The following is a 71,560-nucleotide window of genomic DNA, read 5'->3' as shown; positions in this document are numbered from 1 at the left end:
ATCCTTTTTTTTTTTTTTACNTGCTCAAATTCAAGGTAAGTAAATCCAACTTTAGCTTTGATTGGATAAACACTTATGTAGAGAAATTTTTATATGTTGTATGTGTGTTTGGATGATGAGAATCAGGGATTGAAAATTGAGGTTGTTTGATATGTGAATTTCTTGGCCATGAGAAGTAATTTATAATATGTGATGAGAAGTAATTTATTAGTATGTGATGAGAAGTGACTTATTAGTATGTGATGAGAATTGATTTATTGGTATGTGATGAGAAGTGACGTATTTGTATATGTTGAGTTGATGGGATTTTGGATGAAAAATGAAAGAATGGATGTAGAAAGGTGGAGGATGAAATTCTGCTAGGTTGATTGTTGGCTTTAGGGAGTTGTTTGTTCCAATTTTGGTGACTTGAGAGACATTTGGAAGTGTAACCAATTTAGGGTTTGTATGTGCATGTAAGATGTTTGATGAAATGTCAAAGACAGTGCATATACACGAGTATGTTAGATTATTACTTTGTTATGGAAATGTTGTTGGTAGAGAATACTAGTTCCATGATGATATCTTTATATGTCATAATGCATTCTTCCGTTTGAGCATTTGCATTTAGAAAGAATAGCAGAGAATGAGCATATTTACATGCACATATACATGTATGAGAACATTAAAGAATAAAGAGAAAGAAAGAAAAGCAATTAAATGTAGAATTATTGTTTTAAGAAATATAATTAAAGAACAATTCAAATCTGAAATTTTACTTAAAGAAATATAAAAAGAGAAGAGAAGAGAAGGTTGTTGCGATGGGAAGCCCGTGAGTGACAAAGAAGAATAACCCTGCATGCATGCCGCCTTTAGTTAGCGACCTTAGAATAAGAAAGAATAATTTGTACAGTCGTAAGAAGTGCAGGTGGATGAGGACTGTACCCAAGAAAGAATTTGAGAATACACTCACACGGCCAGGTTTCTAAATTCGTGCCTCAACCGAGTCCGATCGGCAAAGAAAGAATAGAAAAGAAAGAAAGAAAGAATAGAAAAGAAAAGAAAAGAAGAAGAAGAAGAAAGAAAAGAAAAGAAGAGAAAATTGAAACAGAAGAAGAAGAAAAAACAGAAAAGAAAATGCATTGCACAGAAAAAATTTATGCATCTGTGCATATGCATCATGCCATTTCTACTATCTCGAGTTAGTTTTCCTATTTGTACTTACATATTAGTAAGTGAGAAACTAGAATCATAGAAAACAGAGAAGAATAGAGAAGTTTGGTATAAGGAAAGAAAAATTAGAATCTGAATAATAGAGAAAGAATATTAGTGTTGTGGTTTACTTACTGAGCAATTAGTGCTCACCCCGTTGATTTCACTGTTTTTGCAGGTAGTAGATGAGATGCGGTCGAATGGGACATGAAGTAGCGGAGGAGAAAGGCAACACCATCGGACTGTATTTTTGAGTTTATCTTTGTGACTATGGTACTTGATGTAGAGACTTGTATATAAAAGTAATGTTATTTTTGGGCCCACTATCTTATACATATATCCATATATGTTTTTCTATGATATATTTAGTGAGTTTTCATTTTATACCTCCCAGGTATACTAGCTAGAAAGAATATTACAAAAAGAATTAGGAAGTTTTTATCAACAATTTGACAATCATCAAAAAAATTGTTTTAAAAGAAAGAAAACCAAGAAAACAATAACCTGCAAAGGTCAATGTGATAAAACCATGAATAATCGTAAGAACAGTACATGCAAACCACATTTAGGAAAAAACCTTTTCAACAAAGCAAATTTTCTAAAACAGACAAACCCACAAAACAATTTTTAGGTGCGGTAAATAGGGTCATATCGCTAAGTATTGCAAAATTAGTAAAGGAATTAGAGAATTAAGCCTTGATGAAGAAATCATAAATAAAATTGAAAATGTTAATGATACAATCCTCTGATTCAGATTCAAGTGAAAAAGAAATGTCTGATAACAACCAAATTGATGAAACCGAAACCTCAAGTGAAAATGAAATAAATGTCTTAACCAAAGATCAAGAATTCCTCCTAGAAGCCGTTAATAAAATTGATGATCCTCTTTTGAGAAAAGAGTATCTAGAAAGACTAAAAAATACCTTCGAAAAAAACTGATAGGAAAATAGAAACCCATAAAGCTTATAGTTTTTATAATATTATTGACAAATTTGAAAAACAAGAAAAAAGGAAATTAACACTTGAAGATTTAACAAAAGAAATCCAACAAATAAAAATTAAAGTTAAAGAATTAAAAGAACAACAAAAACAGCGTTCGAAATACTTGTTACTAAAGAAAAAGATAAATCTGAAGATGAAGATCATAATGAAGATTTTATAAATATGCTAACCCAAATAACTTATCAAAAATGGCATATTAAGATAAAATTCTTACTCAATGATGAATTTATCTTAGAAACAATTGCTCTATTTGATATTGGAGCAGACTTTAATTGTATCCAAGAAAGATTAGTTCCAACAAAATACTATGAAAAAGCACTAGAATCTGCTAAGTTAGCCAATGGCTCAACACTTTTTATCAATTACAAATTATCAGATGTTAAAGTCTGTAATCAAAATATTTGTTTAAAAACCTCCTTTTTATTAGTAAAAAATTTGAGAAGAAGTATAATATTCGGAACACCCTTCATTAATTTAATACAATCATTTAGTGTTGATGACTCGGGGATATCCACAAAAATAATGGGTGAATTTCTTATTTTAAAATTTATACACCAACCCATCCAAAAAAAAAAACCTTAATATTCTCCAAGAACACTCAAACGTTAAAGAAAGAAATTAATCACCTTATCCTAAAACAAACAAAAACATATACACTTCCTCCAAGAAGAAGTTAAAACTAAAAGAATCGAATCTCAAATTCAATAGAATGATATCCGCTCAAAGATAAAACAAATACAAAAAACTATTGAAACTTAAATCTGCTCTGACCTACCTAACGCTTTTTGGGAAAGGAAAAAAACATATGGTCAATTTGCCTTATGAAAAAGAAATACCTACAAAAGCCAAACCAATACAAATGCATAAGGAATTAGAAGAACATTGTAAAAAGGAAATCAATGATCTTCAACAGAACAAATTAATTAGAAAAAGCAAGTCTCCTTGGAGTTGCTCAACCTTTTATGTTCAGAAAAATTCTGAACTTGAAAGAGGAGTTCCAAGACTTGTCATAAATTATAAACCTCTTAATATAGCCTTAAGATGGATAAGATACCGAATCCCAAAAAAAAAGATTTATTACAAAAACTATCCAATTCAAAAATCTTTTCCAAATTCAACATGAAATCTGGATTTTGGCAAATCCAAATTAAACCAGAAGATAGGTATAAAACTACATTTACTATACCATTTGGTCAATATGAATGGAATGTAATAACCTTTGGGTTAAAAAATGCCCCATCAAAATTCCAAAGAATAATGAATGATATATTCAATCCATACTCTCAATTCCTTATTGTCTATATATATGATGTTCATATATTTTCATTTAGTATAGATCAACACTTTAAACATTTAAAAAAATTTATTCACATTGTCAAAACAAATGGTTTAGTTGTATCAAAAATAAAAATAAACCTTTTCCAAACAAGGATCCGATTTTAGGTAAAATAATCTACAATGCTACAATCATACCTATTCAAAGATCCATTGAATTTGGTCAAAAATTTCCTGATGTCATCACTAATAAAACTCAATTATAAAGATTCTTAGGAAGTCTTAATTATCTAATGGATTTTTATCCTAAACTTAGTCAAATTTGCAAACCTTTATATGAAAGGTTGAAGAAGAATCCAAAACCATGGACAAGTCAACACACTAATTTAATCCAGCAGATTAAAGCCCAAATTACCCATTTGCCATGTTTGCATTTAGCAGACCCATTAGCCTTCAAAATAGTAGAAACAGATGCCTCAGATTTGGGATATGGAGGTATTCTCAAACAAGTAAAATATAACAAAGAACAAGTTGTCCAATATACTTCCAAATTTTGGAATGAAATTCAACAAAATACTCCACTATCAAAAAAGAAATTTTATCTATTGTCTTATGCATTTCTAAATTTCAAAGTGATTTACTCAATCCAAAAATTTTTACTTCGTACTGATGTCAAACTGCTAAACATGTTTTACAAAAAAGATGTTTAAAATATTTCATCAACAAAAATTTTGCAAGATGGCAAGCAATTTATGTGGTTTGATTTTAACATTGAATACACAAGGAAAGCTAATTCCCTGCCAACTTCCTCACCAGGGAATTCTTAAGTGAGATAACCACATGCTCAAAAAAGACCAACCCTCCAATCACTCAAAACAATCAAGGCTTCTTATGCCCAAAAGCCCACAAACACAATCATGGTATGAACTCATAGTGGAAGAGAAGCCCAAGGAAAGCCAACAATCAAAAGGAAAAGGCATAGCCTCAACAAGCTTTCTCAGAGCCCAACAAATACAGAGCAAATCCAAAGTGGATCAGTCTTTTCAGCAAGTCCAGCAGCAGCATTCGTTATCATGGGTTAACACCAATTTACCAAAAAACGAGATTTTGAAATTTAAAGAACCTCAAACTCCTCCAAAAAGTTCCCAAGAATTTTCCCAATGTGAAAAAATTTCATTAAGCAAATTGCAAAAGGCAGCTCAAATTGCTCTTTCAAAAAACAAAGAACTTGTTCCTGCAGCTACACCATTAAAAGCCCTTAAACCAGGACAAAAATATATTCAAAAAGGAATTGCAACTAATCTTTTGGTTTTCGAAGAAGGATATGATTTTGAAAACCCTGAACAATTAGTTCAACAAATTTTTCCAAAAAAAATTCATTTTATCCCTGAAGATTTAAGGAAAACTAAAATTTTTTATGAATTCCTTCTTGTTGATTCTAACTCTTGTGAGTTTAAACACTATGAGGATAAAAACCAACCAGGATTTATCACTCATTCAACCTTTCATATCATGAAAATCCTTAGTCCTTCTGATTGGGGATCCAACCCAAACCAATTCAAAAAAATTTCCCAAAAATTTGATTCACCTGGATATAATTACTGGGACTGCCAAAGGGCCTGGAACATATCACTCTTTCTCCAAAATAGTCATCACAAGCACTCCTAGATGATTTACTTCAAAAGGAACACTTTATTCAAATTTCCCAATGATGGGATCATTTTGGATTAATTCCCGAAATCCTACCCCCAACTGTCCATGAAGGATTCAATGAGTTCAATCTCAAGTTCAAAGTTTCTGAAGCAGATTCAAACTTCCATCAATAACTTCATTTCTCAGCAAAGTTCCACCTCTTGTGGATTTTACAATGGGAATATGAAATTGTCCAAAATATTAGCAATCTCCCTAATTTGATCCGGAAATTTAAAGTCAAGTGGTGGGATAAATTTGATGCATCCCACGTGTCCGAAGAAAAAATTCAACTTTGTCTCTCAAGTTCACCTCATCAAACTCAGGCAATTACCCCTGAAATTGCCAATTTTTTACAGAAAAAGACTGTGGCAACAATATCCTTGGCAGGAGCCAAGACAAAACAAGAACTTAAAGACCACCTCAAGACTATTCTTTCACAACTCCAAGATGAAGAAGAAGAAGCAGAAGAAGAAGATGGAGAAGAATCTTACCGAAGCTCTAGTGCCTTAGTCAATCTCACCCAGAGCAATGAAGATGACTGTTATGGAATCATCTAAGTTATTCCAAACAGTTTGAAATAACCGCTTCTCTAAAAAAGAAGACTGGCCAAAGAACCGACATCAAATTTAGAGAATATCTGGCGTAATATTAAAGATTCAAAGATTCCTTGCAAAAAGAGACATTTAATGCTCTTTAAAAAAAAAAATTAAAATATTCACTTAATAGTATTCATGTGATGCTATAGTGAGATAAAATTTCTATAAATTGAGAGGACTCGTGCAATGTGAACCAAGCTTTACAAAACCAATTCTAAAACTTTCTCTTTCACTTTCTTTTGATGTAAACCTCTCAAAGCTCTCCAAAAAGAAAGCTTTTATTGTAAGTTCAATTTCCTTTAATCTTTCAATAATCATTCAATGTTTAATCTTTCAAGTTCTTTAATTATTCTCTTTTAATCTTTCAAGTTTTTTAATTAATCTTTTCATCATTCATCATGTTTGGTTTTAATGTTTATTTAAGTTTTTATTTGTGTTCTTTGTTTCTTTAAATTTTTGTTCATCACCTAATTTGGTTCCAGTGCAGCACTGCCGCTGTTACCTGGTTAAGAATTAATCTCACTTCTTAATATGATATCAGTGCGGCTCTGCCGCCGTTGTCTTATTAAGTTGTAAGATTATTTAAGTTAATGTTTATTTAAATTTTAAGTTTATTTAATCTCTACATATCCCCTCTTTGTGTGCAACGATCCTGTGTTCCCTCTGGTGTGTATATATATATATATTAATCGGAGTGTTCATACCAGTTTATGCATACCCCAACTTATCTTGGGGGTCTATTGAACACCCTACAAACCCAAATGATTAAGTAAGTTACAATATTATTGTGATAGGTAGCCCTAAGGTTTGAACTCAAAAATTTAAGGAAGGAAACAAACCTCCTAAACCGTCGGACCAATCCTTTGGGGTTGAGCTGTACTACAGTACACCCAATTTCTGGATGAAAGCCTAACATGACATATTCATGTATAATCTTCTTTTAAATTGACTTTGAGATCTATATTGATAAATATTAATTATTCACATATGTTATAATTAATTTGGATAAAGAAATTTTTGGTATGAAGAATTTGACAAGAAAATAAACAAATAAGCACTCAACGGGCTACTTAATAGGATACAAAGAATGGATAATAGAAATTGTTAATATTACCAAGATTACAAGTGGCATGAATATGATTACAATCAGGTACCTTGTAGTATATGTTTATAAGCTCCATTTCAGAAAAACACAACTCTATGATTACAGGATGTTTATGCCATGTTGCGAAACAAATTGATCCACTAGATGGAATGAAAAGCTCTGGAAGAAGTTTATGCCCACCATGGTGCTTCACCAGTTCTGAAATCTGTCTCAGTCCATGGAACAAACACTACCTTGCCATCTGCCACATCCACATTGGCATGAGCCAATGCCAAGGACTGTGGCAAAAAGTAGAATTTAAGTTTGTTATAATCAATTATGAAACAGAAAATGATTAAAGAAAAGTTGTACTGAGATCCATGAAAATGAGCATAAGGAGCATAGATATGATTTGCTTACCAATGGAGCAGGTCCTCTCACAACTCTTCCTTGGTCATTGTACTGAGAGCCATGGCAAGGACAGATAAACTTGTTCTCAGCTTGATTCCATGGCACGACACACCCAAGGTGAGTGCACACTGCATTTATTCCATATGATGCAAGTGTTCTGTCTTTCTCCACAACAAGGTAAGTTGGATCTCCCTGAAGTACACAATAAATTTCAATCAGATTTCAAAGTACTCATAGCTTCACCATCTCCCTATAATACAACATCAAGTTACAAGTATATGCTCGTTCAATTTCCTCTCTTTCCTCCCATTCATACTCACCCAGGGCGCTCCTCGCCATTGGAGACAAATCTAAAACTATATAGATGGAAATGACTGGTACAACAGGACAAGTTTCAAACCAGGGAAATCAAGCTTTACGATTGAACACTCCAGGACAACATATAGAAATTCCCAAACATTACCGTTTATTATTTTTCATTTTTACAAGAAGAGACGGGGTTCACTGAATGATCAAGGTAAAGGTTATTTATTTTATACGTGCATGCAAAGAAAAAGGAATAATTTTCAAATTGCAAATTATTAGTGGTTTTGATGGTTAAAACAACAACAACAAAAAAAGCCTTAAATTGGTGTCTAGATAGCTCATCAGATTATCCTTATAAAAACATTATAGAGCAAAATTTCACAATCTATGTTTTGCCGCAAATACATGGAGAATTATTGAGGGGAAACGACAAAGAAAGCCTTTGTACCTTCAATCCTTGTGTAAGGGTTCGGTCACCAGGGCCATGGTTCTCAAGCCATTCAGAAGCAATGACATCATTGCCTATGGCATCTTTGGCAGTGGTACCGCCACCGGCACCTCCTAATCTGTCATCATACCGACAAAAGTTAATAAAATTACAAAATAGGCAGAACTACCACAGATTTTCTTCGCATTTATGGAACAACGAATCCGTTTAACCAAGAAACGATAAATTTCCACGCAATCATAGCTGTCTTATTTCAGAACAACAATTCTTGATTAAATTTAGTTGTAGTGTAGGTCAACGAGAAAGGCTTCCTTTTTTCCATGTTCATAAAAAATCCTGGTGAAAAACATCATATTCATACTTATGGTTGAGTTACACTTGCATAATTAAAATTTGAATAGAAGTAAGCAGAAAGTATTTTACTAAATATCTGTGAAGTCTGAACAGTATGAAGCTGCTTCTTATTTGGTTAATTCTATGATGTAACTTAAAACAATAATCATTTCAGCAAATAACCAAAAATCTGTATGATGCATACTGAGTAATATAGAAAACATGACAAAAAAAACGTTTTACTCACCCAGGTGGGGCAAAGAAGGTGGCATAAGGAACCAGCATAAATCCAGTGGGAAGTGAAAGGGCACCCACCAGAAGCAAATTCATAAGCTGCCTCTTGCTCATATCTGGCACTCTATCAGCCGGAATACTAGTAGCCTGGCACTTGATTTTGATTCCTCTGTCCTTTGTAATCATATGGGTCCTGGTTGGCTTCCCAAGAAGAGCTCTTGATGGAGAAAACATACCACTCTTGCTTGAGCATAGCTATATAGAGAAACTTAGCAAAGTGAGATTTCATAATGACATGCACATTGTTTATTTATAATTCAAAAGAATTAGTTTTTTCTTCCTTTTTTTTTTTATATTTAAGAATACCTGAGAAGGAGTTGCAGGAGAAAGAGTGGAGGAAGCCATAGTTGAGATTGGAGTAATGGTGTAGAAGAGACTGAGCAGTATCTTGGTTTTTGTAATTGAGTTGATATTATGGAGATCGGAAGTAACGACGACCACAATAACAGTTAAAGTGGATAAGGCAGCAATATGATGCCACATATTTAGAGATGATGCTTTTTATCTCTCCTACACTAGTTGCTCATCCCCAATTTTGGGCCTTACTGCCGATTCAGCCTTTTGAAAAAAGGCCTCGTAGATGTTGAATGACTGGCCATAGTGAAAATCGAGAGACGGGATTCTAAGAGGCCCGGGGTCTAATGGAGAACGAAAACAACGTTGTTTTTTCAAGATGATATTTCATATGCTATGGTATAAGTTAAAGAAAGCTACTGCACACCATTTTTTTTTATTTTTTTAAAAAAAAAAAAATACACTACACTTATTAGTTTTGGTATACAAATTGACGTGGGATTTCCTTTTTATATTATTGATTTAATTTTTTCGCTATTTGATCATTATGTAGTACATTGTCTTGTTTACAGAATTTATAATTGTAATATTGGTCCTACCCCCTTTTTCTTTATTAATCACCCTTTGACATGCATAAAATAAACAAGTTGTTAAGTTAATAATATTTGCTGCATTTATTTCACTGTTTTTCCACCATCCTATCCTAAAAACTCAAAAATGCATTTGTTTCAGTATTCTCAACATTCAATTTTACTTTATCCAACTCAAAACATTAACAATTACCTTTCTTGTAAAAATAATTCAATTCAACTTAGCTTTACTTTTTCTAAAATACTATTATGAAAAGTATCATAATAGTAAACCAAATGGAGTCATAATTTTCGTTTGTATTTTATAAATTTGTCAATAATAGAATGAGGGAATGAAAATAGCACTTTTTGTGAAAGAAATTGACTCTAACAATATTAAAAAAAAAATTGTAAGTTGATGCTATATTTTTTATACGCATGTCAGAGAGTAAAGGTGAGAAATGAGAAAGTGAGTATAGTTAACACATTCAATAACAAGCTTTGTAGAGTAGAGCCCATGGGTCAAACTGTCTATACTTTATATTGGGCTAGCTGCTTGACTGCTAAGAAAAACTAGAATCTGGGCCATTGTAAGATATCTAATTTGATTTTAAGATCTTTATAGGTGTGGGAATAATGGGTAGTGAGAAATAATAATAATGATGTAGGTTTTGGGATTTTGTCCAAAGTGGAGAAAGAGAAAGGAAAAGGCCCACTGGGTTTGTCTACATTCTATGATATATAATGATGGTGTTATCTGCATGGGTGTTATGGCGTGAAATATCCACTCATCATATCACCTGCATTTCTCTCCCCCTTTGTCTCTCTATTTTATCATTCCAAGCGTGCTCATCATCCCATCCCCAATCTCTCCCCTTTTCCTTTATATATTAATTCACTATGGGATTGATTATATTTATATGGAAATGGAAATGGAAATGGAAATGGAAATGGAAATCATTCATAATTATCAACTATGTTTTCACCCTTTATTCAACCTTCTCAATTCACATATGTCTTACCACACCTAATTTTAAATTACTACAGTACCCCACATTTTATATCATCATGCGGCTGTTAGTCTTATATGTTAATGTTACTATTGTCCACGTTCTTTGCAAAAGTATCCCAGATGCAAATGTATATATAAATAATTATAGAGATAAAAAAAAAAAAAAAAGTAAAAGGAGAGGTGTAGTTGTGGGTATCTTTGGTTTCTTTAGGCTTTCTCTTGCACCAATGCGTAGAAAGAGAGAGAATCTATATTATCATCGTCAAAGAAGAAGACACCCAACAACAAAAGTGATAAGGTAAAATATAAATGATATACTGATTACATATATTCATAGATAAATGAATAAAGAAGAGAGAGCTACAGGATGGAATGAAGCAAGCTTGAAGCAAAGCCCCAAAAGAAAAAAATGGAACGTTCTTCAAAGGCATTTCGAGATGATGGAAACTTAAAGCTGTTTAGCTTCTTGTGATATCAATAACTAAGCTTTTTGTCTCCCCAACTCAGTTCTTAACTATATTATAATTCCTTATATTCAATTAGTGAAATCACACTCTAATTTAATTTACTCACTTACTTGTAGAATCCTATGGAACAACCATTTAACTAATGATTTTCATGCATGCGCAAACCTTGCATTGCTATATGCCTCTCTCTTTGCATTCTGAGAAATTTCTGATGAATGAAAAGAAATATGCAAGATAAATTTGATAATTTTAGATACGGTGATTGGCGATGATAGATTTCTGACAAATCACCGAAGATGTTACGGCTATTAATCATGTAAATTATGATGTCAAGGTTGATGTTGTTGCTCTTGTCGGCAAAATTATAATGTCACAAATAATAACATAAAGGGATTTTATGCGGCAAAATAATGATATCTCCTCTAATTAATAACGCTCTGTTAATAAAAGAAGATGGAAAAGTAAGAAGCTCCTTGTGGGTTTCAAGCACAAAAGGCACAGGTCAAATTGTTAAATTGATTGGTGAATAATTTCAAAGGTAGGTGCATTGAAGAATTATGTCGGGACCCTTTTTTTTTATTATTCACTTAAAAATGACCACACATAAGATTGTTTGGTTTATAAAGTGAGAAAATGCTTGTGTGTTCCCACCAGCTTTACCTTCACAGATTAATCCAAACTGTTGAGCGAAAGTGATCGAAATTCGGGGTGTTACTAAAGGACAAAACAGATAGATAAGGCTTCTACATAGAAAGTTGTACAATATATCTGTCATACTAATTAGCACAATTAGTCTTTTAAATTGCCTGCCCATTGTATTTTAGGATGAATGTCCATGATATGATCATTCATAAAATTGGCATTGAAATTTGCAGGAATATATCCATAAAAGTGTAAATGATATCCCTTGGAAAATTAGGGTGAACCGTTCAAAACTGGTCCCGTATATATCTTATATGATCAGGATAACATGAAATTGGGGAAAAATTTTGCCCTCAGCTGGAAGAAACAGTGTTCTCACTTAATTCCAATCTTTAATTAATAGCTGCTACTAGGTAGTCTGCTACATCAATGGCAATTGTGTCAGGCCCACACACAGCTTAACCCTGAGAAATTAACACAAAGTTTGATATTAATCCTATAACATATTAGTTTACCTGCAAGTCTATCAGTAGTTTAAATTAAGTCGCGGATCAACGACAAATTGACTCTACTTTGGAGGAAAAGTCTTGAATTATTTGAAATAATATTAAACTTTTACAACTTGATCAGTTAACTTGGGTAAGTTCAATTGATTACAATTTCTTCATTGACTTCGATTATAATTAAACATATTAAAGAATTGCGGTCCTATAAATACTTAGTTTTTAATCCTACGAGTTATGACGCCAAACTAATTAATGTAGTGAAGAGTTCACATGCTTATAACTGCAGAAGTTTTGTCTTATTAATAGTCTCTTCCATTTGTAAGGAGAGAGCTAGCCAGTCTTTCTCATTGAATACAAGGGACATGAACACAAGCTGTCAACCTGCAACCACATAAAAAATTAATGCAGAATTGTAATATCAGCAAGCTTTAATTGCGATTTGCGTATAAGATGATTTAGAAATGCATAGTGGGAGTGGGGTGTTGAAGACTTTCACTTGTAGTAGTTACATGGTTTGGTGTGAAGAAGGCTACAATTCAAACTTGTCATTGTCCTTGAATTTGTCGAATAATGTTTATATGGTTTAAGAACCGAGGCCCACTTGGTCTCTTTGTATTTGATTTTTGTGAGATGTGAAGAGGGTGACCATACTCAATTAATTTGAATCAACAAAATTACTTCTTGACTTAATTGTGCTAGCTTGGTTATCTCTTAATTAATTAATTTGATTTGATTCTTTCTTTTTTTCGATGAGTTTATATCTCATTCCCATATATGTCAATTTTTTTTTTTTTTTTTAACATAAGATGTCCTAATTTTATTGTACTTTTTCTACACATTTATTTCCATATATCTTGAAGCAATAAAAACTTGTACAATTGATGGCAAAATTTGAATAGGGTTGGGATATTTATTAAATGCAATCTGGTTACAGAATTTTCTCTCCTTCTAGGATAAGGATAAATTTCGGATATGGGTAAATATTTGTAAATTATACAGAACAAGGAAGCTTGAAAATCTTTGCATTAATAATTTCAAAACACGTATTACTGAACTAGAGTTCATAATTATCTTTTTTCTTCTCCTCAAAAGTTAAATGTTCACACATTCCCCTAATATTGTGAAATTGATATTATTGGATAGTGGGGTAGATATGGTCTAAAGACTTGGAAAAAATGGCTAATTTCTACATATAGATGCATTTTCAGTTGGGTCATAAAGTGCTTGTAAAGACAATATATCATCATGTAATATATTTTCTTAAGATTTTATTTAAGTAATTATACGGGTAAAATGTTCCCTACCCTTTCTCCCTGACGTCTTAATTATCTCAATATTCGCTCTTTATTTCACAGAAAGAATGGTTAAGTTATAATATTCAAACGCCTAAAAAATGTTTAACACGCGAAAGAGAGATTTATTTGATTATTTCAACCTGCACTAGCAAAAAAGATGGCTACGTGTCACAGAAATACGTTAATAATAAGATAAACCCATGTCAGAACAACCTTATGACTATTAGCTATTATTATATTACCATGCCTTATTCTAATTCAGTTACAAATAATAAAAATCTATCAAGAAACAGGCACATAAATTCTTAAAATTCTCAAGGTAACACGTTGCAAAATCTTATTTGCTTGACTTAAAAAAGTCTTAACAGTTAAAAACTAAAGTGTGTTCTTGTTGCTCTTCAAACCAATCTACTTCTGACAAAGCTTGAACCTCACAGCAAAAGTGGCTCTATCTGATCCCAGCTCCCATGTTTTCCTTCCCAATAAAAAGAGAGGCAGTTTAGCATTTGTCAATGCAAAGCATTTCTGAAAGAATTAAGAAACGCACAGCTAGCTGTCTTCATTTGCCAAGGAGTGAAGTTCAAGTCTCCACCACACCACACAACACCATCTTTTAATAAAGATATCATATCATTACTCTTTAACACTCTCTCTGTCTACTACTACTAGTACTAGCAACCAATTTTTTCACTCCTTCATTTGACTTTTAACTAATGCATGTGTATGCTCTTCTACTCATCAACTGATCTTTTACTCACTCACTCAATGGAGTTCAATCTTGAATACCCTTTTACAAATTTCCAAGACCTTGTCCTTGATGATGATACAGAAACCTTACCATCTCTCTTCCTCGTTGAATCTGATCACATGCCTTCAGAGGACTATCTGAAGTCTCTCAAGAGCAGTTCTTCTGATTTCTCTGTTAGGCAACACACTATCTCTTATATCTTCCAGGTACTTAACTGTAAATTTCTAAGCATTTCCTTTTCGTCGCTCAGTTCTGATTTCTTTATTTTTTTTGGTTTACTGTTTTCAGTTTTCCTGTGACTTTGATCCGTTATTATCATATCTTGCTTCCAATTACATGGATCGTTTTTTATCAACCCAAGCATTGCCGGTAAGAAGTCCTGGTGACTCTTGATTATCTTTCTTGTTATGTTTCTTAATTGGTGGTTGTTTTGAGATCTGACTGAATCCTGATAATGTAGCAACAAAAGCCTTGGATGCTTAGGCTTCTTGCAATCTCTTGCATATCTCTGGCGGCAAAGATGAGGAAAATAGAGTTCACTCTCACTGATTTTAAGGTAAAGTTTCATGTTTTATTCATACATTAGCTAATAGTAATTCTACAAAATCCATAGAATACTTTTGCTGAAGAATTTTATGTACAGGGGGATGGAGGACTAATATTTGACACACAAACTATAGAGCGAATGGAGTATCTCATCTTGGGAGCTCTGAAATGGAGAATGCGTTCAATTACTCCCTTTTCTTTCCTCTCCTTTTTCATTCCTCTGTTCAAGCTCAAAGACCCTCCATTAAAACAAGCTCTTAAAGCTCGGGCAATTGAAATCATTTTCAAAGCTCAAAGTGGTAATATTTCGATACCCAGAAAAAACTCGCAACTACGATTTGTTTACACCATATCTATCTCAATTCTAAGTCTTTTATTACATTGATAATATCGTTACGCAGATATCGAGATTTTAGAGTTCAAGCCATCAATTATCGCTGCAGCGGCTCTTCTCTCTGCCTCTCTTGAACTATTTCCTTTGCAATTCTCTTGCTTTAGAAAGGCAATTTCCAACTGTTCATATGTAAATAAGGTAAATCTTTATTAATTCTCCTTCTGTTTCTGTTCCTGTTCCTTTCCCCAAGTTATTATTAGTTATGATGGTTACAATGGTTCACATTCTGCAAGCTAGCGTCTTTTGACTTCTAAAGACTAAAGCTTTGTATTTTCCCCATATCAGAGACCAATAAAAACCCATACATTTTTTAGTATGTTATTATTATGACTGATCGAGAGGTAATGTAATATGTTATCTTGACTTGGTTAATTAGCTTTATCGTGCTTCAAAGTAAAAAAGTTGAATATTTAATGGTAATATTGTTGCAGGAAAAGATGTTGGAGTGCTACAATTGCATAGAAGACATAATGATGGATGGATACGAGTCAGGATTTGAAACGGTGTCCAGCTCGGACACGCCAGTCAATGTACTTGACCGGCGATTTTCAAGCTCAGAAAGTGATAAGACCCTTGGCTCCACCACCACCACCACAACCCCCAATACTCAGCATAGCCTAGAGAGAGATGCCAAGAGGAGAAAAATGAATGGTTTCTGTGACAATCACCAGCTTTCCCAGGCCCAACAGCACACCGCTAATGCAACTGGTTTCTATATTTAATCAATCGCCTGGTCCTTTGAGAGTGACCCTAGCTAGCTACATAGCAGCAGGCAGCTGCCTAGCAGCAGGCAGCTGCTTCAAATAAACAAGTAGAATTATTATTTTTAAAAAAAAAAAGGGATAAAAAAGAATGGGCAAGAAGTTGATGTTTCATGGAAAAAATCAATGCCACAGGATCTCAGTACGACACATTTGCTGTGTTAGCTAAAAGAAAATCAATGAAGGCTAGAAGAAAGAGAATAGAATTTTTGTTTCCTTTTGTTTCTAAGAAGCTAGCGCGCTGCAGGCAGCAGCAAACAAAGACAAAACATTACTTTGAATTGTAGGGGTTCAATTTGTGTTTCTGTTTTGGTTTTAGCGCGGTTATGTCCCTTAGTTTCTGGCAGAAGAATAATAAGACAGTGATAATAACAATAATAAAACAATAATTTTCTCGGAAGATCAAATTAATATTTTTATATTTTTTTTGGTTAATATTAATTCATGATTCTTTTACTTTAACTGTAAGAATAGTCAGCGTGGGAAAGCTGTACTGTGTCTGTGTTTGTGTCCCAGTATTTGCATTGAACATGTTGGAGCTAAAACGATTGTCAATAAATTGTATAGCTCCAAAGCCTTAATTTATTATTGAATTATCAAGATCTTAGGGACTATTTTAATGAATAGAGATGATTTATGGTCCCCGGTAATAAGATTTCCCTATCTATAATAGCTGGACGCCTGGACCACTTCATCAATGCATCAATTCCTATATAAAACAAGAAGAAACTTCAGGGTTTTCTTTTTTAATTATTATATATTTATATTTAAAGTAATTTCATGTTTTATAAAGAAAGCCAGAGAGTTACACCACTCTACATCCATGATGGAACAAAATTATTACTGAAATTAAAGCTTTGTGTTGGCTAATATTTGGGGTAATAACAAGCAGATGCAAGCTTAGTAATATTGTATTGCTAAAACTCAAAAAACCTGTTATGCCTCAAAAAGTCAAGCCTATGTCAGCACAATTAATGTCTCTCTGCCAAGCCCATATCTCCAAAGATATTCTCACCAACTTTATCTTATTTCAAAGAGATGAATGGACAAGAGCCTTCCATGTGTCAAGGCAGTTTGCAAAAGCTCTCATTGAATTGAGTGCAAATGTGAATAAATGGATTTTTCTCTTCCCGAAGAAGGGAGGCTGGTAGCTGGGCTGAGATTTAGCTTCAATTCTTTCTCTCTGTAAAAACACTGTATTTCTTCATCTTTGTATGCCTTACGGGCAAATTCATAGAAATAGTGAGAGATCAATAAAATAACAGTGGATGTAGGAGTCGCTTGTTGAGCATCCGAACCACTATAAAAACCCATTTTGCCAATCTTTTATTTATATTTTCTGCAAAATATATAATCTCAGCTCCATATTCAAATCTCATAGATCCATCACGTGTGTCTCCTGAGTCAGCTCAGCGTTTCCCACGTGCGAGTCGTTGGCGTCCAAAATCAAGCGTCAACAAAACCTTTTGTCTTATGTTGATACTTGATTTTGACACTAACGACTTGTACGTATAAAATGTTAAGTTGTTCTTAAAAATTATACGTGAATGATTCATGAGAAGTGTTTATGATGTTGAGGTGATATATGTTTGATGAAACATAAATAAAAGATGAACAAAAGAGATTTTTATAGTGGTTCAGATACTTAAAGCGAATTCTATATCTATTGTTATTTTATTATTATCTGATTATTTTTATGATATTATCTGTAAGGTGTGCAAAAACGGAGAAATGCTTTGTTTTACAAAAAAAAAAAAAAAATGATGAAGCTCAAATTTATGCCCAGCTCTCATATGTCGAACCTCTCATTTTCATAAAGAGAGGTGCACATTTATACCTTTGAGATCAATGTAATGAATGTTTTTACAAGTTGTTTTGACACATAAGAATCACTACTTAATCCTTATTTTAAAATAAAATAGGATTAATATAAAAATATCTCTTAGAAGCGATTTGAGTTTTTAATAGCTAATACTATCTTATCTTTAAGGTTGTGTTGATGTCAATAGTGTGTATTTTTGGCACAATACCTTATTTATTATTGGTAGGTGATTGTAACTGTATCAAAAAATTTATCCAACTCTCACCAAAAATAGTGTTAGTTAAATTAAGGTTCTCAGGAATTAATAATATTAATTAAAAAAAAAAAAAAAAGCCTCTAAAGTCAATACACCATACATCATTCTTTTGTAGCCTAAGGAAAAACAAATGATTTCAGACTGATTTACCTGCTAGGGTTGGAAGTACATTGTTGACGACGTCTGGTTCTTCTTCCTATTTAATTATAATTGTCTTTTTGTTCTCCGTAAATACTGTTGTATAATTTGACATGCTTACTCGTAGAAGGTAGCCTTAGACTTTAGAGAGATCTACGATTGATGTTCAAACTTACCTAACAATATATATCTGTTTTGTTTACATGTGACTATTATTCAAATTTACAAGTAAGATATAGTCTTTGACACATTTTACTTTTGGCGCGTTGGGTATACCGTATACAGATGCATTTAATTTATAATTGATGTGACAATGCAGATATTAAAGAATGACCTTTACAGGTATAAATAAATTAGTGTTCTTTCAAGGCCTTATAAATTAACAATTTGATATTATTATTATTAATTATTATTTTTTTTTTTTTTTAATAAGCGACGAAGATTTTTTCTTAGGATAATGATTCCCTTCCTGTACAAACATTGAAATTGACCGTTGATAAAAATGAATTTAATACGCAATTGAAGGTATTCCTTTGTACACATGAATAATTAAGGATAAGCTTATCAAATCTTGTGTCTTATGTTACAACTCATCACATCAACATAAAATTTTCTGTTTAATGAATAAGTTTGCGGTAGTTCCAATATAGTATTAAAAATTGGCGTCTTCTTATAGAATTAATTTTTCATATACAAATATAAAATTGACTCGAAAAAAAGTGGGTATAAATCTGGTCTACGAATTAGGTCTGTGTACCGAATTACCTGCTGCGTCCTTGCCTCCTTGGGTCCATGAGGACCATGACAGAGTAATTTGATAATGTTCAGAAGAGTCAACATTTTCAATGTAAGTCTTCTTCGTACCATATATCTAGCTAACCATATCGGCCTATTTGTGCTTCATATTTCGATATTTGCAGTTACCACCTAAATATCTTACGGATTCTGAACATGGTCGTGCTTCATCCTATGTCGTTCAATTGCATCGACATAATTTTAAATATATATGTTCATTTTGACATGCATTTCGAGAGTGTATGGACTTATTGTGCATGAATTGCAATATTGGGAACCTCTAGTTACCATATAAATTTCTCAATTGATAATTCTCAATCTCATCAGAGTTTCATTGCCTCATTTGTTTTCTTTTAGGTAAAAATTAACTTATTTACAGAATCTAAAACAAGACATGTTGATGAAAATATAAATATTGACCCAATGATTGGTCTAACGGTTAAAGAGGTTTATTCATTTCCTTAAGTTTCGAATTTAAATTTTAAGGTCACCTACCACAATAAATTATAATTTATTTGATTTTTTTGTGTTGTATCAGTTCAATGGACTTAAAAATTAATTGAGGTATGTACAAGTAGATTTGTATCTGTTTAAAAACTTAAAAATTAATAAGATATATACAAACAAACAGATTTGAATACTCTATTACTCATATATATATATATATATATATATATATATATATATAATATATATAATATATATATATATATATATATATTATGTGTGGGCCAGGGATTTATCATCACTGTCTTATTTCCAAGGCTAGCTGAAACAAGAAATAATTATGACCTTACATGAAATAAATAGATTGGAAGAAACAAGAAACAGAGAAGAAGATTCATGACATGATTGATGATTGATCGAGGTGAGTGCTTTATGCAAAAGCACGTAAGTCACATGAAGTCCGAGACGGGAAGGCCCCATAACTGTTATGGTGACAATGATAAGATAAACCTCTGAACTTCATAAATTACGTGAACAGAAGTGAGGTAGGGTTTCACATATTTTTGACTTTGTTAGATCATAAAATAATAAAAGCAAACAGTGGTTTACAGCTCTACTAGTATTCTGGTACATGTTTGACTATATGAGTGTTGACGCTTGATTTTGGACACTAACAATTCACACGTAAAAAATACTGAATTGATTCAAGAGACACACGCGATGGATCCATGAGATTTGAATATGGAGCTGAGATTATATATTTTACAGAAAAATAAATAAAAGATTGGCAAGAGGGGGTTTTTATAATGGTTCGGATGCTCAATAAGCGACTTCTACATCCACTGTTATTTTATTGCTCACTGACTATTTCTATGATTTTGCCCGTAAGGCATACAAAGATAAAGAAATACAGTGTTTACAGAAAGAGGATGAAAATGAAGCTCAAATCTCAGCCCAGCCTCCTTCTTTGGGAAGAGGAGTGCCCATTTATACACCTAAACACTCAATGTAATGAGTGTTTTGCAAGTTACCTTGACACATGGAAGACTCTCGTCCATTCATTTCTTGAAATGAGACAGGATTGGTGAGAATATCTTTGGAGATATGGGCTTGGCAGTTGGTACAAGAAGACATTAATGAGCTGACATAGGCGTGACTTTTTAGGCATAACAGAAGCCTCCCAGTTTTTGAAATGCGTAATCACGCTTCAGAAACTAAGGTCTTTGATCTGAATTGCTGCAGTCTTGAACTGAAGAGCTCGAACTAAAATCTGTTAGGAAAACGACCTGAAATCTGGTAGGAGCATGACCTGAAATCTGTTAGGAAAACAACCTGAAATCTGTTAGGAGCTCGACCTGAAAACAAAACGAGCTCAACTTGAGAGCAAAACGAGCTCAATCTGAGAGGTCAAAACGACCTAAATGAACAAAACGAGTTCAATCTGAGAGTAAAACGAGCTCAATATGCACATAACGAGCACGACCTGGCTTCGACCTGAACGTATAACGAGTACGACTTGGGCTCATAACTAGCACGACCTGGGCTCGACCTGAGCCCATAACGAGCACGACCTATGCTCAACCTGAACGCATAATGAGCACGACTTGGGCTTGACCTAAGCATATAACGAGCACGACTTGAGCTCATAACGAGCATGACCTGGGCTCGACTTGGGACGCATAACGAGCACGACCTGTGCTCGACCTGAACGAACACGACCTGGGCTCAACCTGAGCATATAACGAGCACGACCTGAGCGTGCGATAAGCGATCTGGCCACGTGATCTGGGTGATCTGAACGTGCGATTTGAGCGTGTGATCAGCGATCTGACCACGCAATTGGAGAATTCTGACATGTGCGATCTGCGATCTGGCCACGCGATCGGAGAACTCTGACACGTGCGATCTGAGATCTGGCCACGCGATCGAAGCTCTAATGCGTGCGATTAGCGATCTGGCCACGCGATTGGAGAGCTGATGCGTGCGATCTACGATCTAACCATGTGATCGGAGAACTTGGATGCAGGTTTGATAATTGGACCTACATGGGCCACCAAACTGTTGACGCTTGATTTTGGACGCCAACGATTCGCACGTGGGAAACGCTGAGCTGATTTAGGAGACACACGTGATGGATCCATGAGATTTGAATATGGAGCTGAGATTATATATTTTGCAGAAAAATAAATAAAAAATTGGCAAGAGGGAGTTTTTATAGTGGTTCGGATGCTCAACAAGCAACTCCTACATCTACTGTTATTTTATTGCTCACTGACTATTTCTATGATTTTGCCTGTAAGGCATACAAAGATGAAGAAATACAGTGTTACAGAGAGAGAATGAAAATGAAGCTCAAATCTCAGCCCAGCCTCCTTCTTCGGGAAGAGGAGTGCCCATTTATACATCTAAACACTCAATGTAATGAGTGTTTTGCAAGTTGTCTTGACACATGGAAGGTTTTCGTCAATTCTTTTTTTGAAATGAGATAGAGTTTGTGAGAATATCTTTGGAGATATGTGCTTGACAGCTGGTACAAAAAGACATTAAATAAACTGATATAGGCGTGATTTTTTAGGTATAACAATGAGCAAGGTTGTGTTTGTCTCCTTGTTGTACACACTACACAGTACTACTTATTTCTGTTTGATATTTATTTCAGGTGAAGCGATCTCATCAAGAGTTGGGCCTTAATTTACATATCTTTCCCTTAAAGATAAAAAGGGTTTTTTTTTTTCTAACCACAAATGACATGTCCGGTGCATAATTTACTGCTTGAGACAACGATAATTAAGAACGTATCTCTCTTTGTCTCTCACGCGCATGCGCACAGACCAGGTGAAAATAATAACAGTTCAAGATATTAATCAGAGACGAATGGTAAATGAAGAACTCGAGTTTTCACGCCCAAATCTTGTGAGGCCTGGTGGCCTTGATAGTTGATACAAATCTACACGTGGTAATTAATTTGTAAGATTCATTTCTCACTCCTAAAGTGTCTTGTCAGTTAGGCTTATTATCAAGTATGGATTCTGTAAATTCCAGTCCTACCCAAGGAGAGAAGAACTCGTGATGTTGGATTAAGAATGCGAAAAAATTGTTTTAATGCGCGCGATTCAAAGCAGTCGATTGAGATAAACAAAGAACCGGTTATGGGCCATTAAGTTGCAAAGTCCAGCCCACTTCTGATTAGGTTGGGCGTCAATAATGGCATCATAGTGATGAGTCAATGCATAGTACAAATAAAAAACACTGTTTATGCCAGGCAATGGGCATAAAACATTAAAAGGCAGAAGTCCGTCCATTATCTGGATAAAAGAATTATTGTCATTACGATCTCTTTATATTATTCATAACGGGAAAGCCTACTAGTCACCACACCAAAATCCTATTAAACAAAATCATTGTACGCTAACGCTGTACATATATCCCTTTATCCAGAAGACTGGCCGCATAAGGATTATGAAAATTTTCGTTGGAAAAGATTCTAGTTAAATATATGCAAGAAAACAAAATTCTGCCATTTCCAATACAACAGATATAATCTTTATCCTTTCTATGAGTAAACTTTTATATATTGAACACATTAACATTCTCATAGTAATTCATATATAACTTATATTGATTTCATTTCTAATTTTGCTCATAAAACTCATATATATGGGCATAACATATCTCCATCAAAAAAATGGAGAATGAACAGGTACATATTCGGGGTCGACAAAAGGTACTAGAAAATCATTGGAAATATTGAAATTGTAGGAATTGTCTGCCAAGAATGGTTCAGTCCAGAAATTACCACTCGGTTCAGCATATAATTCAAAGAAAGCAGCAACCTGATGATCTTCTAGAATTGATTCTGTGCTGCTGGTTACACCTGTGGTATCTATGGTTATGGAGGAAAATTGATCACCTGAGNTACAATTACATGTTCATCTGTGTTTTTCCTAACACATCTTTAACCAATATCGAAGGTTGGCCGTTTTAAGAGCCTCTTGACAAGCTGAATCATTCCATTCAATTACTTTCTCAAAACTATTCATATTTATTTTGGCTTCTATAATCTTCTTGCATGGTATTGAGTTGACTTCCCAGCAGAATATTTTCTCCCATATAGGAAGACTTGGAGGTTGAAGATTTGAGTTTCTGTGACCTGTATTCGAATGATTGTTACTATTATTTACAACTGCCATGTTATTTGTATAACCGAGTTATCTATTTAGTGAAACGATTTCGCAACATACGCCATACATAAGAATACACAGATTATATTTCTATTGTAATTGTATAAAAAAAAAAAACATTATATGCAATAATAATAGAATAGTCTAAATAGATTTAAAATTATTTATAATCATACCACATTCATATTAAATCTACGGTTATTAGTTAATAAAATTGCAAATAAATTGAATAACTAAAATGGAAAAAATAACAACTAGACAAACAATATTGATTGTTAATATCTTTCACATGCCCATCTTAATTTGATTAAGTCATGATGATTCGCATATTTTCAACACATATATTACATATTTTCCTGCATAGATAAACATAAATATAATCCGATTCATAAAATGTGTTGTTGACTTCAGTGAAACTATATTACTGACAATCCAAAAGTTGAAATATTAAATATTTCAATTACATTGAACAAAATACGAACAGTTGCTTTAATTATATCATATCACTACCATATCATTAACAAATACCAGACAGAAGACGAACCATTGTCAACCTAGAAACCAAAAAACCTACGAAACACAATTCCAAATACAATTCCAAATACAATGTACAAAGAATGAACAGTCTCTTGCTATTCTACCTTTTCGCATTTTGTTGTTCCTATATAAACATAACAAAATACAATTTGAAATATCACACAATACTAATTTTGTTATACTTTAAAAACTTTTATTCGCAATGGCAGAAGCATCAAGAACAACAACACACGGTAATAAACATTGAACCATATATCTTATATTCAATGTCATATATCTATTCTAATATGTGTGTGCATGATTTATAGATGAAGCAACATCATTCCAACCACAAAATGAGATCAAAGAAATTCTCAAATTGAAAGATATTATCCATGGTCTGTTAGAGATAATGAGTTCAACCATGGATATTATCTCTGATTTAACTCGACGTAAGTTTTTAGTTACTGCTAAAGAGGTTGAACTACAGATAAGACAGTAAAATATTTAGAAAAACGCTATGTATATAGTTTTTCCTTTTTCCCTCTGTTATCAATAACATAATAATAATAATGAAAAATAACAAAATAATAATAACAAAATCTTCTATTATAATCAATATTTGATATATTTTTTTGTGAAACAATAATCGTTTACAATTTCTTAAAATATAAAAATTTGATAATAAAATAAAAACAATATAATAAATAAACCCGCGCAACGCGCGGGCATGCCATCTAATTGATAAATGTCTTTGATTACTTTCCATGCACTTTATTTCTGTTCTAAAAAATTCCTCTTTGTTTTGTTATAATTCTAATTCTTAACATCTAAAATTTCAAAAATCATAGGAATTTCAATTGGTCAAAATTTATTATTATAAGGTTATTCATGTGAAAAATGTCTCTTTTATTCATAATTAATTTTTAAAATTATGAAAAATGTCTTAAAATTTTACTAACACTTTTAAAAATTTCTGTTCAAATTTTATAATATTTTATTATCTACTATAGTATGGGAATAATTACAAACCAGGTTTCTAATTAAGATGAGGGAGAAGAACTTTTTCCCACCCAAGGTTTAACAAAACGACACTTTCCAACCTATCAAGTTTCAAAATGACACTTTCCCACCCATATTAAAATCCGTCCGTTAAGTTTAACTGAAGAAAGGCATAATAGTAATTTTTAAAAACTGTTAAAGGTAATTATGTCATTTCACATAAACTTAAAAAAAAAAAATTCAATCCCATTTACTTTCTTCCCCACCCCATCCCATCGCCCCAAAATCCTCCACCTCCGCCAATCATCTTCCTTCATCCTCACTATCACCCCACCAAAAGGCCTACCACTCCAACTCATGCCCACTCTCAAGAAAGCTCTTGACGTGGCTGCCCCCGATTTCCACCAAATCTTGAAAAAATAAAACCCCAATTTGGTCATTTATGATTTTCTCCAACCATGGGCGCATGCAACAACTCTGTCACTCAATATTCCTGCCGTTCATTTTCTTGTCACTTCTATCGTAATGATTGCGTTTTTAGATTATGTTGGTAAAAATCCAGGTGTTGAATTTTTGAAACCGAAATTATCCCACTTGCTTGCATCGATTTCAAATGGAGTGAAAGATCAAGACAAGGTTGAAGAATGCTTAGAATTTGGCCAGATGATTTTCAGCCAAAATCGCACCAAATTCAAACTTGGATCTTGGGTGACAAAGTGAGAAGATTGTGGTGGTTGGGTGCGATTCCAGCCAATTAGTGTGAGAAGGTCAGAAGATTCCGACCATTTTTTTTTTCAATGTTTTTTTTTTTTTTTTTTATTTGGATGATGTTGTTTTGTGTTGATTTGATAAGGGTGATGATGTTTTGTGTTGATTTGGATAAGGCCAAGTGGAGATTTTGTGTGTGGATTTGTGTAAGAAGTTAGCGGTGAGAAGGCAGTTGCGATCGGTTGAAACTGCAACCGGAATCAAAGGTGGAGAAGAAGAAAGAAAAGAATATAAGTGAAGGGTATTTTTTATTTTACATTGTTTTTACCGTGTCAAAGAACAAATTTTCTTAACTAAACATAATGGTGGGTGGGAAAGTGTCATTTTGAAACTTGATGGGCGGGAAAAGTGTCATTTTGAAACTGGGCGGGTGGGAAAGTGTCATGTTGCCAAACCTTGGGTGGGAAAAGGTCGCTCTCCCTTAAGATGAACAATTTACAAGATGTAAAGGTCGTTTTGCCAAAAACGAATGTACTGTCTTCCATGTAATCACAGAATAATGAGTTTCAACAATATTTGGGAACCTCCGAAGTGTTACCAGCAGATCCATAACAAAGAGCCAACTTTGATGTCTTATAATATTGGAAAACCAGAAAATGTATTTTTCTGACATTATCAAGACTTGCCTTAGATGTTTTCGCTGTTCATGTCTCAACTGTCTCATCCGAATAAACATTTAGTGCAAGTAGAAGAATTTTAAATGAAAGGAGGACTAAACTTTCACAAAAAATGATTGAAGTCCTTACATGTCTTTGAGATTGGGAATGGTCGCGCCATCAGAATCAAATACGAGATTGTCGAGATACTTTAATATAATCATTTCAATCTTGTAATATAGATGATACGGATGAGAGAGGTCCTAATCAACCCTTAAATTAATTGTTTTGTAAATTGTAACTTGTAAATTAATAGTCAATTATTACACTCTTTTTTCCTTACCTAGTTTTTATCTCATTGTGTTTTTCTTGGTAAGGTTTTTAATGAGACAATAATTGTTGTAATTTTTTATTTTATTTTTTGATAAATGAATAAATCTAATTTTTCTTATATTACAATTTTATTGTATTAAAATTGAATTAACATNAGGCATACAAAGATAAAGAAATACAGTGTTTACAGAAAGAGGATGAAAATGAAGCTCAAATCTCAGCCCAGCCTCCTTCTTTGGGAAGAGGAGTGCCCATTTATACACCTAAACACTCAATGTAATGAGTGTTTTGCAAGTTACCTTGACACATGGAAGACTCTCGTCCATTCATTTCTTGAAATGAGACAGGATTGGTGAGAATATCTTTGGAGATATGGGCTTGGCAGTTGGTACAAGAAGACATTAATGAGCTGACATAGGCGTGACTTTTTAGGCATAACAGAAGCCTCCCAGTTTTTGAAATGCGTAATCACGCTTCAGAAACTAAGGTCTTTGATCTGAATTGCTGCAGTCTTGAACTGAAGAGCTCGAACTAAAATCTGTTAGGAAAACGACCTGAAATCTGGTAGGAGCATGACCTGAAATCTGTTAGGAAAACAACCTGAAATCTGTTAGGAGCTCGACCTGAAAACAAAACGAGCTCAACTTGAGAGCAAAACGAGCTCAATCTGAGAGGTCAAAACGACCTAAATGAACAAAACGAGTTCAATCTGAGAGTAAAACGAGCTCAATATGCACATAACGAGCACGACCTGGCTTCGACCTGAACGTATAACGAGTACGACTTGGGCTCATAACTAGCACGACCTGGGCTCGACCTGAGCCCATAACGAGCACGACCTATGCTCAACCTGAACGCATAATGAGCACGACTTGGGCTTGACCTAAGCATATAACGAGCACGACTTGAGCTCATAACGAGCATGACCTGGGCTCGACTTGGGACGCATAACGAGCACGACCTGTGCTCGACCTGAACGAACACGACCTGGGCTCAACCTGAGCATATAACGAGCACGACCTGAGCGTGCGATAAGCGATCTGGCCACGTGATCTGGGTGATCTGAACGTGCGATTTGAGCGTGTGATCAGCGATCTGACCACGCAATTGGAGAATTCTGACATGTGCGATCTGCGATCTGGCCACGCGATCGGAGAACTCTGACACGTGCGATCTGAGATCTGGCCACGCGATCGAAGCTCTAATGCGTGCGATTAGCGATCTGGCCACGCGATTGGAGAGCTGATGCGTGCGATCTACGATCTAACCATGTGATCGGAGAACTTGGATGCAGGTTTGATAATTGGACCTACATGGGCCACCAAACTGTTGACGCTTGATTTTGGACGCCAACGATTCGCACGTGGGAAACGCTGAGCTGATTTAGGAGACACACGTGATGGATCCATGAGATTTGAATATGGAGCTGAGATTATATATTTTGCAGAAAAATAAATAAAAAATTGGCAAGAGGGAGTTTTTATAGTGGTTCGGATGCTCAACAAGCAACTCCTACATCTACTGTTATTTTATTGCTCACTGACTATTTCTATGATTTTGCCTGTAAGGCATACAAAGATGAAGAAATACAGTGTTACAGAGAGAGAATGAAAATGAAGCTCAAATCTCAGCCCAGCCTCCTTCTTCGGGAAGAGGAGTGCCCATTTATACATCTAAACACTCAATGTAATGAGTGTTTTGCAAGTTGTCTTGACACATGGAAGGTTTTCGTCAATTCTTTTTTTGAAATGAGATAGAGTTTGTGAGAATATCTTTGGAGATATGTGCTTGACAGCTGGTACAAAAAGACATTAAATAAACTGATATAGGCGTGATTTTTTAGGTATAACAATGAGCAAGGTTGTGTTTGTCTCCTTGTTGTACACACTACACAGTACTACTTATTTCTGTTTGATATTTATTTCAGGTGAAGCGATCTCATCAAGAGTTGGGCCTTAATTTACATATCTTTCCCTTAAAGATAAAAAGGGTTTTTTTTTTTCTAACCACAAATGACATGTCCGGTGCATAATTTACTGCTTGAGACAACGATAATTAAGAACGTATCTCTCTTTGTCTCTCACGCGCATGCGCACAGACCAGGTGAAAATAATAACAGTTCAAGATATTAATCAGAGACGAATGGTAAATGAAGAACTCGAGTTTTCACGCCCAAATCTTGTGAGGCCTGGTGGCCTTGATAGTTGATACAAATCTACACGTGGTAATTAATTTGTAAGATTCATTTCTCACTCCTAAAGTGTCTTGTCAGTTAGGCTTATTATCAAGTATGGATTCTGTAAATTCCAGTCCTACCCAAGGAGAGAAGAACTCGTGATGTTGGATTAAGAATGCGAAAAAATTGTTTTAATGCGCGCGATTCAAAGCAGTCGATTGAGATAAACAAAGAACCGGTTATGGGCCATTAAGTTGCAAAGTCCAGCCCACTTCTGATTAGGTTGGGCGTCAATAATGGCATCATAGTGATGAGTCAATGCATAGTACAAATAAAAAACACTGTTTATGCCAGGCAATGGGCATAAAACATTAAAAGGCAGAAGTCCGTCCATTATCTGGATAAAAGAATTATTGTCATTACGATCTCTTTATATTATTCATAACGGGAAAGCCTACTAGTCACCACACCAAAATCCTATTAAACAAAATCATTGTACGCTAACGCTGTACATATATCCCTTTATCCAGAAGACTGGCCGCATAAGGATTATGAAAATTTTCGTTGGAAAAGATTCTAGTTAAATATATGCAAGAAAACAAAATTCTGCCATTTCCAATACAACAGATATAATCTTTATCCTTTCTATGAGTAAACTTTTATATATTGAACACATTAACATTCTCATAGTAATTCATATATAACTTATATTGATTTCATTTCTAATTTTGCTCATAAAACTCATATATATGGGCATAACATATCTCCATCAAAAAAATGGAGAATGAACAGGTACATATTCGGGGTCGACAAAAGGTACTAGAAAATCATTGGAAATATTGAAATTGTAGGAATTGTCTGCCAAGAATGGTTCAGTCCAGAAATTACCACTCGGTTCAGCATATAATTCAAAGAAAGCAGCAACCTGATGATCTTCTAGAATTGATTCTGTGCTGCTGGTTACACCTGTGGTATCTATGGTTATGGAGGAAAATTGATCACCTGAGGAGGGTTGTGGTGATAATGGGGAACTTTCAAGAATTTGGAGACTGACTATATCTGGATGGTCGTTGTTGAGTTTTGATTCTCCCTCTTGGCTGGTTTCATGGGGTGACGGATCTTCTGGTTTTTCTTTTGATTGATCAGTACTTGAGTTTGAATTTTGGTTCAACCGCTTCTTCAGGTTTGTGTGCCAGTGGTTTTTGATCTCGTTGTCAGTTCTACCTGGTAACTGAGCAGCAATCGCGGCCCATCTGCACATGATCAAAGGATTGCATGAGATTATCATTCCTTAATACATTCATATGCATTATAGCTTTTTGTTAGATATTAATGAACTAGTGGAACTAGCCATCTTTCTCATCTCCAATGAATGTAACAGTCATTTTTGTGATGGTTTAATGGACATGCTCTATCTTAATTAGCTGCTTTTGTTCAAGTTTTGCTAGAGAAATCATCAATTAATAGCATGTTTGTTCATGCTACGCAGATGAAAGGGCTAATTATTGTTATGTTGTTAATTCATGTTTTTGAAGTCTTGAAGCTTTACATAAGAATCGATAGTGTTTGAATGCATGCAGTGAAGAAAAGACTTATTTAGCATAAAGATGGTGTTTGCATTTGATTGATCCTCATTTACTAAACTTGCAAGAATATATTTTACCCTTGATTTATCTCTGCATGTTCTCATCTCTTTTCCAAGTTGAAAAGTTGTATAAAGAAAGGATTGGCAGTCGATAAAGTACCTGTTTCCCAGTGACTCATGCAATCTGATGATGGTGTCTTCTTCTTCCTTGCTATAATTCCCCCGTTTGATGTTTGGCCTCAAATAGTTCATCCATCTGAGTCTGCAACTCTTCCCACACCTTGATAGACCTGGAAATTGAAACAAGAAAGATTATTTTATGAACAAAACCAACGAATACAAAGTCCAAAGTTAATTATCTGATAATCCGAAACACAGTCAATCTTTTAAAGAAGAAATTCAACCCAGAAGTAGAATGTGATTGTCTTTAAACTAAAGAGTAAAGATTAAGCCTTTCAGCGGCTGGCTTTCACTCTTAATTACCTGCATACTTGGGAAGTTGGCGCCAGTTCCAACAGCCATATCTAGTTACATAAGCCTTTAGCTTTCTATCTTCTTCAGGTGTCCATGTTCCCTTCTTCAGTCCACTTTTATCACAGCCAGGAGTTCTCACCATTTTTCTTTTCTTCTGTTTCTCTTTGATTTTATTGTACTCACAGCACAACTGACAAGTTGAAGTTACAGCTATATATACCGTAGTATAACATAGAAAATCAAAACGTGTTTCACACCGTGTTTTTAGTAAACAACTTTTTCGTTTCATTTTCAAATTAATTTGGGTTTATTTAAAAAGGGAGTCTAGTTTTCAAAGAAAAGAGGGTCCACCCAAGAAGATTCGTTACAAGTCTTTTTCTATTATTCAACAGTCCTATGTTGCCCTTCATTAAATAAAAAAAGACATCAAGAGACATTGTCCACATATGAAATTCACACAATCAAGCTTCCAGGAAACTGGCTCAGCGCATACTTGTACACTACTGACAAAGCTTAATCATGGATTAGACTAGACTATTTAAATATTAATAATGTTAACTATGCCTTAATTATCTAATAATTTAAAATTTTGGATCAAATGTCTTCTTGCCAAATATTCTTGGTAGGCCAAGTTTTTGTTTGGAATTTGCTTGAATTTTGGAAGTATATATCATGTGTAATTCGTATAGATTAACAGTTGATTCCATGTTAATTCTGCTTCTGCCCATATTATGTTTTTGATTTTGTCTTTAAGTAGACAGGGGTGTTTAAAGTCTAAAGATAAGAAAGGGATTGTACAAAGTCATAAAACTATTTTTCCCTATATGAACATGTTAATCTCTGATGCATACTAATTTGAAGTCAAGGATGATGCTTAGACAAATAGGATTAGGGACAGCGCAAATGACTATCCACTCTTTGTACTCATCATTTCTATAATTAGACTTTTTAACTTGCAAGTAGCTATATGATATCCTTCTCCTCCTTATCATCTTTTTTAAATTATTATTTCTCATTAAATAATTACTTTTAAACATAAATAATTGGAACCTTCTGCTTTTGTATCCCTAAAAGCTACTTCTTTTCAACAATATTAATACCATTTTTATTTTGAATATTTACAAAATAACTTTGAAAAAAAAAAAAAAAACCAATTTTGCAAATTAATCATTTGGAGACAATTCCTGATTAAATTAACTGATACATAAAGAAATTGGTGTTTTGTATTTTCAAGTAAAAAGTAAAAATACTTTTTGGCTCCAAAAATTACGGGTTTGAAAGCTACATAATCTTAAAGTTAATTTGGAAATATCAAATGGCCACATATATTTCTGCTTATGAAACTAATAAATGTTAGCATGACTAATTCATCAAGTCTTGGTGACATTTATCAACTCTTATGCATCAATTAATAATGTTGGTTTTCTAAAATAATAGTGTGGACCTTATAATTAGAGTCACAGGTTAGGTAGGGACTTAATGCAATAATAAATAAACAGGGCTCACCTAAAATAGTCCAAATTAAATTCACCTAAGTTAAATTTTAACTTTGATAAGTGATGACGATATATATATAGTGACTAGGTCTGGTCCCATGTCCGTGTTGATGTAATAATGTCTCATACGATGACTAGTATCAATAATGGTTTAGTAATAGTATAAGCAGGGTTTCACATCACGTGTGAACTTGACCTTTTACTATGGATTTAGTTTGTATTTTTGATTCACGTGGAGTCACCAGTCAACTGAGAATCTTTCAAGCCCAGCATGAGAAGCAAGAAGGAACCAACCAAGACCAATCGCCTAACCAAAAGCAAACAGAGCAAACACATCCATCCTTATGTAAATTTTAGGATACTTCTAACACCTTTGAACTGACTGCAACTGGTCAAGCAATAGTCGAAATTAAAAGGGCTTTTTCTTTTTTATAAAGTGAATAGATGTGGTCATTGAAGGTTCGTTGAATGCTTGCAAAAGTTTTGTAGAAATACTTNCTATTCGCTAATCCAAAAGATGAAAAGCATGACCAAATAGGGTGTTAATACATTTAATTTCGATTTCTTGTTTGTAATTGTATTTTTGTTTAAAATACCAAAAGGTTGTCACGCACACAATTAGTTGGGTTGCCAGGCAGAAGGATTGATCTTTTTTCTTGCATATGAACGAATACTAGACCACAGAAACCAAAATCCTTTCAAAATACGGATCAACTGGCCATTATTTCTCTCCTTTGATGTTTATGCCCGCTAATAACTTATTTCAAGTTATTGATTCTTCCGTACAAAGGCAATACTGCTAACATACGAATCTCACAGTTGATGGTACCCAATGAAGTTATGAGAAACTATCAATTACCACATTCGGTTTATGAGAGAGTTTTTGTTAAGTTCATCCGAGACAAATGTCCAAGAAAAGTTATAAAACACTCCTACAATAGGATCTTCACAAGAAATGGATGGAGAAAATTTTATTTTTAAGTTTTGACAGTTGAACAAGGTCATCTTCTTAAACAAAGTATATTGAATTCCAACCGTAGAAACCTTGTAGCCAGATATCACTGGCATGTTTTTATTAGTCAGCAACTACAGGTTCCTTCAGAAGCGGCTTCATAAACAAGCAAAAAATTTGGCCTGATTTTGTTTTCAAGCACTTCTCAAAAAAATCACATATCGAGTGTAAGGGGTTAGGGGTGTACAGTTTAAATTTCGATAACTAGTTGAAGGGGGAAAGCAACTACATAGCATTCCATTATCATTCCACAATACAGAATCCAGAGAACTAACTAGAAAACACCAGTACCACGAAATGCATACATCATATCAAACGAACTGGGAAATGACCATATGATATAATTGCACCAACATATAAGTAGTTTTTTGATAAGAGTGTTCTGCACTGACATTAGGAGCATGCAGTGTGCAGACAGTTCAGTTGCTGTGGCTTAAAAACCATGCATTTTGATGTGCTCCTTCTTCACAATGCCAGCCTGAAAGAAGAAGAAAAAATATAGATCAAAATACAATTCAGGCAACAGGCAAAAAAAGAAAGAAAATCAAAAGATGGAGAAATCAGATGTACCTGGACAAGGAAGGTGGACACGTTCTTCCGCTGGTCACCTTGGAGTTGAATAACCTGTACATGCACAGCAAATTGATAAGCCAACAAAAATAAGAATGGAAATAAATAGTTGATTAAGCTAGGTCGATCAAAGAGATGTACCTGTCCTAATTCAGGGTCCTGGACAACTGTACCATTGCAGCAGAACTCCTTCTTGAGGTCCTTGAGGATCTTGTTGTAGCTGAATTCTTTCTTCAACCCTTGGACAGTTGTCAGGCTTTTCCTACCATTCCTTTGCTGAATACGAATATGCACATACTCCTTTGTCCCAGCACCCGAGTCCTCAGCATTTGCATCAGCAAACGGATCTATCACCCAGACAAAACAGAGTGGTTAGGCTTTCCAATAGAGCTCAAAAGCTTGGAAGATGTAAAATAATTAGAAAATGAAAGTAACTGAAAAAGAATAACAACATGATGAGGATGGTAGAAATATTGTTGTAACCAGATCGATTATGACTCCTAAAGATTGTGCAAGTAATAACGAAAATTTATTCACAAAAAAGATGAGGGCTTGACATCAGAAAATTATCATCTAAAAATTACAAGTAAAAAAGCCAGTTCGCAATTTACATCTTTACAACTATAAAACTAGGTTTCTATTACAGAAAAACAGGCAAGGCTGTTAAATTAAGATTCTACATTGGATTGTAAAGAAGCTCTTTGGTATTGAATTAAAAAGAAATTTACGAATTTGCAGGATGACACATATGATGTAATAGTATAAGAGTTAAATGAAAAATTAGTATAGAACAAGCTCACAACACAATCAATGATAACATAAGACCAATATTCAATATTCACCGTATAAACTTGGAATTGTAACTGGAGTAAAAATACAGCACCGCAGAGTTTCATGTTTTGTAGGCACATACGAAAGCATACGGAACTCTTGCGATACTTAATTTGCTATCACTACCCTAATTTAAGATAATACTACAATCCAAAACCTACCATGCAAGCCTCTCCTATAATCTTATTTCATATTATGTAGGGCAGTTCATAAAATCCACCATGATCTCGACTAAGCTATAAACAAGCGCGCTTCTCATGCTAGAAAGCGATAATTTCAAAGTAAAAAATACGAAGAAGTTCAAAAAAATTGCAACTAAAGACGTCCAGTTGTGATATAATCTATAAAGAAGCTTACCAAAGGTAGTAGGAATCTGGTTATCGAGATCAGACATGAACCTTGGCTGATGAAAGGGGCCTAACAACCAGAACTCAGACCTATGTAACAAAGTCAACACATCAGAAACTTGTTACATAATCAGCTAAATTACACACAAAATTAAAGCCTCAATTAAAACCAAAACTAAAGAATTAAAGAATCAAAGTAACCCGAACCATAATTAAAACCATAAATATTGTTAATTTTCGACATAAAAAAAATAAATAAATAAATCATTCAACAAGAAACCCCCAAATTTTCACACGAAAAGAAAATTAAAGAAAGAAAAGAGATCTTTGCAGCAGAAACTATTAGGCTTGTTGATTACCTGATCCGAATATTAGGGTTCGAGATTCGCGAGAGTCTGATCGATGAGATCGAAAAAAACCCTAAACCGGATAAGTCTAAGCTGGTGTTTGGTGACAAAGAAAAAATATGAGAGAGTGATCTAGAATTGGAATTATAGGAAAACGAAATTCGCAGGGTTAGGTAAGCTAATACATGTTGAATACTCGCGAGAGTACTAATTTCAACCGTTTACGCTACCGTTAACTAAAACGTGGAAAATAGACAGGTGGCGAGGTGTGAGAGCGAGTGTGTTTTATGCCGAGAGGAGAGAGCGTGAGTAAGGGTAATTGATAGAAGGCTATAATTGTCAATTCAATGTTGATTGACAGATATCTTAAAGAAAACAGTGTACCTTTTCGTGTCAGAGAGTTTTGCCAGGGAAAATACAGAATATCAGGCTTTACAATCAAACGGCGTCGTCTCATCTAATTAAAAAACTATTGGACTGTTGCATAGGCCCAAATAGTGGCCTGATACGGCCCAGTCTTAGACTTCCAATTTCACTCTCACGAAATAAAAAATGCCTTTCTTATAAAAAAAGATGTATGATAAGTTTGTAAAAGATTTCTAAATTTAAAAAAACTATAGTTTTTTATTAACTTAAAATCATCCAAATTTATATGTATATATATATATATATATAGGAATTATTTAATATAATATTGTAATTTGATTTAAAATATTGGGCATAGAAAGATGTCTTATGCACAACTCTTGCCTGCTGAATTAGTCTCTAATTTCAACAATATAGGAGAAATATATCTTTAAGATATTGAGGACTGTTTGGATAACTGAAATACAATGTCACCACAGGGTTTCAACTCATTTCTTCGTTGCCACAATGTCACAACAGGGTAACTTCAGTCATCATCTAGCTAACTGAAATTGAGGGCTGTTTGGATAATTGAAATACAATGCAAACAATTTGATGGCAGACTTCAGGTGATGCATATTTTCCCAGCAATTTCCATAGCCAAATCCCTAGGCAGCCATAAAGCACTTCCATAACAAAACAAAAACCCTTATGTGCCAGCAAATCGCATGAAAATTCTACGTGTGACCTTCATCCACAACCACCAAATACTTGCTCTGAACACTTAATCTTACACGTATAAGCCATGCAAACACCAAACTCTCCTATAAATACTTCATCTTCACAACTCCAACTCTCACCATTCAAACACAAATACAACACATATCCCCGACAGCAATGGCAAAGCTCGTACTCCTCCTGTCTGCCTTCGCATTCCTCCTCCTGGCGGCCAACGCCTCCATCTACCGCGCCACTGTGGAAGTTGAAGGAGAAAACTTGAGCAGTGGGCAGAGTTGCCAAAAGCAGTTCGAGGAGCAGCAAAAATTCAAGCACTGCCAAATGTACGTGCAACAGGAGGTCCAGAAGAGCCAAGACGGACACTCGCTCACCGCACGCATCAACCAGCGACAACAATGCTTCAAACAATGCTGCCAGGAGTTGCAGGAAGTAGACAAAAAGTGCCGGTGCCAGAACCTAGAGCAAATGGTGAAGCGCCAGCAGCAACAGGGGCAGTTCAGAGGTGAGAAGCTTCAGGAACTTTATGAGACAGCCAGTGAATTGCCTCGCATGTGCAACATTTCACCCAGCCAGGGGTGTCAGTTCAGTTCACCATACTGGTCTTATTAGATCATCATCATCATCGCCAGCATATGGAGATGTACATGCGTGATATGTGTTGCAGTAGTAGAAATAAATAGTTCACTGCTGCTTTGGCTTTTTAGCTGGAGATTACAGGTGAATAGGTTGTAGTACTAATAATCAAGCACATCATCGTGTGTGTCGTTGTTAGTGTGTGGCTAGACTTGAGGAAAATGTAATCCGAAATTTTGTTCTTTTGCTTTTTCCAATAAAAGTGCTAGCTTATCTTCTTATATATATCAAGAGGCTGTTCCCGTGTTTCTTATTAATTTTACCCTACTTTCCTAATATGATTCTAAGCTTCATATTTATGATCCATTCAGAATTTAAGATGCATCATTGATTAATATCTCCTCAACGAAAAAGATATTAAAAGGAAACAGCAGTCACAAAAGGTAGCTGTTTGAATGGGAAGATGTGTTTGAGAGTGGTCTGGTCGCTGCATTTATGCTGTCAGGGAATATATGGATATTAAAAACCGCTATTGAATGCTCAGAACATTAATAATATACATACAGAATCTACATTACAGAAGATCATTATATCTTGTGAATACAATATCACAATTGGGCTTCAGGGGCAAAATTATTTTACTTGTAAATTTTCATATAGGTTCTTTTTTATTCGAATAATTATATATTATCAATCAGATTGCAAAAGCAGATTTGGTTTGAATAAAACTAGGAAAAGCGTGGCCTCTTATGATTTTTCACAAACACACATGAATAATTAATTAAACACAAATACACGAGGCTTCATAACGTTTCGCATGTAAGCTAGCCACGTGAAGACGACATGGTTAGGTTTTGCTGGGTTGGCTCTGCATGGTTCGGTGGTCGGCTTTGTACTTACAGGTGGAACAATGTCGTGCAAAGGCGGCAACAAACAAAAATTAGGTCTCTGTTTGGTTGTCCAATAGCTTTTTGTGTTCATCTTCGAAATGCAGTTAACCAGGGGGGTTGCGGTGTCGAATTGCTGCATGCACGCCACCAAGTGTTAGGCGGTGCTGGCCGGTGATGCAAATACTGCCACAAACTGATTTTTTTGGCTCTTCGTGGATCCTTTTGGAATTATTTACAGAGGAACTCTCGTGATCGATCGACCTTAACTCAGAGAAAAGGGTCCTTCAAATTTTAAAATTATGATATAACAAATATCAGATATCGCATCAGACTTCAATCCCAGCTAATATGTATTTATAAGCAGGTAAAGTGTATCATACAGCACTTATTATATTGTTAATTTGTTTTTTATATATATATAAAATTAATTAATTAAACAATACAGCTAGTAACTTTTCAAATCATCAATTTCGATTGCTACATCCTCAAGGTCTAAAAGCATCTCCACAATAGAACAAAACCATTTGTGCCAACAAATTGCATGTAAAATTCTACGTGTGACCGTCATTCACAACCAACAAATATTTGCTCTGAACACTTAATCTTACACGTATAGACCATGGAAAACCCAAACTTTCCTATAAATACTCCATCTTCACACTCCAACTCTCACCATTCAAACACAAATATAATAGTAATCCCCAACTAACAGCAATGGCAAAGCTCGTAGTCCTCCTATCTGCCTTCGCACTCCTCCTCCTGGTGGCCAACGCCTCCACCTAACGCGCTACTGTTGAGGTTGAAGAAGACTCAAGCCGTGGGCAGAGTTGCCAACAGCAGTTCGAACAGCAGGAGCGATTCAGGCACTGCCAAAGGTACGTGCAACAGGAGATCCAGGGGAGCCAAGGTGGACGCTGGAACCAGAGACAAAAATGCTTCAAGCAATGTTGTCAGGAGTTGCAGGAAGTAGACAGACGGTGCAGGTGCCAGAACCTAGAGCAAATGGTGAGGCACCAGCAGCAACAGGGACAGTTCAGAGGTGAGGATGTTCAGGAACTTTATGAAACAGCCAGTGAATTGCCTAGCATGTGTAACATTTCACCCAGCCAGGGCTGTCAGTTCCGTTCACCCTATTAGATTGACGGCGATGAGTAGTAAGTGAAGAAGTACTGCATGAAGTGTGGTACATAGTTGTAGAAGAAGAAATAAAGTTCGCTGCTCTAGCGATTTAGCTGGAGATTAGGAGTGCATAAACAGTAGTAGATTCAGCACATTATCGTGTGCGTTAATGAGTTGAGGCAATGTAATCGATCGAGTTTGTTTAATAAAGGTGCTGATTTGGTTTATCTTTATATCTTAAGAGTCAATAGCCTTTGTTTCTTGCTGATTCTACCCCACTTCCCAAAAGGTTTGAACTTCAAATGCATCATCTTCTAATGCCAATCAAATTAAAATAAGGATTCAATCACTCAAATAGCACATTCATGATTCACCGAATTCGATCCCCTCTTCATATCAAGACCATTTGATCGTTTTTAATTTACCCTACTTTACTAAAGTATTATGTTTGATAGGATCTCTTCACTGACATGTTTTATATATATAAAAATAAAATTGTGATAATATTCTTTAACGTTGCTCTTTGTTGTTGGGAAGGCCGAGTTGGTCTAAGGCGTAAAATCGCACTCTCAATAATATCTTAGTTTTAGTAATATCCATATAAATTTTATCTTGCTAAACAATAAAAAAAAAGAAGCAGTCACTATATTATTCAAAATTTTATTTATTCCACCTCAATCAGAAGATGATCTTGTGACAACAATGAAAGGGATGAAACATTTTAATGGAAAAATAACTAATTAAGATGCAATATAATTTACAGGTCTTATAAAAAAAATTGATCTAGAGGTTTTATAAGTATTGTCCTAAAATTATGTGTTTATTTTTATTGGAATGTATTTAATATCAAAACCTTATTGATGAAGGGAAAAAATCCGATTAAGAAACAATCTTAATCTCCGAAAAGAGAAAAGTTTATATGCATATAAAAGATATATGAAGGACACTGCCGATCGGTTAAGAACTTAATCGACAGTAGTATAGCACTTTGAAGTAAAAAGTTTATGTAATATTGTAATTATATAAATTTTCCAATTACAACACCTCTTTATCTTTTTTATAAGCCTCGGGCGGAACAAGGGAATGAGATTCAAGAAAAGGAAAAAATTATAGAACAAAATCAAAATACTCCTGTAATATGTACATTCGGCCAACGATATAGTGTCATATCATTACGTGTGACATATATTCGCTTGTAGTTAGTTGTACACCACAAATATGAAAGATTACTAAAAAAATATAACATCTAGCTAGGAGTTATCAACTATAAAATTAACATGATAAAAGACACTTAATCAAAATCCGTGATTCTATGATACAAGCTGAAACAGAAAAAATGAAAATGCTGTTTTGTAATTTTTCAAAACTCATGTTATTGTTTTCGTAATTCGGTCCAAGAAACCTTGGGTCATCTCTTTTTCTCTTGCACTTTTCTCAACTATTGGAGCCAACCTGCCATTAGCTCTATGGGCTATAGGACAGTGTTATGGAATGCTTATATTAATGACTTATCCTTAAATTGGAAGAGAAAAAAGTATTTTTGGCAAAATTGTGCCTTAATGCCACTATCTATTGGATTTGGAGGGAGAGAAATAATTGGGTGTTTGGAGGGAAGTGTAAAGATGCACTAACCATCCACAATACCATTAGGTTAGTGGTGAGAATAGGGCCATGAAACTTAGGAAGATGAATAGGACCACCACAATACCATTAGGTTAGTGGTGAGAAAGGGCCATAAAACTTAGGAAGATTGAAAGTAATTATGAAGCCAAAACGAGCTGTTTCACTTAAGTATATTCAAGCCAAACGGGGTCGTTTTGTTAAGACCATTACCGTTTCTCAGCCGTCATATCAAGACAGACCAAGGGCTGAGAATTACGAACGAGACAAAAAAGAAGAGCAACAGTGATCAGAGAGAGAGGGTTGTTCATTGTCATCGGGTTTTAGGGTTTGAGAGAGAGAGGGAAACTGAGGTGGGTTTTCTCTGCTGAATCTTTCTGGGTTAATCTGGTTAGTTGAGAGAGGGTTGCGTTTCCTTCCAGAGGCTAGTGTTTGTTCTCTGTGTCTTGCAGATTATAGAAAGATTAGTGAGTAGAAGCCTTGGTTGGGTGTTAATCTGTTTGGCATTTGTTGTCTTATCCTTCTTGTAATCGTTGAATATCTTCTTAGTGTGTGAGTGTCGTATTTCGAAGCTCAACGTGGATGTAGTCTATTCAAGATTGAATAGACGAACACGGTAAAATCGTGCCTGTGTGTGTGTGTGATTCTTTGATCGTTAATCTTGTTGTGTGATTATTTCTTTTTGTGAATTGCTTGTTAGGCTTAGGTTATAACAGTGGTATCAGCGCTAGAAAGTTATGGGGATTTAGGGTTAGAAACGTTTGGTCTTCGTACAAATTCTAAAATTAGGGTTTGTCAGATTTTGGGATTTTCGATTTCAAGATCCTAGATCGTTAGGACTTCAGATCTTGCTAGTCTTGGGGTTAAATTCGTGAGATTGAGTTACAGGCACAAGGAATCGACGAAGTTCGTACAAATCTAAAATTAGGGTTTGTCAGATTTGGGGGTTTTCGAATTAAAGGCTTATAGGGCCTTAGGGTTTTCGAAATTGGTCTTGAATCAGGTCGTATTGATTGGTCTGGGTCACAAACACGAGTCAAGGGAAAAAGGTCTAGGTCTTGTCTAAGGGTATTTAGGCTGGAACACGTAACTGCCTTAAAAACTGCCTGGAGTAATGGGAATTCTGGTATAACAACGCCACGTACCTTTGACGGTTTTAGCTGTGTTGTCTTGTCACTTTAGTCCTATTTGTGTCTGCAGTGTGATACAGTTTAAGGGTGTTTAGGTGGAACACCAGTGACTGCCTTAAAAACTGCCTGGCAGTAATTGGGAATTCTGGTATAACAACGCCACGTACCCTTTGACTGTTCTGTCCTGTTACTAAAATTCAATGAGTACACTCGTATGGAGATCTCCCAATATGATGGGAAGATCGACTTTAATACATGGAAAAAGAAGATGAAAGCCCTTCTTTCGCATAATAAAGTTGGGCTTGCCTTAGAAAAAGATGCCACTAATGGTTTGAAGAGAAACTGAAAAAGATGGGTGAAGTGGAGAGGAGGCCTACAATCTGATCATAATGAATCTGTCCGATGCAGTCCTGCGAAAGGTGATGGCATGGAAACACCGCTCACACTTTGGGGTAAACTCGAATCTCTTATTCTTACAGTCTGCACCAAACTAGCATTTCTTAAAGGAGCCCTATTTTCTTATAAGTGGATGTACTAAGTCTGTAGAAGAAAACCTTGATGAGTTTCTTAAGATGACATTATATTGAAGGTACAGATCAGGAGTTGGGAGACTCTAGTCTGGCAATGATATTGTTAAATTCACTGCCTGATGAGTACTTGGTGGTGAAGAATGTTTTACAATACACTGGGACAGTTCCCAGTGTTGACCTGTATAGCAGGTCTGAAATCTAGGGAGTTGGAGTTGAAGATACAGAAAGGAATAGGAATAACCTGTTTGTCAAAGGTAGTCAGATCCAGGACAATCAGGAAGGGATAGCAATAAGAATTTCCAACAACACATAAACCCCAGGGCTAGAAAAAGGGAAGAATAACAAGTCTAAGGGAGAAACTAGGAAGTGTTCCACTGTAATAAACCTGGCCACCTTAAGAAGAAACTGCTATGATTGGATAAAGAAACAAAAACAGCACAATACTGAGAGTAACTTAGCTAGCACTAGCACTGGCATTGAAGTCTCAGAAGCCCTCACTGTCTCAAACCACACTAGCAAAAGGAATGGGTTCTAGATTCGGGGTGTACTTTTCATATGAGTCCAACATTCAATGGTTTCAGAATTAGGAAAGGAGAGTTAGAAACTGTCTTCATGGGCAATAATCACTTGTAAGGTTCAAGGCATAGGAAACATAACCATTAGGTTGAATAATGGCAAAATCATAATGTTAACCAGAGTGAGATATATTCCTGACCTCAAAAGAACCTGGTCTCCTTGGGAACTTTGGATGAAGCTGGATGTAGTTATAAGGCAGAAAAAGGATCATAGTGGTGTACAAGAATTGAAATATACTTGAGGATCAAACAAAATGGATGTACATTCTGTGTGGTCAACACTGTGCCCTCACTGTGAAGTCTACTTTATCATCTACATCTGACTGCTGCAGAAAAATGGCATCTGAGACTTGGCCACATAGGCCAAAAAGGTATGACGTGTAAGCCAACATGGCTTTTGGTAAGGAATCATATCTGATTTAACTTTCTGTAAAGTTTGTGTGTTGGGAAACAGCATAGAATGAGTTTCCAAAAGGGAACTCATCTGGCTGAAAAAGGGTTGGACTATGTTCATGCAGATCTCTGGGGTCCTGAAAAGGTCAGAACACATGGAGGAACTGTTATTTCCTCTCCATTGTAGATGACTATAGCAGAAAGGTAGGGTGTACCCACTTAGATCTAAAGATGAAGCCTTAACCAAGTTTAAAGGCTAGAAAAACTTGGTTGAAAACCAAGTTAACAGGAAGGAAAAACCTTAGGACAGACAATGGCCTAGAATTCTGTAATCAGGAGTTTGACTCTTACTGTGTAGAAGAGGGAATCTTGAGGCATAGGACTGTTAGGGGAACCCTTCAGCAAAGGAGTGCTGAGAGAATGAACAGAACCCTGCTGAAAGGGTTAGATGTCTTTATTCACTGCTGGTCTACCAAAAACTTTTGGGGGAAGCATTAGGCACAGCTGTTACCTTATAAATAGGAGCCCTTCTAGCTCAATAGACTTTAAGTGCCCTGAAGAAAAGTGGTCTGAAAGAAGACCATCTCTTGAGACCTAAGAGTCTTTGGATGTGCTGCATATGCCCATACCAGAGATGGAAAGTTAGAACCAAGACCCTCAAGTGTGTTTTTTTAGGATATCAAGAGGGAACAAAGGGTTATAGGCTATGGGAAAGGGCTGCCCCAGGGGTTAGGGTAATTGTTAGTAGGGATGTGTTTCAATGAAACAGTTTTCCTGTAAATCTGGTACTAACAGTGCAGGTAGCTCAAAAGAAGAGTCTGAAACCTCAGGACAAACTGGGACAACTCAGTTTGGGTGGAGCCTGAGACTAACCGATCAATACACCAAATAAATGACCCTGACCCTGTTGAAGATCAACCACATCATAATCTAGAGCAGGAGGGTGAAGATTACCCTACTGACACTGCTGAGGAGGATCAGCAGGATAACCTGGCCCAATATCAGTTAGCAGGGACAGAGTTAGAAGGGAAATCAGACCCCCTGCAAGGTACGCTATGCTGACCTGATTTACACAGCACCTCCTAGCTGGGTCAGAAATACATCGATCAGAACCAGACACCTATGATGAGGCACTGAGCTCAAGGGATAGAAAAGAATGACTGGTTGCTATGGAGGAAGAGATGGAGTCATGCACTAAACAAAACCTAGACATAGTTCCAAAGCCAAAGAATCAAAAATTGGTGGAGTGCAGATGGTTGTACAAACTAAAAGAAGGGTAAATGAGTCTGACCCTCCAAGATTCAAAGCAAGTTAGTGGCTAAGGGCTACACTCAAAGAGCATGTATTGATTTCACTGAAATATTTTCCAGTAGTTAATTTAAAACTATTAGACTCATGCTAGCAATTGTAGTTCAACAGATTTAGAGATAGAACAACGGATGTAAAACTGCTTTCTTGTATGGTGAGTTGGATGAGAAAATATTCATGAGTCAACCTGTAGGTTTAAGGATAAAAAACTGCCTGATATGTATGCTTACTGAATAAATCTCTGTATGGACTAAAAGTCCCCTAGACAATGGTATAGAGATTTGATGCATTCATAATAGGAAATGGATTCACTAGAAGCATGTATGATAAATTTTATTTTGCTGTACGAATGACATGCCATATACCTTTTGTTATATGTAGATGACATGTTAATAATTTGCAAGTCCATGTCTCAAATTATGATTAAAGGCCAAATTGAATACTGAATTGAATGAAGGACTTAGGAAAGGCAAAGAAATACTAGGAATGATGATTGATAGGATAGAAGTGCACATATATCTTAAACTGCATCAATCCTCATACTTACAAAAACTAGTTTTAAAATTTGGTCTGAATGAATCCAAAGCTGTGACAATGCCCTTAGCAAACCATTTATACTTAGTAAGTCACAGTCTCAAAAACAGAGTCAGAAAGATTAAAAATGGAGAATGTCCTTATTCTAATGCCATAGGTTCTGTAATGTATTCCATGATATCCACCAGACCTGATTGCATATGCAATATCCCTATTAAGCAGATTCATGTCAAACCCTGGAAATGAACACTGGAATGCATTAAAATGGCTAATGAGATATAATGGTTCTGTTCAAATGGTTAAGTTCTGTAAAAGATATGCATCACTGATCTGGTGGGGTATGTAGATGCAGACTTTGCAGGTGATAGAGACTCTAGGAGTCCAAACTGCCTATTACTCACACTGGGAGGCAACTGTGTTAGTTGAAAAGCTCAGTTGCAACCTTGGTTGCATTATCCACTACTGAAGCTGAGTATGTAGCAGTTTCAGATGCATCAAGGAAGCAATGGTTGCAGGAATTGAAAAAAGCTGATCTGTTGAATGGCACAACAACAGTCTACTCTGACAGTCAAAATGCCATTCATTTGAGCAAGAACCCAGTGTATCCGAACGAACGAAACATGTGGATGTAAGGCATCACTTTGTCAGAGACCTGATTGCAAAGGGAGAGATAAATTTGTTGAAGGTACCCACTGAAGATAATCCAGCAGACATGGGAACAAAAGTGGTGACCACAGCCAAGTTCAAGCATTGCTTGAACCTGCTTCACATTAAGTAAGTACTGCCCTTCAGAGCTGAGAAGAAATATGGAAAACTTACTGCACTAAAAGGAATAAAGTTGGCTTCAAGGTGGAGACTGAAAGTTTATGAAGCCAAAAACGAAGCCGTTTCACTTAAGTATTCAAGCCAAACGGGGTCGTTTTGTTTAAGACCATTACCGTTTCTCAGCCGTCAGATCAAGACAGATCAAGAGCTGAGAATTACGAACGCAGCATATAAAGAGAGCAACAGTGATCAGAGAAAGAGGGTTGTTCATTGTCATCGGGTATTAGGGTTTGAGAGAGAGAGGGAAATATTGAGGTGGGTTTTCTCTGCTGAATCTTTCTGGGTTAATCTGGTTAGTTGAGAGAGGGTTGCGTTTCCTTCCAGAGGCTAGTGTTTGTTCTTTGTGTCTTGCAGATTATAGAAAGATTAGTGAGTAGTTAAGCCTTGGTTGGGTGTTATCTGTTTGGCAGATTTGTAGTCTTATCCTTCTTGTAATGTTGAATATCTTCTTGTGCTGTGAGTGTCCGTATCGAAGCTCAACGTGGATGTAGTCTATTAAGATTGAATAGACGAACCACGGTAAAATCGTGCTTGTGTTGTGTGTGTGATTCTTTGATCGTTAATCTTGTTTGTGTGATTATTTCTTTTGTGAATTGCTTGTTAGGCTTAGGTTATAACAAAGATGAAGAGGACCAGGAGTAAGAACTTGTGCAAATTTGGGGGTTATTGATGTCTATTTATGACAGGTTATCACTTTGGGTTTTGTGGTCTTGGTGTGGTGATGTCCTAAGACAAACTTGTTATTGAGGTTATTTGTCGAGCACACCAGGGCTATGAGAGTGGGGTGTTTAGCTCTAAAGAGGGTTGCTGCAGCAGGCCCTAGGGAGGTTTCTTTGGTTTTGTTCCAAACCTAAGGCCAATGTTCCGAGGTAGGAAGAGTTTTTTTTTTTTTTTTTTCTTTTTTTTGGTCGTCTTAACCTAAAGGATTGTCTTAGGTAGGTTGACTGTTTCATAAGCTTTTTGTACATTTTTTTTCTTTTCTATAGTCTAAGCTACTAAACAAAATTGAAATTAGCTAACACCTCTTAATAATTAATTAAACAAGGCTAGTAATTTTTCAAATCAATTCCATAACCAAATCCCAAGGCGTAAAGCATCTTCATAATAAAACAAAACCATTTGTGCCAGCAAATTGCATTTAACTTCTACGTGTGACCTCATTCACAACCACCAAATTCTTACCCTGACCATTTAATCTTACAGTATAAGCCATGCAAAGCCCAAAATTTCTTATAAATTTCCCTCCTCACAACTCCAATTCTCACCATAATTAAACACAAATTTATATAAACTACTTTCAATTTCTCAGCAATGGCAAAGCTCGTGATTCTCCTATCTGCCTTCGCAGTCCTCCTCCTGGTGCCAACGCCTCCATCTACCGCACCACTGTGGAGTTTGAAGAAGACTCAAGCCGTGGGCAGAGTTGCCAAGAGCAGTTCGAACGGCAGCAGCGATCAGGAACTGTCAAAGGTACGTGCAACGGAGATCCAGGGGGGACGCCGGCTCAGTTCTGACGTAACCAGAGACAACAATGCTTCAAACAATGCTGCCAGGAGTTGCAGGAAGTAGACAGAAGGTGCCGCTGCCAGAACCTAGAGCAAATGGGTGAGACACCAGCAGCAACAGAGACAGCTCAGGGTGAGGAGGTTGAGGAACTTTATGAAACAGCCAGTGAATTGCCTCGCTTGTGCACATTTACCCAGCCAGGGATGCAGCTCAGTTCACCCTACTAGATTCAGTCCATGAAGATGTGCATCAAGTGTAGTAGTAGAAGAAATAAAGTTCCTTGCAGCTCTGGCATTTAGCTGGAGATTAAGGGGTGAATAAGCAGTATACTAGAATCAGCAATTATCGTGTGTGTTAATGAGTAGAGGAATGTAATCGATCGAGTTTTTTAATTAATAAGAGTGCTGATTTATCTTTAATTATATCAAGACTCGACACCCTTCTCTTGCTCCACTTCTAATGCCAATTCAAATTAAAATAAGATACTCAAATATCACATCATTGAACTCCGCTCTTCATATCAAGGCTTTATTTTGCTGTTATTAAATCTACGAGATACAAAAATAAACTTATTAATCTCCTTATTAGTTGTTGTTATCCGCTTGTGTTTCTTATTAGTTTTTCCATACTTATGTAATTGGTTTAAGCTTTATATTTATGATCCATTCAGAGGATCATTAATTAATCTCCTTAATGACAAAGATATTAAAAGGAAAAACGCAGTCACAAAAGGTTGCTGTTTGATGGTGTGGTCGCCGCATATATATGCTGTCAGGGAATATATGGATATTAAACAGCTATGCGAATGCTGACACCATAGTAATAATATGCATAGAGAATCGACATTTAGAGAGGATCATTAAATCTTGTGATATAATATCAGAATTGGACTTCAGGGACAAAATAATAATTAATTGAACACAGGACACATAAGGTTTTGTAAGGTTTCGCATGTATGCTTAGGTACGTGGAAGATGAGATGATTAGGCTTCGATGCGGTGGCTCTGCATGGTTCGGTTGTTGAATTTATACTTACAGGTGGATCACTGCCAGCAAAAGTGGCCACAAACTAAAAATTAGGTTTTTGTTTGGTTGTCAAATGATTTTTGGCTCATCTTCGAAGTGCAGTTAATTAGGTTAGTTAGTTGCCTTGTCGAATTGCTGCCTGGACGCCACCGAGTGATAGGTGGCGCTTGCCGGTGATGCACATATTGGAATAAACTGATTTTGTTTGCTCTCTCAGCTATCCTTTTGAATTATTTACAAATGAATCTATCTTGTGGTCAATCGACATTAACTCATAGCATCGGACTTCAATGAAATCTAGTTTTAAGCAGGTAAAGTGTATCATTACAGTGTTTGTACTGTAATTTGTTATAGAATATATCAAGAACACTCTTGAAATAAAAACTATGGAATACTAATATGTATTACAATAACTTTGCCAAATAACACATCCTTATATAATTAAAAACAAAGCTAGTAAGTTTTTAAATCAAATTCCATAGCCAAATCTCAAGGCGTAAAGCATCTTCATAATACAAACAGATACAAAAGCCCTGTGCCAACAAATTGCATGTAAAATTCTACGGTGATCTCCATTCGCTACTCACAGTCACCAAATTCTTACACGTATAAGCCATGCAAACCCCAAATCCCCTATAAATCTCCCTCTTTGGCTCTTTGCTACTCCATTTCTCCATTCAAAAACAAATTAGTATAAACAACTCTCCAATCCTAACAGCAATGGCAAAGCTCGTGCTCATCCTATCTGCCTTCGCAGTCCTCCTCTTGGTGGCAACGCTTCCATCTACCGCACCACTGTGGAGGTTTGGAAGAAAAACCCCAAAAAAAAAAGCCGTGGGCAGAGTTGCCAAAAGCAGTTCGAGCAGCAGCAACGATTTAGGCACTGCCAAATGTACGTGCAAAAGGAGATCAGGGGGAGCCAAGGAGGACGCTGGCTCAGCAATGACGTTAACCAGAGAGAACAATGCTTCAAACAATGCTGCCAGGAGTTGCAGGAAGTAGACAGACGGTGCCGCTGCCAGGGACTAGAGCAGATGGTGAAGCACCAGCAGCAACAGGGACAGTTCAGGGGTGAGGAGATTCAGGAACTGTATGAGACAGCTTGTGAGCTACCTCGCATGTGCAACATTCAACCCATGCAGGGCTGTCAGTTCAGTTCACTATACGAGTCGTTTTAGGTTGAAGGCGATAAGTGGTAGATGAAAAAGTGCATGCAGTTAGTAGAAGAAATAAACTCTACTGCCCTGGAGAACATTAAAGGGTGAATAAACTAGTAGTAGTCAGCACATTATCGTGTGTGTTAATGAGTTGAGGCACTGTAATGGAGTTTGTTTAATAAAAGTGCTCGGTTTATCTTTACATCGACACTCAACAGCCTTTGATTCTTGTTGATTATAACGCCATTTCCCTAACGATCCCTTCACTTGCATCATCTTATAATGACAATTCATATTAAAGTAAGAACTTAAATAGCTGCAGGTTCACCGAATTCCCCTCTTCATATCAAGTGCTTTTGTTCTTATTGAATTTACCAGCTACTTTCTTGAAGTATAAAGTTTAACTGGATCTCTTCACATGTGACTAAATAGTAAATATAATAAATTTAAATGTTAAAACATTAATATTTCGGGAATGATCATCACGTTGAGATGGCCGAGTTGGTCTAAGGCGCCAGATTAAGGTTCTGGTCCGAAAGGGCGTGGGTTCAAATCCCACTCTCAACATTATTTAAGTTGGGAAATTTTTATATTTTTGGAAAAGTTCTCGTGCTTAAAAAATGATAAAAAAAAAAAAAAAAAAAAGCAATATAATTGAGAGGTTATATAAATATTGTCCTAATTTAAGTTTTTAAAGATATATTTTAGTGTGAGTTTATTTTTATTCATATGTATTAAAATCAAATCCTTAAAGGTGAACATTTTGATTAAGAAGAATCTTAATCTCAAAAAATAGAAAAGTTTATATATATATATATATAAACTAAGTATTTGTTTAATCAAGTGTTTATTATTATTAATCGTAATATCATTTTATAAATGTAGGTATTATTTTATAAATTTATCATAGCGTCAGGATTTTTAATTATAAAAATGACAAGAAAGGTGTAAGTCTATAAGACATAGTTTAGTTTATCTTTCACCCCTTGAATTTAGAAATCTTATAAAAACACAATTATATGAAAGACAATTGTTGATGCGTGATTTTGACATCAACCAAATGTACGTGTGAAATACTGAGTGGGTCTAGAAGACACGCGTGAATGAAAAGAAAGAGATAAAAACAATAGAAAACATCGTTTAAAGTGGTTTGAATGCTAAGAAAGCAAATCCTATGTCTACTGAGTTTTGTATTAATGATAGAGGTCAGGTCGCGTTTAACGGACTGACTTACAAATGATTATATAAGAGAGAGAATGCTATATATTCTTAAGAGAGAGTAGCTAATAAAGAGTAGAATGAGCGAATCCCACAAACGAGAGAAGAGCCCTTAATTTATAGTGGGATGGATTAAGGTTATCATTACTAAATCTGTGAGTTAGTGGGATTATCCATGCAACTCCTTTTTTATGTCTCATTGCTCACCTTCCAGAGTGATTTACACGATTTGGTGTAGGGATTGGACACGTGGAATCATTATAGGTCCTGGTTGGTCTGACGTGCACCCACTGTCCTGACGCGAGCATGCTGTCCATGTCATTAAATGACATGGCGGTTTCTGACTGACTGCGGGCCTACTTAAGCTCTGATTTTTTATGCTGACTGAGTCTTGCATCAGTCCTATATTTTCAGGCATAACAACAATTAAATGGGTATCTCATTATAATTGCGGTTATGTTTTATGAAGTGTTATCTCGGGATATATAGTAAGGGATCCCTATAGTAGCAAATATTGTAGTAATAATATCTGAGGAATTAAAACTTATTGAAAATAATTCTCTGTTTGATTAATTGAAAATCATTTTTGAATGACTCCCAAAGCAATGGCTCCGGCCTCTTTTCTCCTATCTAAAGAGAATAAATAGTACTTGTGCCAGCAATTGCATGAAAAATCTACGTGTGACCATGAGTCAAAACCACCAACTCCTTCACCTGAACACCAAATCTTACACGTTATCGCCATGCAAACCCCTTACTCTCCTATAAATTCCCTTCACCACCACTCCAAATCCTCACCAAGAGCCCACAAAAACAGACAATACAGAAATGGCAAAGCTCACTCTCCTTCTAGCTTCCTTCGCCCTTTTCCTCCTCGTTGCCAATGCCTCCATCTACCGCGCCACAATCGAGATTGACGAAGAGAACCCCAGCGGCCGGCAACAGAGTTGCCAAGAACAAATCCGAAGGCAGCAGCAGCTCAGGCACTGCAAGATGCACCTGATGCAGGAGGTTCAAGGCCAACAATCCTGGGCCAGCCGTGACATAGTCAACCCACAACAACAACACCTTCGACAATGCTGCCAGCAATTGCAGGACTTGGACAACAGATGCCGATGCCAGGGATTGGAGCAAGTGGTGAAGCAACAGCAGCAGCAGGGACAACTCAGAGGTGAGGAGATTAGAGAAGTCATCGAAATCGCCAGTGAGATTCCTAGTCGGTGCAACATTCAACCCAGGGAAGGGTGTGACTTCCGTTCACCTTACTAATTATCTTTTTAGTAGAGAATGTGCAGAAAACAATGTGTAATAAAGTTCACTTGGTGCTTTGGCATTTTGGCTGGAGAGTAGGGTGACTTAGAGCTAGTAGGAATAAGCACATTATCGTGTGTGTGTGAGAGTGAAGTGTTTGTACGTAGAGTTGAGAGGCTATGTAATCGAAAGTTTCTTTAATGCACAAAGAGGTTCTAGTTTATCTTCTTGCATATTAAGAGCCTGTTGATTTGGTTAATTAACTCATATATATATATATATATATGCATGGTTCAAGGTAATAATTAATCTGGTGATCTTAATGATACATGTAATTAGGATAATGATCCGTTCACAAAACTTAAATAAAATTCCCCAAGGCGAAGGGAAGATCGAAATTCAACTTCTGAGCCGAAAAAATGTGAGAAGGAAGTGAAGAAGAGGAGTTGAAGTAATTGCCTTCTGGAGTTTGAAGGGAGCTCGAATATATGTACCATATTTTAACCTATATAATACAAAGCTGAAGTTAATGNTCCAGATGAATAAAAATTCATTCATAAATCACAAATCAAAATCAAAAGGAATTTTTTAATGATCATGACATAACACAAAATCAATCAGAATTGATGATCGGTCGGTAAACAATTAGCCCCGTCCTATCAATAAAAAGTTTTTCAGCAGTTCTAAATCAAAATTCACGATCTTTCAAGCAAATAATCAAACAGATCAAAAACATGAAACCTCGAAAAGACGTACCTATAACGTATAATTATTCATAATCTCCAGATCAAATACATATTTATCAAAAATCTAGATCAAGCATTATGATTCAACAAATCAATTAAGATAATTACAGTACAAAATAGAAAATTACCTTGAAAAGCTTGATTCCAACCTTGAATGACAGAAAATTTTTGTGAGAAATTTAGAGAGGACGATTTCGATATGCATTGGCTAGGGTTATGGCTCTTATATTTATAGTGGAGATAACCGACCTAATGAGGAACTGAAAAGAAAACAAATCCAATGAGATTGTGCCACGTGTTAAAATTGGCCAGCACGCCAAGATTGGTCCAGATTCTTTTATTCTTATCGTGAACGACGGGTCTTAGTAGAGACTCCACCTCAACGTTCTTCCAATGCGAGTTTGACACGGGAAATCTACACGATACTTCAAAACGGCAGGTCGTTTTACAGTCGGATTATTACTCTAATTTTGGAATTGTACAACAATTCACAGTAAATTGAAAAATAAATAAATAAAATAAAAGCTTGACTGTCGCTTTACATGTAAATGAGAATTTTAATATATCAGCTTTCTTCAATGTTTGAGTTTGAACCGTAAGCAAAGGGTTGCTTCGAGTGTTGGTACAGATAAGCACAAAGTCTTTGTCCAGGATCAAAGTTATTATGTGGGCAATTTTGAAATAAAAAGCCATTTTTAGGATCTTGAAGATGGCTTTTCTTAGTTGTCTAAACTTTGAGTTGAACCCTACTGGAAGTTTAATAAACGGCTCAACTGTGAGGAAATCCTATTGCTCCACATGATTCTGCCCCTTCTTGTATTTTCTACCCATGGTTTATGTGCTCCTAAACGTCCATGATATAAGACTTGTGTCTGTAGGTTCACAAAAGTTTTCTATTGGCAGGAGTTTGCAGTTCTATTTGATTAATGATGTACATATTGGGCGGTCTTGGAAAATTCATTTCATTTTATGAGTCTACGTCTCCAATTGCATTTTAATAAACATAGACTTCAATTTCAGATATAAGACCTGTATCCTGATTCACCACCCTCTTTTATCATGTAACAAATTTCTATAAAATTCTTAAACCCCAGAAAAGTAATTTATAACCCGAAGGACAAAACTGTTTCATAAGGATTGACTACAGGATTAACTTCCTCAAAAGATTGGTACTCGATGATTTCACGAACGAAAACAAGGCTGTTATTATTAACTCAGGCAAAGCAAACAAATAGGCATTGGCTCAAGTGAGATCATACACCAAGGATATATACTAAGCGCCATAATATGTATTTATTTAATATAAGTTCTTAGAACTGATATACATGATCTAAAGAACGCCCATATCAGCATCTAAGAAACACAGCGCAAAAAGCATAAAAACTAAAAAACTTAAAATAGAGTTTTTACAACTTATTTAAGACATTAAATATTGGCCAGCGGCCAGACCACACCACACAAACAACCACATATCCAACATAATGGAAACAAACCAGATTCAAATAAGCACATGACCAATTCAGAAACCCCCACGGAGACGGAGCACAAGATGCAGGGTGGACTCCTTCTGAATGTTGTAATCAGCAAGGGTCCTTCCATCCTCAAGCTGCTTCCCAGCAAAAATCAACCTCTGCTGGTCTGGTGGGATCCCCTCCTTATCCTGGATCTTAGCCTTAACATTGTCAATGGTATCTGAACTCTCAACCTCCAAGGTGATTGTCTTACCAGTGAGGGTCTTGACAAAAATCTGCATACCACCACGGAGACGAAGGACCAAGTGGAGTGTGGATTCCTTCTGGATATTATAGTCTGCAAGTGTCCTCCCATCTTCAAGCTGCTTACCAGCAAAAATGAGCCTCTGCTGATCTGGTGGGATACCCTCTTTGTCTTGGATTTTGGCTTTCACATTGTCAATTGTGTCAGAACTCTCAACCTCCAAGGTAATGGTCTTCCCAGTGAGGGTCTTCACAAAAATCTGCATACCACCTCGGAGACGAAGAACCAAGTGGAGGGTTGACTCCTTCTGAATGTTGTAGTCAGCAAGAGTACGACCATCCTCAAGTTGTTTACCGGCAAAGATCAGCCTCTGCTGGTCCGGTGGGATGCCCTCCTTGTCCTGTATCTTGGCCTTAACATTGTCAATAGTGTCAGAGCTCTCAACTTCCAAGGTAATGGTTTTTCCAGTAAGGGTTTTCACAAAGATCTGCATACCACCCCTGAGTCGAAGGACCAAGTGAAGGGTGGACTCCTTCTGGATGTTATAGTCAGCAAGTGTGCGTCCATCCTCAAGTTGTTTGCCAGCGAAGATAAGCCTCTGCTGGTCTGGTGGGATTCCTTCCTTATCCTGAATTTTGGCTTTGACATTGTCAATGGTGTCAGAGCTTTCCACCTCAAGGGTGATTGTCTTTCCAGTGAGGGTTTTCACGAAGATCTGCATACCACCCCTTAGACGGAGGACCAAGTGAAGGGTTGACTCTTTCTGGATGTTATAATCTGCAAGTGTACGCCCATCCTCGAGTTGTTTACCAGCAAAGATAAGCCTTTGCTGGTCTGGCGGGATCCCTTCCTTGTCCTGAATTTTGGCCTTGACATTGTCAATGGTGTCAGAGCTTTCAACCTCAAGGGTGATTGTCTTTCCGGTGAGAGTTTTTACAAAGATTTGCATCTACAGACAAAACAAACACTAAATCAGCATACAATAACACAAAGCAACAGAAGCAACCACAATAAATCACCTACCATGTATTCTTCAAAAATACGTAGATCATCATCAACATATATATAGTCTCAAAGAACATATTCGCTATACTGTGTAAAGCTTTAAATGTAAAATTAAATAAATTGTGATAAACAATTAACAAGAAATGATTTCTTGGGAAACATAGTCAGAGTAACTCCTTCATGGATATTGTATCAGCCAACGTGCGCCATCCTCCAGTTTGCTTCCCAGCAAAGATCAACCTCTGCTGATCCGGAGGAATCCTTCCTTATCCGAATTTTAGCTTTAACATTATCAATGGTGTCCGAGCTCTCAACCTCCAGGGTAATGGTTTTTCCTGTCAGGGTCTTGACAAAGATCTGCATTCCTCCACGCAGCCTCACACCAAGTGCGTGTTGGATTCCTTCTGAATATTGTAACTGCGGGTCCTTCCATCTTCAAGCTGCTTGCCAGCAAGATCAACCTCTGCTGTTCTGGTGGGATGCCCTCCTTTTCTGAATTTTTGGCCTTCACATTGTCGATCGTGTTCTGAACTTTCACCTCCAAAGTGTTGTCTTCCCAGTAAGAGTCTTGACAAATTTTGCATGCCACCACGAAGACGGAGGACCAAGTGAAGGTTGACTCCTTCTGGATGTTTAGTCACAAGGTCCTACCATCTTCAAGCTGCTACCAGCAAATAAGCCTCTGCCTGATCTGGTGGGATGCTTCCTTATCTTGGATCTTAGCCTTCACATTGTCTATGGTGTCTGAACTCTCCCACTTCCAAAGTGATGTTTTTTCCAGTCAAGGTCTTCACGAAGATCTGCATGCCTCCCCGCGACGAAGCACCAAGTGCAGGTGGACTCTTTCTGAATATTGTAGTCAGCAAGGGTCCATCCATCTTCAGCTGTTTGCCGCAAAGATCAGCCTCTGCTGTCTGGTGGAAGTGCCTTCTTGTCTTGATCTTTTGCTTTCACATTATCAATAGTACTCTGAACTCTCACTTCCATTGTAATAGTCCTTTCCAGTTAAAGTCTTCACAAAGAGTTGCATACCACCACGAGACGAAGCACCACAGTGGAGAGTTGACTCCTTTGGATATAATTATGCGGCAGGTACGGCCATCATCAAGCTGCCTCCCAGCAAAGATCAGTCTCTGTTGGTCGGTGGGATACCTTCTTATCCTGATTTTGCCTTCACATATCAATAGTATCAGAACTCTCAACTTCAAGGTAATAGTTTTTCCAGTAAGGGTCTTCACAAAGATTTGCATCCCACCCTAAGACGGAGCACAATGGAGGGTTGATTCTTTCTGGTATTATAGTCTGCAAGGGTGCGGCCATCATCAAGTTGCTTGCCAGCAAAGATAAGCCTCTGTTGGTCCGGAGGAATACCTTCCTTATCCTGGATTTTGCCTAACATTGTCAATAGTGTCTGAACTCTCGACTTCCAAGGTGATGTTTTGCCAGTGAGAGTTTTCACAAGATTTGCATCCACCCCTGAGACGCAGAACCAAGTGGAGAGTGGCCTCTTCTGGATGTTGTAGTCTGCAAGGGTTCGGCCATCATCAAGTTGTTTGCCAGCAAGATAGCCTCTGTTGGTCCGGAGGATACCTTCCTTATCCTGGATTTTTGCCTTAACATGTCAATAAGGTCTGAACTCTCTGACTTCCAGGTTTATGGTTTGCCGTTGAGAGTTTTCACAAGATGTTGCATGCCACCCTGAGACGCAGAACCAAGTGAGGAGTGGACTCTTTCTGGATGTTGTAGTCCTGCAAGGGTGCGACCATCCTCAAGCTGTGAACCGCAAAAAACAGCCTTTGCTGGTCAGGTGGGATCCCTTCTTTATCTTGGATTTTTGCCTTCACATTATCATAGTATCTGAGCTTTCAACTTCAAGAGTAATGGTCTGCCAGTAAGATTTTCACAAAGATTTGCATCTGTGAACAAGAAAACAACACTTAAGATCTCACAGATAGCAAAGTTCTACAAGCAAGAACACCAATCAATTAAGACAACCACAAACAGACCATGATCCAAACCATTCAACATCTTAAGAATTTCTTCAAGCCTAATTTTCATCATCATTACAGTTAATCATCAACAATATATAAAACAAATTATCAACAAAAACAAAACATCAACTCAACTGATCAATATTGTAGAACATAACACTAAATAAGTTTTTGTAAAACCCTCCCCGAATTTTTCACAGCATCCAAGAACTGCACACATAATCAACCTATCGCACCAAACAATACCACAACAAAAGAGAAAAAGGACCATAGAATAAAAGCACCGGAATATCTAATATTCCATAAAGACCTAAACTATAATATTATTGGAGCGCCTAATAAAATGGGTAAATTAAATTTCACATAATCCAATGAAACCCTACAGCGAGCCGATAATCCAGATGAATAAAATTCATTCATAATCACAAACTCAAACAAAAGAATTTTTAATGATCATGACATAACACAAAATCAATCAGAATTGATGATCGGTCGGTAAACATTAGCCCCGTCCTATCAATAAAAGTTTTTCAGAGTTCTAAATCAAAATTCCCGATCTTTCAAGCAAATAATCAAACAGATCAAAAACATGAAACCTCGAAAAGACTTACCTATAACGATATTATTCATAATCTCCAGATCAATACATATTTATCAAATCTAGATCAAGCATTAGATCAACAAATCAATTAAGATAATTACAGTACAAAATAGAAAATTCCCTTGAAAAGCTTATTCCAACTTGATGACAGAAATTTTTATTTGTAGATTTAGAGAGGACATTCCGATATGCATGCTAGGGTTATGGCTCTTATATTTATAGTGGATATACCGACCTAAAGGAACTGAAAGAAACACAATCCAATGGGATTGTGCCACGTGTTAAATTGGCCAGCCGCCAAGATTAGTCCAGTTCTTTATTCTTATCGGAACGACGGGTCTTAGTAGAGACTCCACCTCACGTTCTCTCCCCAAAGAAATTTTTTTTTTTTTTTTATATTTTGGGTGAATTGTGGACGCCCGTCCAAAATTAATGGACGGCCGTCCCTAAGCTTTTACAAATTTTTTATTTTTATTTTAATAGGGACGGGTGTCCATATTATATGGACGGCCGTCCCTCGAATATGGACGCCCGTCCAAAATTAATGGACGACTATCCATAATAGATGGACGGCCGTCCCTAAGCTTTTACAAATTTTTTTATTTTATTTTAATAGGGACGGGCGTCCATATTATATGGACGACCGTCTCTCGCATATGGACGGCCGTCCATAATGGATGGACGGCCGTCCCTAAGCTTTTACAAATTTTTTTATTTTATTTTAATAGGGACGGGCGTCCATATTATAGGGACGGCCGTCTCTCGCATATGGACACCCATCCATATAACATGGACGGGCGTCCATGTGAGTGAACGGCCGTCCAAATTGGATGGACGACCGTTCACTAGAAAAAAATTATAAAAAAACTGAGAGACGCGTTCCACATAGGCCGATACAGAAATTCGGTAGACATATTTCGGTGTCCGTAGTGTTATTGTTATGTATTAACGAGCTTTCTTAAATCCTAATTAAATTTCAATCTTTTGATTTCACTGATATGAATAGAGCTGAGTATTTGGGACCGGGTCAAAAAATTCGGCCCAAAAATCGGGTCCTAGTAGGTTTGGTCACAAAACTGGATCAGGCCTAAAAAGGAGGGCTCGGTCCCTCCATTGGGCCCTCCTCCCCAAGCCCGGCCCAAACCCTTTTGGTTTATTTTTTATAGCCTCTAGACAATTACATAAAACCCCCTATAAATTTGAAAATAGACAGAAATTGTAAGAGTTAAAATTTGGCATAGCCAATGGTCTTTTGGGGGAAGGTTTATTTGTGAAGCGTGAATGTGTGATTGTGTAAATATTACATTTATGTTAAAATTAACCATTTATTAATTTATTATTTTTTTAAAATTAATTAAACTTTTAAAAACTTACTAATCTATCCTTAAAAATTACATAAACCCTCCTATAAAATTTCGTTTCGCCCTTAAAATATAAAAAAAGATAAGGGGAAAATAAAATTTTACAAGCCCATAGGACCGGTCCTAGGCCCATGAGCGACTGATCCCAAAATAGACTAGTCCCAAACGGGCCTAGGCCCAAGCCCGCTTGGGATTGATCCTTGACCAGCTTTAAATACGAATAAGTAAACCAACGTTAAGTAAATTTATTTATTTGTAGATGCATTCTGTATGAACCAAAATAGGAAGTTATGGATGCATTAATATACACTATGATTTATGAGAACGTTAAAATATTTTTCAAATGAATAATCAATATATTCTATTTAAATCTGAGTTTTTTTTTTAAAGAATTTTAATTTTGTAAATGATTATATATATATATATATATATATATATGTGTGTGTGTGTGTGTGTGTGTGTGTGTGTGTGTGTGTGTGTTTTACAAGTTAATAAAAGCGAAAACCCAATTCTCATATGGCATTTATAAGATTATATAATAATGTAATTAATGATCTTCTGTATGCATATATTAATTATATGTTGTCAGCAACTCAGCATCTAACATTGCAATTCATAAAATCCATATCCGCTGACAGCATATATGCAGCGACCAGAGCGCAGCGCAAACCCATGTGATTTGCCCACAATCAAACAAAAGCGTTGAGGAGAATTGTGGCAGCATCTGCATGAAATTTCAACGTGTATGCATCCACACTCGACCATCAATTGATCCACACCCAGATCATCGCTGTGACAAAACCTATCTTACACGCTCACCAAACACATTATACTTTAGCTTTAAACACAAACCGGCTTACCACTTACCATGTGGCGCTGCCAATTGCAAACAGAACAGTCTTACCCTTAAGAGGTTCCATCTAAGGTCGTAATTTGATCAAATATTTAACGGGAGTACACAAATTGACCAATTCATGGTGTTCAACAAATTCTGAGTGCTACAATTTGCTGCAATGTAAAGATGCTTACAAGTCAAATGGACAGAGTACAGCCCGGTAAGCTCAGGGCGATTGGGCATTACATATGCTTAGTTTGTCTACCAATTCTTTTACCTGAAAGATCTATTTCAAGCCTCCTCGAAAATGTTCCATGGTTCGAATACTAATCCAACTTATGCAGTAACCAAAAACAAATCGATGATCTAGTGATACCATGAATGACATAATCAAAAATCAAACGCAAAATTTTTTCACATGAAGAAAACTTATTTATTAAACCAAAGTGTGACCTTCACCTCATAGAAGGCCATTTTCACGTCATTGTAAAAGAGTACGAAAATATAAAAGGCATTAAAATATAACATAGTTTCGACACTTATTCCAAAACCATTAAAATTGGTCACAAAGTTCAACACACACACACAAACGAAACCACCACAAGCCTACCGAAACAAGAGACCCATGCATAGAAACCATATTAACCACCGCGGAGGCGAAGGACAAGATGCAGAGTAGACTCCTTCTGGATATTGTAATCAGCCAACGTGCGCCCATCCTCCAGTTGCTTCCCAGCAAAGATCAACCTCTGCTGATCCGGAGGAATTCCTTCCTTATCCTGAATTTTAGCTTTAACATTATCAATGGTGTCCGAGCTCTCAACCTCCAGGGTAATGGTTTTTCCTGTCAGGGTCTTGACAAAGATCTGCATTCCTCCACGCAGCCTCAACACCAAGTGCAGTGTGGATTCCTTCTGAATATTGTAATCTGCAAGGGTCCTTCCATCTTCAAGCTGCTTGCCAGCAAAGATCAACCTCTGCTGGTCTGGTGGGATGCCCTCCTTGTCTTGAATTTTGGCCTTCACATTGTCGATCGTGTCTGAACTTTCAACCTCCAAAGTGATTGTCTTCCCAGTAAGAGTCTTGACAAATATTTGCATGCCACCACGAAGACGGAGGACCAAGTGAAGGGTTGACTCCTTCTGGATGTTGTAGTCAGCAAGGGTCCTACCATCTTCAAGCTGCTTACCAGCAAAGATAAGCCTCTGCTGATCTGGTGGGATGCCTCCTATCTTGATCTTAGCCTTCACATTGTCTATGGTGTCTGAACTCTCCACTTCCAAAGTGATGGTTTTTCCAGTCAAGGTCTTCACGAAGATCTGCATGCCTCCCCGCGACGAAAGCACCAAGTGAGGGTGGACTCTTTCTGAATATTGTAGTCAGCAAGGTCCATCCATCTTCAAGCTGTTTGCCGGCAAAGATCAGCCTCTGCTGTCTGGTGGAATGCCTTCCTTGTCTTGGATCTTTGCTTTCACATTATCAATAGTATCTGAACTCTCAACTTCCAATGTAATAGTCCTTTCCAGTTAAAGTCTTCACAAGATTGGTATACCACCACGAAGACGAAGCCCAAGTGGAGAGTTGACTCCTTTGGATATTAATTGAAGGGTACGGCCATCATCAAGCTGCCGTCCCAGCAAAGATCAGTCTCTGTTGGTGCGGGGGATACCTTCTTTATCCTGATTTTTGCCTTCACATTATCAATAGTATCAGAAATCTCAACTTCCAAGGTAATAGTTTTTCCAGTAAGGGTCTTCACAAAGATTTGCATCCCACCCCTAAGAGAGCACCAATGGAGGGGTTGATTCTTTCTGGTATTTAGTCTGCAAGGGTGCGGCCATCATCAAGTTGCTTGCCAGCAAAGATAAGCCTCTGTTGGTCCGGAGGAATACACTTCCTTATCCTCCGGATTTTTGCCTAACATTGTCAATAGTGTCTGAACTCTCGACTTCCAAGGTGATATTTTGCCAGTGAGAGTTTTCACAAAGATTTGCATGCCACCCTGAGACGCAGAACCAAGTGGAGAGTGCTCTTCTGGATGTTGTAGTCTGCAAGGGTTCGGCATCATCAAAGTTGTTTGCCAGCAAAGATAGACCTCTGTTGGTCCGGAGGAATACCTTCCTTATCCTGAGTTTTGCCTAACATTGTAATAGAGGTCTGAACTCTCTGACTTCCAAGGTTATGGTTTTGCCGGTGAGAGTGTTCACAAAGATTTGCATGCCACCCTGAGACGCAGAAACCAAGTGGAGAGTGGACTCTTTCTGGATGTTGTAGTCTGCAAGGGTGCGACATCCTCAAGCTGTTAACCAGCAAAAATAAGCCTTTGCTGGTCAGGTGGGATCCCTCTTTATCTTGGATTTTTGCCTTCACATTATCAATAGTATCTGAGCTTTCAACTTCAAGAGTAATGGTCTTGCCAGTAAGGTTTTCACAAAGATTTGACATCTGTGAACAAAAAGAAAACAACACTTAAGATATCACAGATAGCAAAGTCTAAACAAGCAAGACACCAATCAATTAAGACAACCACAAACAGACCATGATCACAAACACATTCAACATCTATAAGAATTTCTTCAAGCCTAATTTCATCATCTTACAGTTAATCATCAACAATATGAATAAAACAAATTATCAACAAAAACAAAACATCAACTCAAACTGATCATATTGTAGAACATAACACTAAATAAGTTTTTTGTAAAACCCCCCAGAATTTTCACAGCATCCAAGAAACTGCACACATAATCAACCATATCTGCACTCCAAACAATACCACAACAAGAAAGAAAGGACCATAGAATAAAAGCACGCGGAATATCTAATATTCCATAAAAGGACCTAAACTATAAATATTATTGGAGCGCTCTAAAATAGGTAAATTAAATTTCACATAATTCCAATGAACCCTACAGCGAGCGAACTAATCCAGATGAATAAAAATTCATTCATAAACACAAACTCAAATCAAAAGAATTTTTTAATGATCATGACATAACACAAAATCAATCAGAATTGATGATCGGTCGGTAAACAATTAGGCCCCGTCCTATCAATAAAAAGTTTTTCAGCAGTTCTAAATCAAAATTCACGATCTTTCAAGCAAATAATCAAACAGATCAAAAACATGAAACCTCGAAAAGACGTACTATAACGTATAATTATTCATAATCTCCAGATCAATACATATTATCAAAAATCTAGATCAAGCATTATGATTCACAAATCAATTAAGAATTACAGTCAAAATAGAAAATTACCTTGAAAAGCTTGATTCCAACTGTGATGACAGAAAATTTTTTGTGAGAAATTTAGAGAGGACGATTTCGATATGCATTGGCTAGGGTTATGGCTCTTATATATAGTGGAGATACCGACCTAAGAGGGACTGAAAAGAAAACAATCCAATGAGATTGTGCCACGTGTTAAAATTGGCCAGCACGCCAAGATTAGCCAGATCTTTTATCTATCGTGAACGACGGGTCTTAGTAGAGACTCCACCTCCACGTTCTTCTAATGCGAGTTTGATACTTCAAAACGGCAGGTCGTTTACAGTCGGATATTATCTCTAATTTGGGAATTGTACAACAATTCACAGTAAATGAAAAATAAATAATAAAATAAAAGCTTGACTGTCCGCTTTACATGTAAATGAAATTTTAATTATCAGCTTTCTTCAATGTTTGAGTTTGAACCGGCAAAGGGTTGCTTCGAGTGTTGGTACAGATAAGCACAAAGTCTTTGTCCAGGATCAATTATTATGTGGGCAATTTTGAAATAAAAAGCCATTTTTAGGATCTTGAAATGGCTTTTCTTAGTTGTCTAAACTTTGAGTTGAACCCTTACTGGAATTTAATAACGGCTCAACTGTGAGGAAATCCTATTGCTCCACATGATTCGCCCTCTTGTATTTTCTACCATGGTTTATTATTGCCTCCTAAACGTCCATGATATAAGACTTGTGTCTGTAGGTTCACAAAAGTTTTCTATTGGCGGAGTTTGCAGTTCTATTTGATTATATGATGTACATATTGGGCGGTCTTGAAAATCATTTCATTTATGAGTCTACGTCTCCATTGCATTTAATAAACAGACGTTCAATTTCAGATATAAGACCTGTATCTGATTCACCACCCTCTTTTATCATGTAACAATTTCTATAATTCTTAACCCAGAAATAATTTTATAACCCGAAGGCACCAAAGATATATTCATTAATGATTGACTACAGGATTAACTTTCCAAAAGATTGGTACTCGATGATTTCACAACGAAAACAAGGCTGTTATTATTAACTCAGGCAAAGCAAACAAAGCATTGGCTCAAGTGAGATCATACACCAAGGATATATACGCCATAATATGTATTTATTTAATATAAGTTCTTAGAAGTATACATGATCTAAGAAGGCCCATATCGCATCTAAGAAACACAGCGCAACAAGCATAAAACTAAAAAACTTAAAATAGAGTTTTACTACTATTTAAGACATTAAATATTGGCCAGCGGCCAGAACACCACCACATAAACAACCACATATCCAACATAATGGAAAAACCAGATTCAAATAAGCACATGACCAATTCAGAAAACCCCACGGAGACGGAGCACAAGATGCAGGGTGGACTCCTTCTGAATGTTGTAAATGCAAGGGTCCTTCCATCTCCAAGCTGCTTCCAGCAAAAATCAACCTCTGCTGGTCTGGTGGGATCCCCTCCTTATCCTGGACTTAGCCTTAACATTGTCAATGGTATCTGAACTCTCAACCTCCAAGGTGATTGTCTTACAGTGAGGGTCTTGACAAAAATCTGCATACCACCACGGAGACGAAGGACCAAGTGGAGTGTGGATTCTTCTGGATATTATAGTTGCCAAGTGTCCTCCCATCTTCAAGCTGCTACCAGCAAAAATGAGCCTCTGCTGATCTGGTGGATACCCTCTTTGTCTTGGATTTTGGCTTTCACATTGTCAATTGTGTCAGAACTCTCAACCTCCAAGGTAATGTCTTCCCAGTGAGGGTCTTCACAAAATCTGCATACCACCTCGGAGGCGAAGAACCAAGTGGAGGGTTGACTCCTTCTGGATGTTGTAGTCAGCAAGAGTACGACCATCCCAAGTTGTTTACCGGCAAAGATCAGCCTCTGCTGTCCGGGGATACCCTCCTTGTCCGTATCTTGGCTTCACATTGTCAATAGTGTCAGAGCTCTCAACTTCAAGGTAATGGTTTTTCCAGTAAGGGTTTCACAAAGATCTGCATACCACCCTGAGTCGAAGGACCAAGTGAAGGAGTGGACTCCTTCTGGATGTTATAGTCAGCAAGTGTGCGTCCATCCTCAAGTTGTTTTGCCACGAAGATAAGCCTCTGCTGGTCTGGTGGATTCCTTCCTTATCCTGATTTTGGCTTTGACATTGTCAATGGTGTCAGAGCTTTCCACCTCCAGGGTGATTGTCTTTCCAGTGAGGGTTTTACAAAGATCTGCATACCACCCTGAGACGAAGGACAGCATGAAGGGTGGACTCTTTCTGAATGTTATAGTCACAAGTGTGCGTCCATCCTCAGTTGTTTGCCGGCAAAGATAAGCCTTTGCTGGTCTGGGGAATCCTTCCTTGTCCTGAATTTTGGCTTTGCAATTGTCAATGGTGTCGAGCTTTCCACCTCAAGGGTGATTGTCTTTCAGTGAGGGTTTCACGAAGATCTGCATACCACCCCTTAGACGGAGGACCAAGTGAAGGGTTGACTCTTTCTGGATGTTATAATCTGCAAGTGTACGCCCATCCTCGAGTTGTTTACACGCAAAGATAAGCCTTTGCTGGTCTGGCGGGATCCCTTCCTTGTCCTGATTTTGGCCTTGACATTGTCAATGGTGTCAGAGCTTTCCACCTCAAGGGTGATTGTCTTTCCGGTGAGAGTTTTTACAAAGATTTGCATCTACAGACAAAACAAATACTAATCAGAATACAAAACACAAAACAACAGAAGCAACCACAATAAATACCCTACATGTCTTCAAAGATACGTAGATCATCATCAGCATATATATAGTCTCAAAGAACATATTCGCTATACTGTGTAAGCTTTAAATTAAATTAAATAATTGTGATAACAATTAACAAGAAATGATTTCTGGGAAACATAGAAAAAGGTAATGAGATTCTTGGTAGTACAGACTCGGTTATACAATTTACAGAGTTACAAACAAAAGCTCTTTAGACGTCAACAAGAAAGATTTTCATCCCAGCAGAGACATTCAGTGATTAGACACAAACAAGCAAACCTAATCGTAATATAAAACATCTTAAAACACTAAATCACCAATACCATCACAAATCCACGTAATTAAAAAAATTCAAATAATTAATCAGATCATATAAAAATGGTAATAAATTAAAGCAAATAGTTCACAAATCAGCTGACAAGATTAACAGTATTAAACCAAACCCTAATTCACGAAATTAAAGAAATCAAAATCTATTTACCATAACAAGCCTAATATCCTATAACTCATAAAAGACATTAAGAAAAACATCAGAAAGGAAATTACCTTGACAGAAACTTGAAGAAGGCTTTAATCTAACAATACGTGAAGAATATCTGATAATTGGCGAGGAGAGAGAGGGCTCCGCGTGCTCAATTTATAGTGATAATTGATGACAAAAATGACAAAACTACCCAATGTATATCCAACAAAGGGCTGCCAGTATTTAATTCACTGTCCTGTTGTTGGCCCGCACGCCAAGATTAGCTTCTCTAACCTGTTGTGCTGGTAGCGTGAGCGGTATTTATTTTGTAGGAACTTAAACAGCGATACCACCATCGCACTCGTTGTTAACCGTAGTGAAGCCACGCGCTGATATATTCGCTCTTCTGTCCTCATTCCTCAACGCATATATAAAAAGTAAAAACCATAAAGTAATATTAGGGTGTGTTTGGTTTATTATTTTAGATAAAATTTTAGGAATAATATTAGGTAGTTAGATAGGGGAGTATTATGAGGTAAAATTTAAAAACTTATGAAAAAGCCCATAGGTTTGCTAATTTAATTAAACACCCTAATGTATAAAATGACAAAAACACCCCCACCACCTACAGTGCTAGATTCCGGTCACTACCGCCAGAATCTGGCCAGAAAATCGCGTTACGACACAGACCGGTCAGATCTGTGTAGTAATGCGTCGTTATGGCCTTTTCCGGCCAGATCCACCATGGATTTGGCCGGAAAAGGCCAAATCCATGGACTGTCGTGGCCACAACGGTCGAAAAAGGCCAAAACGACGGCCAAAGATATGGCCGTTGTTGACCGTCAACGATGGCCATTTCTTTGGCCGTCGCTACGGCCAGATCTGGTCTTTTTCGGCCATATCCGTGGTGGATCTGGCCGGAAAAGGCCATAGCGGTGAACTTCTGGCCATTTCTAGTCGGCAGGCAGGTCATTGTACAGATTCCGGCTACCACCGATGGTGGTTGCCAGAATCTGGCAAGTATGGGTCACAGGGGTGTTTTTACTAATTTTTAAACTTTTTTTTAGGGGGCATTTAATGAAATTAATAACCTTATGGGGTTTAAAAGTAATTAAAAAATAGGGTAATATTTCTGAAATAATGTGTCAAACATTATTTGGAGAATAGGATTGAGAATATGGGTAAAAATAATAAGCCAAACATGCCCATATATTTTATTGATAAAATTTATTTTTACTTTTAAAACATGTTTTTTAGCAAAAATATTAAGATAATTGATATATATTTATATATTTTTTTCTTGCATTAAAGCATTTTGAAAAAAAAAAAAATATATATGCTGTATTAGTTTTCAATTAATATCTTTAAAATTACTTAAATATATTGTACATTCATACGATTTTTTGTCTGTTTTTCATAAATAATTGTGAGTGTTGCATATTTAGAATAAAAATAAACTGGCGTGTTGGGTCAATGAGTTGAGCTGATGGAGCCATAATAAAACGACGCGCTCACGCGGGGATAGGAATACCGTGTGGGTTTGCTTTTCTTGTGATTAGAGAATGCAGTGGATGGGTTGGTGTCCGTTACTTCTGCCGTTGGTGTTTGTCTGACGGAGTTAGATACAAGTCAACTGTTGTGTCATCCAATCGCCATCTCTTTTATGATAAAATAAATAAAAAGAAATCATATTAAAATCTGCAAGTTTTGTGCCTTTTTTTTTATAATGAAAAATCATTTTATTAATCAATTGATCCATTCACTTTTGGAGAGTCGAATCAGGCAATAATATGGGTTGCGTTCATCCATTGAATTGGAATCCAAGGACTGCTTTTAATAAGATAATAAAGAATAAAGAAAGAAACAAGAATTTCTTAAAAGTAAGAAATTCCCTCTTTGAATTTTGAAAGTGACAATGGATAAAACTTAAAAATAATAACTGGATAATCAAAATTTGTCTTCTATATACTATACTAGTTTTAATATTTCATATGAAATTACTAATATATTTTTAATAAACGAGTTAAACTAAAAAAATAGGTATTAAAGAGTGAAAACTAAAATTAAAACAACATAACATATATAAGAATGACTACTGAAAAATATACTCGATCGTTAATTTTAGGGGTCCAGTGAATTAGTTGAGATGTGCAAATTGACTCCAATCATCGAAAAAATAAATAAATATGTTTTAACATATCAACTCATTAACAATTCAATTTAATAAAACTCAAATTGACAATCATTTTTATTGATTTAGTTTGTATTAAGTTGTGTCCGATTTTATCTAGTTTAGGTTTCACCTCTACTAAATTGGGTAATGAATAAAGCAGAGAGGGTTGACATGAAAGTCCTACATGAATAAAAGATAAATTGAGATCATATTTCAAAAGGATTTGTTTCATATTTCTATTATATTTACGTGTGATTTTTTAACCTTTATTTTATACATATTTTTATCTATTGGAAATATATTTTATACATTTGTCAAAAACTTTGTTAAAATTAAACAGAATTCAAACCTAACAATTACCACTCACAAACACAATCACAAGACTTAATCTATCAAGAACATAATCAAGAACACAATCAAGAACTCAGAAGATTTTTACAGTGGTTCGCTTATTCCAATGGAATAAATTATATCCACGTTGAGCTCCAAGCAAATTGGGACTCACTGCACTATAAGGATCAAAGTATTACAAGTACAACTCAAATCACAACCCAAATCACTCAACTCTCACACCGTTACAACAACCACTCAAACCTCCCTGTAATCACAATAAGCAAACCAGAAACTGAATGCCTACACCAGAAGATCAACCTAAAACTTCTGCTAACAAGATTCTCAAGAACCTAAGACCTGATTACAATATTCGATAAGAGTAAAAATAAGAACCCTAACTGTGTTGCTAAAACGCGAGAGAAGAAAAGATTTCAGTTACTGTTTATTTCTTAGATTTGCTGCCTTTTTATACTTTGACTTGTTGGGCTGGTTAGAGTCGTCAGATCAGGCTGAATCCAATGGCTGAGGTTTGTCACTTGAGCTATCACTAAAACGACAGCGTATTAATCAGACGCAATACGACATCGTTTAAGCTTCACTCAATAATCTCCACCTTGAAGCTTTAACACATCATCAAATCAAGAGAACCAAGTAACTTTATCAATGCAGTTTCATCACAAATTGCTTATCACAGCTCAATAGCTGCAGCCTGCAGGTCATTTGACATGCAGTAAGTTCAAGCAGTGCTTGAACTTAACCGGAGTGACCACCTTTGTTCCCGTATCAGCATGATTGTCTTCAGTTGGTACCTTTTTTAGGCTGATCACTCCTTTCTCAACAAACTCCCTCACAAAATGGTATTTAACATCAACATGTTTGGTCCGTTCGTGATACACCGGGTTCTTGCACAAGTGGATGACACTTTGGCTGTCCGAATAGACAGTAACTGTACCATCCAACAACTCTACCTCTAACAGTAATCCTTGGAGCCAAAGGGCTTCTTTGAATACTTCCGTGACAGCCACATACTCTGCCTCGGTGGTGGACAGTGCAATGATTGGCTGGAGCTAGGGCTTCCAGCTTACACAATTTCCTCCCAAGGTAAACAAGTATGCAGTAGTTGACTTCCTTTAATCCTTGTCACCTGCAAAATCAGAGTCTACAAAACCTACAAGATCAAGTGAGCCGAATCTTTTTCCATATTCCAAGCCAACATTCAATGTACTGTTAATATACCTAAGGAACCATTTGAGAGCAAGCCAATGTTCAAAACCAGGATTTGACATAAATCAGCTTAAAAGGGAAATTGTAAAGGAGAGGTTTGGTCTAGTGCTGATCATGGCATACATAACAGACCCAATTACATTTGCATAGGGAATATTTTCTATTTTAATTAAATATGCATCTGTTTTGGGACATTGAGTCTTACTTAACATAAAATGTCCAACCAAAGGTACTGTTACTACTTTAGAACCTATCATGCCAAATTTGGTCACCAGTTTTTGTAAATATGAAGTTTGATGTACCTTTAGTTCATTATGCTTTCTGTTTCTATCTATGATCATGCCTAAAATCCTTCTTGCATGTCTTAAATCTTTCATATCAAATTCAGAGTTCAATTTTTTCTTTAACTCTTCTATCTTGGACTTAGATTTGCAAATTAAGAGCATGTCATCCACATATAGAACCAGATATAAAGGCATGTTATCAGAGAGTGCATAATAAAAGCAGCTATCATACTTACTTCTATTGAAACCAATGCTAAGTATGAATGCATCAAAATGTTTATACCACTGCCTAGGGGACTATTTCAGTCTGTATAATGATTTATGAAGTAGACACACATGATTGGGCAGGTTCCTATCTACAAAACCAGTGAGCTGTCGCATGTAAATTTTTTCATCCAAATTCCCATGCAAAAAAGCAGTCTTGACATCCAACTGTTCTAATTCTAGGTCCTTATGGGCAACAATGGCTAACATGATCCTAATGGTTTTATATTTCACAACGGGGGAGAATATCTCGTTAAAGTCTATTCCATCCC

General features: G+C 36.2%; 7 protein-coding genes, 1 non-coding gene and 3 pseudogenes across 8 annotated transcripts; 7 read left to right on the top strand and 4 right to left on the bottom strand.

Moving 5' to 3' along the window:
• Nucleotides 1-6,935: 6,935 nt before the first annotated feature.
• Nucleotides 6,936-9,100, bottom strand: LOC116141722 (cytochrome b6-f complex iron-sulfur subunit, chloroplastic-like). The gene is made up of 5 exons (XM_031427205.1): nt 8,939-9,100; nt 8,586-8,827; nt 8,006-8,123; nt 7,261-7,443; nt 6,936-7,139 (listed from the first exon to the last, which is right to left on the bottom strand). The coding sequence occupies exons 1-5, from the start codon at nt 8,975-8,977 to the stop codon at nt 7,032-7,034; spliced, it is 690 nt and encodes a 229-aa protein (XP_031283065.1). The 5' UTR covers nt 8,978-9,100; the 3' UTR covers nt 6,936-7,031.
• Nucleotides 9,101-13,749: 4,649 nt separating this feature from the next.
• LOC116141729 (putative cyclin-D6-1) lies at nt 13,750-16,260 on the top strand. The gene is made up of 6 exons (XM_031427214.1): nt 13,750-14,371; nt 14,454-14,534; nt 14,626-14,721; nt 14,809-15,010; nt 15,113-15,243; nt 15,537-16,260. The coding sequence occupies exons 1-6, from the start codon at nt 14,135-14,137 to the stop codon at nt 15,825-15,827; spliced, it is 1,038 nt and encodes a 345-aa protein (XP_031283074.1). The 5' UTR covers nt 13,750-14,134; the 3' UTR covers nt 15,828-16,260.
• A 6,653-nt stretch (nt 16,261-22,913) lies between these two features.
• On the bottom strand, nt 22,914-31,133 carry LOC116141528 (transcription factor MYB15-like). The gene is made up of 4 exons (XM_031427030.1): nt 30,965-31,133; nt 30,642-30,771; nt 29,899-30,149; nt 22,914-23,234 (listed from the first exon to the last, which is right to left on the bottom strand). The coding sequence occupies exons 1-4, from the start codon at nt 31,095-31,097 to the stop codon at nt 23,002-23,004; spliced, it is 747 nt and encodes a 248-aa protein (XP_031282890.1). The 5' UTR covers nt 31,098-31,133; the 3' UTR covers nt 22,914-23,001.
• Nucleotides 31,134-33,564: 2,431 nt separating this feature from the next.
• Nucleotides 33,565-35,698, bottom strand: LOC116141652 (protein translation factor SUI1 homolog 1). The gene is made up of 5 exons (XM_031427138.1): nt 35,571-35,698; nt 35,222-35,301; nt 34,175-34,380; nt 34,034-34,087; nt 33,565-33,941 (listed from the first exon to the last, which is right to left on the bottom strand). The coding sequence occupies exons 2-5, from the start codon at nt 35,256-35,258 to the stop codon at nt 33,897-33,899; spliced, it is 342 nt and encodes a 113-aa protein (XP_031282998.1). The 5' UTR covers nt 35,259-35,301; nt 35,571-35,698; the 3' UTR covers nt 33,565-33,896.
• A 1,079-nt stretch (nt 35,699-36,777) lies between these two features.
• On the top strand, nt 36,778-37,522 carry LOC116141531 (2S seed storage protein 5-like). The gene has a single exon (XM_031427033.1). It carries the CDS (start codon nt 36,801-36,803, stop codon nt 37,248-37,250), a length of 450 nt encoding a protein of 149 aa, XP_031282893.1. The 5' UTR covers nt 36,778-36,800; the 3' UTR covers nt 37,251-37,522.
• Nucleotides 37,523-38,818: 1,296 nt separating this feature from the next.
• LOC116141532 (2S albumin-like) lies at nt 38,819-39,241 on the top strand. Its single transcript, XM_031427034.1, is given in 1 exon segment — nt 38,819-39,241. A coding segment is annotated over 1 exon segment (423 nt).
• An 8,208-nt stretch (nt 39,242-47,449) lies between these two features.
• LOC116141572 lies at nt 47,450-47,871 on the top strand (annotated as a pseudogene).
• Nucleotides 47,872-49,390: 1,519 nt separating this feature from the next.
• On the top strand, nt 49,391-49,848 carry LOC116141702 (annotated as a pseudogene).
• A 465-nt stretch (nt 49,849-50,313) lies between these two features.
• On the top strand, nt 50,314-50,394 carry TRNAL-AAG. Its single transcript has one exon. It is a non-coding gene; the product is annotated as a tRNA-Leu (tRNA).
• Nucleotides 50,395-51,873: 1,479 nt separating this feature from the next.
• On the top strand, nt 51,874-52,314 carry LOC116141571 (2S sulfur-rich seed storage protein 2-like). The gene has a single exon (XM_031427059.1). It carries the CDS (start codon nt 51,874-51,876, stop codon nt 52,312-52,314), a length of 441 nt encoding a protein of 146 aa, XP_031282919.1.
• Nucleotides 52,315-54,499: 2,185 nt separating this feature from the next.
• LOC116141701 lies at nt 54,500-66,480 on the bottom strand (annotated as a pseudogene).
• Nucleotides 66,481-71,560: the final 5,080 nt, after the last annotated feature.

This window comes from Pistacia vera, unplaced genomic scaffold (genome assembly GCF_008641045.1).
Source record: "Pistacia vera cultivar Batoury unplaced genomic scaffold, PisVer_v2 Contig40, whole genome shotgun sequence".
NCBI lineage: Eukaryota > Viridiplantae > Streptophyta > Magnoliopsida > Sapindales > Anacardiaceae > Pistacia > Pistacia vera.
The sequence above is the reverse complement of the archived record's forward strand: the minus strand, read 5'-3'. Positions and strand labels throughout refer to the sequence as shown.

Excerpts from the sequence above, each read along its gene's own strand:
- LOC116141722 (XM_031427205.1), bottom strand. The coding sequence starts at position 8,977 with ATGGCTTCCTCCACTCTTTCTCCTGCAACTCCTTCTCAG. Across the intron at positions 8,124-8,585 it reads ACCTTCTTTGCCCCACCTGG|ATTAGGAGGTGCCGGTGGCG; the intron begins GTGAGTAAAACG and ends GTATGATGACAG. Across the intron at positions 7,140-7,260 it reads TGAGAGGACCTGCTCCATTG|TCCTTGGCATTGGCTCATGC; the intron begins GTAAGCAAATCA and ends TTTTTGCCACAG.
- LOC116141729 (XM_031427214.1), top strand. The coding sequence starts at position 14,135 with ATGTGTATGCTCTTCTACTCATCAACTGATCTTTTACTCACTCACTCA. Across the intron at positions 14,372-14,453 it reads CTATCTCTTATATCTTCCAG|TTTTCCTGTGACTTTGATCC; the intron begins GTACTTAACTGT and ends TACTGTTTTCAG. Across the intron at positions 14,722-14,808 it reads TCACTCTCACTGATTTTAAG|GGGGATGGAGGACTAATATT; the intron begins GTAAAGTTTCAT and ends TTTTATGTACAG.
- LOC116141528 (XM_031427030.1), bottom strand. The coding sequence starts at position 31,097 with ATGGTGAGAACTCCTGGCTGTGATAAAAGTGGACTGAAGAAGGGAACA. Across the intron at positions 30,772-30,964 it reads CCAACTTCCCAAGTATGCAG|GTCTATCAAGGTGTGGGAAG; the intron begins GTAATTAAGAGT and ends TTCAATTTCCAG. Across the intron at positions 30,150-30,641 it reads CATGAGTCACTGGGAAACAG|ATGGGCCGCGATTGCTGCTC; the intron begins GTACTTTATCGA and ends GATCATGTGCAG.
- LOC116141652 (XM_031427138.1), bottom strand. The coding sequence starts at position 35,258 with ATGTCTGATCTCGATAACCAGATTCCTACTACCTTTG. Across the intron at positions 34,381-35,221 it reads CCAGATTCCTACTACCTTTG|ATCCGTTTGCTGATGCAAAT; the intron begins GTAAGCTTCTTT and ends TCTGGGTGATAG. Across the intron at positions 33,942-34,033 it reads TGTCCACCTTCCTTGTCCAG|GCTGGCATTGTGAAGAAGGA; the intron begins GTACATCTGATT and ends TTCTTCTTTCAG.
- LOC116141531 (XM_031427033.1), top strand. The coding sequence starts at position 36,801 with ATGGCAAAGCTCGTACTCCTCCTGTCTGCCTTCGCATTCCTCCTCCTG.
- LOC116141571 (XM_031427059.1), top strand. The coding sequence starts at position 51,874 with ATGGCAAAGCTCACTCTCCTTCTAGCTTCCTTCGCCCTTTTCCTCCTC.